The sequence below is a fragment of the Pelodiscus sinensis genome, chromosome 4, assembly GCF_049634645.1.
Source record: "Pelodiscus sinensis isolate JC-2024 chromosome 4, ASM4963464v1, whole genome shotgun sequence".
Taxonomy (NCBI): Eukaryota; Metazoa; Chordata; order Testudines; family Trionychidae; genus Pelodiscus; species Pelodiscus sinensis.
In genome coordinates, this window is record NC_134714.1 from 36,916,279 (window position 1) to 36,988,367 (window position 72,089).

The following is a 72,089-nucleotide window of genomic DNA, read 5'->3' on the forward strand; positions in this document are numbered from 1 at the left end:
AATAAGGGAAGAAGGAGTGGGACTGGTTAACACTGAGTATAGTGTCAAAATTAAAGATAATCTAGACTTGTCCCAACACTTAAATACTTTGTCTCCATTTTTAATAAGGCTAATGAAGAGCTTTGGGGTAGGGAAATTGTGGTTAATGGGAATGAAGACATGGAAGTGGAAATTAGCACACTTCAAGTGGAAATAAAACTCAAACTGCTTATTGGGACTCAATGGGGGTGGGGGGAAATAATATCCATCCAACAATAATAAAGGAAATATGTCAGAGGGATAAATACCAGGGAGGACGAGGAGTTCAAGTTAAGTGCCAAATGCTTACACAAAAACAAATGTATATAATCTGGTCATCAGCAAGATTAGGCTTTTAACCAGACAAAGATTTCTAACCAAAAGACTTCTAAGGGGAGGAGTGCGGGGAGGGGAGGCGGGAGGGCAGGAACCTGTCTTAATGGGCTTGCTAAGTTTGTGGAGGAGATGTTATGATGAAACTGCTTATTATGACATGTAGCCAATCTGCAATTTTTAGTATAAACATCTCCAACACCTGGTGATGAAACACTATGGGTACGTCTACACTAGCTCTTTAGTTCAAGCTAGGTAGGGTAATTAGGGCAAGCGGAGTTGCAAATGAAGCCCAGGATTTAAATATCCCGGGCTTCATTTGCGTGCCGCCATTTTTTCCTCGATATCATTTTTTGAGGCGTACAGGAACTGCTGAAAAAGCTCCGTGCTGTTGGCAGAGCCATGGTTACACTTTACTTTCACTTTCAACACTGAGTCTGATTGGCACAGCGTCGGAAAGTGAGTATGCAAATAAAACCCAGGATATTTAAATCCCAGGCTCATTTGCACTTCCAAAATGCTTGATTTGCATCCCTCTCTCGGCAGAGAGATGCAATCTAGACACAGCCTAAGTGTCTTCTAATCGTAGCTTATTTCACTGACACAACTAAATGTTCACTACAAATCTAATGAAGCAACTAAACAAGTATATTGGATTCTATTATAACACACATATTTTGAAGAGAATAATAATCATGCTAGCCTCAAGATGTGTATTACTGGTAACAAAATAGAAACTAGACAGCTTGATTTTACTAGCCAAGTTGTGTTTGGCTCACATTAGGAAAATAATTTAATATGCACAATATTCCCTCCTGCCCACCACAATCCTGGACTTGATAGTGAAGTCTGGAGAAGAACAAACAGGGAACCTCCTCAGAGTCATTTTCACAGAACACCTCTCCTCATACTCACTCAAGCTGCGTGAAAGAGTCTCCATGCCACCACCCAAAAGATAGACAAAAAAAATGTGTTTTTCATGGACAAGTTCAACATAGCTTTGGAGGGTATTTTTATGTAAAGTAATGGAAACAAAAGACTCTAATTAGTCATTCATTGTAATCATATAAATATATTTTACATAGGCAGTGTACATAGACTTACATTTCTCCTCTTTGAATATGCAGGACGAAATTGCCTGTCCCGTTTTCTCTCTCAGATTCCCAATGGCTGAGGTGACACTTGAACAAAGGTGAAACTGATCAACCAGAAAAGTCCCTGCTGCACTCAGTCAACTGACGGAAGGTTACCTCAGCAGCTGTTTCTGCTTTTAAGGTCACTGAGAGCCTTATAAACTGTTTTCTTTTCCTTCCCTCTCTAGGATTAAATGGCAATATGGTCAAGAATAACTGGCTTGCATGTAAGCCTCAAGAGTGAGTCCAAAGACAATAAATACACCCAATGAAGAGACATAAGGTGCAGAAAAAGACCCATTTGGGGTCATCTCCACAATTAGTGGCCGCCCCTCAAATACAACTTGCTCCAGCTCTTGCTCACTGATATTGTAAAAATACATTACTGATACTGTGCTAAATAACACATATTTGTCACCCCATTTATTGGCTGTCTCCGTATCCTCTGGGGTTAAATGAACCAGTTCGTATGAAATTAAAAAAAGAGAGATTAAATTTATACAAACCATGTGCAATAGCCTCCTATCAAAGGAAGAATGGGAAGCTTGGTAACATTAAGCTTCTGGGGACAAATCACTAGCAAATATTCTTTAGGGAACAATCCTTCATCCGCAAAGAGCTGGGCTGAATGATCTGCTAAGTGTTTTCCAATGGTTCAGGTAGAATTGACCAATTCCTTTCCAAACCTTTCCCTATTTCTATAACTAAACTCCAAATTAACATTTTCTGAAATGCTGACATGTTTGGATCTTTCCTTTTCCACCCTATTCTCCTGTTGGCACCAGGACTGGAAGTTCCAGAAATCTCTCTATCCCAAAAGACTGGATCTGCTGGATTTTACAGCTGCTTGGCACACCCAGGACAGCCCAATGCAGCTGTAGCAAGACTAAGGAACTGACCCAAGAAATATGGAGTGATTGCCAACAAGCATCCAAAATTTCCCATGGCAAATGTTGCTAAGTTACTGTGCACAAAGCATTGTGCGGTGCAGCTGTATAAAAAAATTCAGAAGTAAATTGTACAATAAAATCAGAGGGTTACACTTACTGTTTTATATACACAAATATGATCTGATTTAGCAAATAGACCATAAAAATAGGATACATTTTGAGTAAAAATAATGTTTTGATACTTGACAAAATCTGGAGAAAGGGTAAGGGGAAACATAAAATTATTCCTGTGCATTTGTTTTTACTTTCTGCTTGTTTTACTGTTACTTTCTTTCTTACAACATACCCTGTTTTCATTTTCTTTATTAACTTGTGAAACTAAACCTTGTTATTATCAAGACAAACAGCTTGACATTTTTTTTATTATATAAGGATTAGACATTTATATGGCATTTTAATGTCATTTGCAATTATACTAGCTAAGATAAAAACAGGAAGGATTATGAATCTTCACATTTTAAAATGATCATCTCCTAGTAATGTAAGGAAATTTCTCGTCATGGAAGGAATGGTTTCACATAACTAAGAGTATAATAAGGATTTTATGCCTTACCCAGAAAAATACTATTTATTTGTGTGTTCATTCATGCTATTTTGATAGCCTTTACAGATCCCAGTTAGCTATAGTTTAAAGTAGGGAGTTATTTCAAAATAATCTCCCGTCTTTCAAAATAACCAGAGCTTCCAATCTAACAAAACAGTTATACCAAAACAACAGGCTGGTTATTTCAAAATTTATACTCCTGCTTTCCTTATGGTGTAACGCTTATTTCAAAATAATTATTTCAAAATAGCCTTAGTATGGGTACTCCGCTGCTGCTGTTTCAAAATAACTATTCCCCGAGTAATTCAGAGTAATTACTCCACAAGGCTTCCTGGGGCTCTAATTTGAGGTGGCGTGTCCACAATAACAGAGCCTGCCTCAGACTAATTTCAAGGCTCCCTTGTAGTGGGGACATGCTATTTCGATTTTGTTGTTTTGGGAATTATTTTGAATTTAGTTATTTCAAAATAATTTCCTTGGATAGACATGCCCTTAGGGAGCAGTGCCCTGTTGTGTTTGATGCTGAACAAACACCATCCACAGAAAGCTTTTCTTGCTTCAAAAGATTCTCAATCTGAGGTTTCAATGAAAAGCAACAGGAGGATTTAAACATCCAGTTGTTGTCCAGTATAAGAGAAAAAAAATGTGTCTAAAAATCTGTGCATGTTGCCAAATGGCCATTCATAGTTCTTATGCCAGCTCAATAAAAGGAGAGTAAAGGGAGATATGGAGGGTTGTGATTTAGTAATACAGTAATCAGATAGAATTCTTTTTTATGGTTGCTCTGAAAGTCACCACTGAATTCAATTTAAGAAATCTATACCTGCCTAGCACTTCACAGCTGTCTGGAGTTCCACTCAGAAACTCATGCTGGCAATAGAGTAAGAGCTTGAATCCTCTTCTGGTTCTTAATACTAGAGCTACTGGAAAATCCCCATTAAATCCTACTAGTATAGTGCCTATGATACATGGTTGAGATGTTTTGATGGTATTTTTAAAAAAAATTATTTAAGTGAGATTTCACTGTCAGAACAGCACAAAGTAATGGTGAAGATGCCCTATATGAGTATCTGAGACTTCCCCTCAGATGGTAGGCAGCATATTTAGCATATTACAGCTCTTCTTGGTCTCATCTAGGGAAGAGTCTACTAGGGGCAGGAAGAGATATAACTGGACCTTGATATTCTTTGCTGATATTTTGCCAGCAGATCTGTCTCTGAAGTTATGTCTACATTGCAGTTAAAAACCTGCCACTGGCCTGACAGCTGATTGAGGCTCATGGCTTGGGTTCCAGGGCTGTTGAATTGCAAACATTTGGGCTTGGGCTTCAGCCTGGGCACTGGGACCCTTTCACCTTGCAGGCTGCCAGATACATGGCTCCAGACTGAGCTTGGAATTCTACACTGAAATGAAACAGCCCTTTAGCCTGAGCCAGCAAACCTAAGTCAGCTGGCATGGCCCAGGCATGTGTGTCTAATTGCAGCATAAATACATTTTTAACAGACTTTTCTAGCAGGCAAAATCTGGAGTATCCCAGAAAGTACTGTAATTTGCAATGGGGACTAGTTCAGTTTACAATCCCCACTCCCAGGACTGAAACAGAAAGGAGGTTTTAAGACAGCTCTAATTCTGCACCCCAGCCACAGAGCTCAATATGGCTGAAATGTTTGTGTTTATATGCTTCTCTGTCTACTTGTTTGTTCAGATATTATGTCCTTCCACCACTCTTCATTTGAGCTCTTTTGATGGCATTCATTTTGGTCACCCAAAATATAATATTCTTCTTTTTATTATACTTTTAAAACATTCAAGTAAGTACAGTAAGTTAATGATTTCAGGGGGTAGGTAAGAATATGAAATTTGTCTAAAGTTCCCCACTGCCTTACGAGAAAAATTAGACAATGACAAGAACAAAAAATCCCCAGGTTTCTTACTGCCTGACTTCTAAATTCTTACTCTCTGCTAATGATATGCGGTAAGAAAGGAGAGAAGAAAAAATAAAAGAGAATCATTGATCCATAAAGTGAAAACAAAAAGTAAACACATTAGCGGGTATGTGAGTTTAATATACTTAAAAAATGTTGCCTGGGTCTATTTTCAAGGAACTAGACATACAATTTTATAACATATAATTACTTAGCTTGCAAGCTACTTAGCGCCAGGTCAGTATGTCCTGGTGTTAGTCTGAAAAGATTAATGAAATAGGGTCTCTCCACTTGTTCCTAGCTTGGGGAAAAATAATTTATTAAATGAAATCCAAGGGCTTAAAAGAGTATTAGTGGTTTGTTTTCTGGTTTCCATAGGAAATAAATACTCCAAAATCAATTTTGTTTCTTTTCTTAATAAAAGTGAATGTAATGCTGATGGAAGATGTCAGACTGGCAGCCTCAGAAACTAGAAGTCCTTTGTTTCTCCATAGAACAGGTACATCATTGGAAATAGCGCTGTAAGATCCCCCCAAATGACCCCATGAATATAAACCAATTTTGTTCAGGATGGAATCTCTGGAAGCAAGAAATAGAAATCTCTCTTCAGTCTGTGGCCTCTCTCCTAAGATGGTGAACAAGGGGTCCTTCTTGTTGATATTTATGAATTGTGTTGTGGATCAGGACCTCACTGATTAGTTGGGGGGAGAAAAAGAACAGAAAGTTGGTCCCTGCCACTGAGAGCTAAAATTCGAAGAGAACTTGCTTTGTTATACAGATACTGGTTCCCAGCTGGAATGGAGTATGGCAGCTCTTAGATAAGGGCCTATGTTTGTGACAGCCATGACTTCAGTGACAAGCCCTATGTCTTTTAGGGTTCTTTCATTAAAAAGTCATTGGATGAGATACTGGCACTACTGAAATCAATTTGAGTTTTTCCATTGGCTTCACTGTGGCCAAGAGTTCCCCCATGGTCCGGGCTGAGGACGGACTTTGCTGGGCCCAGGTGGGCCTGGCTCTGGGCCCCAAAAAGGGGCAGGATGTCAGGCAGAAGGGATAGGGATGAGGATTAGCCTCCCCCAGTGAGCCTTTCAGCACCTCTAGGGATGTTCTGCCCAGGGCTGCAGCAGTGATTTAAAGAGCCTGGAGCTCCAGCTGCTGCCACTGTTGAAGTAGCGGCAACAGCAGCTAGAAGCCCTGGCCCTTTTAAATTGCCAGATCCTGCAGCAGCTGCCCCCTTTGCCTCTCTCTTCCCTTCGTCCTCCTCATCAACAGCCCTGCCCATAGTCATTACTATACTGAGCCTGCTACTGAGCAAGACCTTTTCTTGGCTATGAAAAATGTGACTCTGTATGTTTCTAGTATAGTGGAGCATGGATTTTTACATTATTTTAAACTTTCACTTAAATACAATTTTTCATTTTAAAATAGAGGACTGTGGACACACCACTGGTGGAGGAGGAGACGGCTCAGGATGCACAGTGGCAGCTGGTTACTTCTGGCAGCAGGCACTGCTCCACCCCTGCTCCGAACCCTCCCGCTGTGGTACTAGGAAACCGTTATGCTCTTCTTTATACAGGAGATAAGCAATCATCCCCTAGACCGGAGGAGGAGAAGCCCCATACCCTCAAGGCTGGGAGGTCTGCTGCCACCACTGCAAATAGGAAACGTAGGGTAGTGGTGGTCGGAGACTCTCTTCTGAGGGGGACGGAGGCACCCATATGTCGCCCTGACATTTCATCTTGGGAGGTATGCTGTCTGCCGGAGGCCCATATCCGAGATGTTCCGGAGGCATTGTCGAGGATTATCTGGCCCTCTGACTACTACCCCATGCTACTCATCCATGTGGGCACTAATGATACTGTGAGGTGTGACACTGAGCAGATCAAGAGTGACTACAGGGCTCTGGGAGTATGGGTGAAGGAGTTTGGAGCACAGGTGGTATTCTCTTCGATCCTTCCTGTCGAAGGTAGGGGCCTGGGCAGAGACAGGTGCATCCTGGAAGTGAATGCCTGGCTGTGAGGATAGTGTCGCCAGGAGGGCTTTGGCTTCCTTGACCATGGGATGCTATTCCAGGAAGGACTATTAAGCAGGGATGGTGTCCATCTTTCGAGGAGGGGGAAGACCCTATTTGGACAAAGAATGGCTAACCTAGTGAGGAAGGCTTTAAACTAGGTTCGACAGGGACAGGTGAGCAAAGCCCAGAGGTAAGTGGAGAACATGGGGACCTGGGAGATGGGTCAGAAATGGGAGGGAGCATGGGCTACAATGGCAGAGAGAAAGGAGGGTCAGGGCAAAACTGGGAGGCAAGGTCAAATCAGGATCTTAGATGCCTATATACAAATGCGAGAAGTATGGGAAATAAGCAGGAAGAACTGAAAGTGCTAATAAATAAGTACAATTATGACATTGTTGGCATCACAGAAACTTGGGATAATACACATGATTGGAACGTTTCTATAGAAGGGCACAACTTGTTCAGGAAGGATAGACAGGGAAAAAAGGGAGGAGGTGTTGCCTTATATATTAAAAATGAACACACTTGGAGTGAGGTGGAGATGGACATAGGAGATGGAAGTGTTGAGAGTCTCTGGGTTAGGCTAAAAGGGATTAAAAACAAAGGTGATGTCATGCTAGGAGTCTACTACAGGCCACCTACCCAGGTGGAAGAAGTGGATGAGGCTTTTTTTAAACAACTAACAATACCCAAGATTTGGTGGTGATGGGGGACTTTAACTATCCAGATATATGTTGGGAAAATAACACAGCAGGGCACAGACTATCCAATAAGTTCTTGGACTGCATTGGAGACAACTTTTTATTTCAGAAGGTTGAAAAAGCTACCCGGGGGGAAGCTGTTCTAGATTTGATCCTAACAAATAGGGAGGAACTAGTTGAGAATTTGAAAATGGAAGGCAGCTTGGGTGAAAGTGATCATGAAATCATAGAGTTCACAATTCTAAGGAAGGGTAGAAGGGAGAACAGCCAAATAGAGACAATGGATTTCAGGAAGGCGGATTTTGGTAAGCTCAGAGAGCTGGTAAGTAAGGTCCCATGGGAATTGAGACTGATGGGAAAAACAACTGAGGAGAGTTGGCAGTTTTTCAAATGACATTGCCCAAAAGCAAGCTATTCTGATGTGTCGGAAAGATAGAAAATATGGCAAAAGACCGCCTTGGCTTAACCACGAGATCTTGCATGATTTAAAAATAAAAAAGGAGTCATATAAAAAATGGAAAGTAGGACAAATTACAAAGGATGAATATAGGCAAACAGCACAGGAATGCAGGGGCAAGATTAGAAAGGCAAAGACACAGAATGAGCTCAAACTAGCTACCAGAATAAAGGGAAACAAGAAGACTTTTTATAAATACATTAGAAGCAAGAAGACGACCAAGGAGAGGATAGGCTCACTGGTCAGTGAGGAGGGAGAAACCGTAACAGGAAACTTGGAAATGGCAGAGATGTTCAATGACTTCTTTGTTTCGGACTTCACCGAGAAGTCTGAAGGAACGCTTAACACAGCGAATGCTAGTGGAAAGGGGGTAGTTTTAGAAGGTAAAATAAAAAAAGAACAAGTTAAAAATCACATAGAAAAGTTAGATGCCTGCAAGTCACCAGGGCCTGATGAAAATGCATCCTAGAATACTCAAGGAGCTGATAGAGGAGGTATCTGAGCCTCTAGCTATCATCTTTGGAAAATCATGGGAGACAGGAGAGATTCCAGAGGACTGGAAAAGGGCAAATATAGTGCCGATCTATAAAAAGGGAAATAAGAACAACCCAGGAAACTACAGACCAGTTAGTTTAACTTCTGTGCCAGGGAAGATAATGGAGGAAGTAATTAAGGAAATCGTCTGTAAACACTTGGAAAGTGACAAGGTGATAGGGAACAGCCAGAATGGATTTGTAAAGAACAAATCATGTCAAACCAATCTGCTAACTTTCTTTAATAGGATAACGAGTCTTGTGGATAAGGGAGAAGTGGTAGATGTGGTATACCCAGACTTTAGTAAGGTGTTTGATACGGTCTCGCATGATATTCTTATCAATAAACTAGGTAAATACAACTTAGATGGGGCTACTTTAAGGTGGGTGCATAACTGGCTGGATAACCGTACTCAGAGAGTAGTTATTAATGGTTCACAATCCTGCTGGAAAGGCATAACAAGTGGGATTCCGCAGGGGTCTGTTTTGGGACCGGCTCTGTTCAATGTCTTCATCAACGATTTAGATATTGGTATATGTAACGGGAGAGCCCGTCCTGCTCCCCGTCGTCTCTGCTGCCCCCCCTTCTACGTAGTCTCCCTCACCACTTGTGCTGCCCCACTTCCCTCCTTCTCGTGCTGCGTGCTTCTCCCTCTGTGTTCTGTGCCTCCTCCTCCGCTGTCTTCCCCTCCTCCTCTGCTCTTTCCTCCTCCGTTCGCTCTTGGTCTCCCCCCTTCCTCCTCCTTGCTCCTCCGTCCTCCCTCCCTGTCTTTCCCCGTTCCCCTTTTTCAAACCCCCCGCCGGCGTCTGGCCCTGGTGACGTAAGACGCCATGTCACCAGGCCCCGCCCCCGCCGTGCGTCCGGGTCCGATGACGCCAGACGCCACGTTACCAGGCTCCGCCCCTGCCTTGCGTGGACGTCCTGGCGTCGCCCCGCCCCCGCCGCGCCGCCCGTTATCCGGGCCGCGGCAGAGGAGAGCAGGCCCTGCAGTGTTGCCGCACTCCCTGGGTGGCGCCCAGGAGAGCCAGCGCAATCGCGGGCCGAGTGCGGGGCGGGCCACCGGGTGGGGTGTGGGGGCGGCGCGACCCGTCACAGTATAGAAAGTACACTTATTAACTTTGCAGATGATACCAAGCTGGGAGGGGTTGTGACTAACCTGCAGGATAGGGTCATAATTCAAAATGACCTGGACAAATTGGAGAAATGGTCTGAGGTAAATAGGATGAAGTTTAATAAAGACAAATGCAAAGTGCTCCACTTAGGAAGGAACAATCAGTTTCATACATACAGAATGGGAAGCAACTGTCTGGGAAGGAGTATGGCAGAAAGGGATCTAGGGGTTATAGTGGACCACAAATTGAATATGAGTCAGCAGTGTGATGCCGTTGCAAAGAAAGCAAACATGATTCTGGGATGCATTAACAAGTGTGTTGTGAGCAAGACACGAGAAGTTATTCTTCCACTCTACTCGGCGCTGGTTAGGCCTCAATTGGAGTATTGTGTTCAGTACTGGGCACCACGTTTCAAGAAAGATGTGGAAAAATTGGAGAGGGTCCAGAGAAGAGCAACGAGAATGATTAAAGGTCTAGAGAATATGACCTATGAGGGAAGGCTAAAGGAATTAGGTTTGTTTAGTTTAGAAAAGAGACGATTGAGGGGGGACATGATAGCAATTTTCAGATATCTAAAAGGGTGTCATAAGGAAGAGGGAGAAAACTTGTTCATCTTGGCCTCTGGGGATAGAACAAGAAGCAATGGGCTTAAACTGCAGCAAGGGAGGTTTAGGTTGGACATTAGGAAAAAGTTCCTAACTGTCAGGGTAGTCAAACACTGGAATAAATTGCCCAGGGAGGTTGTGGAATCTGCATCTGTGGAGATGTTTAAGAGTAGGTTAAATAACTGTCTATCAGGGATGATCTAGACAGTATTTGGTCCTACCGTGAGGGCAGGGATTGGACTCGATGACCTCTCGAGGTCCCTTCCAGTCCTAGTATTCTATAATTCTATGATTCTGTGATCACATAGCTACTTCATTAATTTCCAACATGTGTCAGATACAAACCAGTGACCCAAAGATGAAACACTCGGTACAGGTTGGACCTCCCTGGTCTGGCACCCTTAGGACCTGACCAGTCCTGGATGAATGATTTTGCCAGAGCAGGGGAGGTCATATTTGGCGCCCTTGCTACTGGCTCCCCCTCTCCCCTCAGCCCTGGACTAGCTGACAGCCTCCTGCCTAGTTCCCCCTTGTGTCCAGCCTCACTACCCTGCCAGTCCCACCCACCTTTTTCTCTGCACAGTCCAGCTCCCTTTGCACTAGCCTCCTGACCCTGCAGGACAGCCCTGCTGGGTTGTGCCTGGATGCCGAGTTGTGGTGCACAGGGCAGTCCACTGAGGAGCCCAGCTGTCAGCCCTCCACCGTGATTCTCTGGTCCTGGAACACATGTGATCCTGCCAGATGATGGATGTTGCCACACCAGGGAGTCTCGAATTACAGAGGTTCAACCTGTATCTCCTTATCAATCACCCTTCAGGAGAATCGCTAGGGATGTGATGGTTCACCACATTTTTGGGACACTTGTAAGTGTATCAGCTGTGCCACAAACTCAAAGGCAAATGCTGAGGACACCAAAACACTCTAGGTCCTCACAGGTTCTATCATCCAGTATATTCCAACAACACACACATCTAATAGATAGGAATTTTTCAACATCAACCTCATCCTGCAAAATTATCAGCCAAAGAGTATCCAATAGACCAATGGAAGTACACTGACTTATTCCAATTGAGGATCTGGTTCAATAAATAGAGGCTAGTTACACCAGACAACACTACCCGAGAAAATAATCTGTTTGCCCTGTAGCATATGTGATGTCTAAATGCTCCTTCCATTTATCAGTAGTAACATTTTGTACATGTCCAGCTGGCCTCTGTTGACCAATAAAAATACATGTTACCTGGTCTTTTATGATCCTGGATCTATGGTAACTTCTATTTTCCCCTCTGGAAGTAGTTTCAGGAATAAATCAATGGGAGCCTAGCTCTTTCAACTGATAAATGATTGGTACACATGCCAGTGTTTTCACCCCAAGCCCCTCCAAAATATGTTTTATTAGGTCTCCAGAATGCATATAAAATACAATAGTCTGGAGCAATCCAGAGATAGTCACCCAAAGAGTCAGTGACAGTTTTCCAGTGGCCAGCTTTCCTCCTAGTTGCTGTGGATTGCAATGTCAACCTATAAACTCATAGAAAACTGATGTCAGTGTTGCACTTTCAGTTAACGGTGGCTGATTGCACAAAATGACTATGGTTTTGTTAGATCAGTGTCTCTCATGACACTCCCCTCTTTGAAGGTCTCATAATATTAATATCTTCAATTGCAATTTCAAAAAACTTGTTACTAGTGAGGTTCAAAATTAGTTCTAAGCTCTCAATTGAGACTGAGCAAAAATCTTTTCCCTGGAACGCCTAGTTTTTGCCCCTCAGCTCATTAGTAGCCAGGCCTCATGTAGTCTTCCTTGAAGACTCTATGGTCTGCAGAAACGCAAGCCTTGCAAAGCTTTAATTTTCCTCACTATGTGGCATGTGAGTGCCAAAAATTAAATAGCCCCCCCACCTGGAATAGCAGGATTACCACAACTGGATATAACTCATGTTACCTGGGGTTTTCTGAACCCAGAATGATGGTAACTTCTACTTTTCCCCCTCGGGGTGGTTTTAAGAATAAATCAGTGGGAACTCAACTCTTCTTTCTATTTTGTATAGGCTAATTTGTATTCCCCTAGGCCGTGTCCAGACTCAGGGGTTTTTTCGGGAAAAGTAGTCTTTTCCCGAAAAAACTTCCCCTGCGTCCAGACTCAAGCCGCGTTCTTTCGAAATTATTTCGAAAGAACGCGGCTTTTCTTTCGATGGCGGTAAACCTCATTTCACGAGGAAGTTCAAGAGGAAGTTCCTCTTTCGAAAGAAGGCATTCTTCAATGTAAAGAGGCCGTCTTCGAAAGAGAGCATCCAGATTCGCTGGGTGCTCTCTTTCGAAAAAGTGGATTTCTCTTTCGAAAGATCCGCCTGCAGTCTAGACGCGATCTTTTGAAAGAGGCTCTTTCGAAAGATGCTTTCAAAAGAGCCTCTTTCGAAAGAAGCCTGCAGTCTAGACATAGCCCTACAAAGCTCAAGTTATTTCGCACTACGTGATGTCCTCACTTTCAGTTAATAGTGGCTGAGTATACAAAATGGCTGTGGGCTTGTCAAATAATTTCTCTTGTAAGAACAAGCCCCATCAGAGTAAGGTCAATTCAGTCTCTAGGATCCTTGTTGTCTCTTTACAGGATGATACCATATTGTGCTGTCATCCTTTCTACTAGCTATCTCATTCAGTTTCTCTTGGAGCTTGCTCTGGGTTTTCCTCTTACAGGCTACCCCACCCCCTTTCTTCCTAATTTTCCCAGTCCTTTTCTTCCTGCTGTTCTCTCTCATGCTTTCTTATGGATGTTTAGGAACAGTGCTCTCTGCCACAACTCCCTGCCTATGATCATTGTTTTTCTATGTTATCGTTAAACCACTTGCCTTCCTGATATCTCAGTTGTCTACAAAAGACAATGGAATTCACCCTGCTCCTGGCTCAGGTACTGTGACACTTTTGCATTTTGAGCAGTTTCATCCTTTAGCCTTGGGTGAATCAAAGAGATCTTTGTCTGTGCCCACATGGGGAAACTCACCCAGAACTACAGGGGACTGGCTACACAAGTGCTCTACTACAGCCTCCAGAAGCCTCATTCTTTCCCTCTGCAGGCTAAGGGTTTGCATACCTCACCCCTTATCCTCCCTGACTATGTCATTGGGACAGAACAGAAAGAACCTGTGGCTAAATATATGGAGAGACTTAGCCCTCAGAGTTCTGCTCTGGCCCCAGAGTACAGGTCCTGGCATCCTATCTATACACCTCACTTCATTACACTTGAATGCCCAGTCTCTCAATTTCTGGACACATTGAGCACAGATTCACCACCTCTATGGAAGCAGCAACCCCTATTTACTAGCTTCACCATAGGGCAACATTCTCCTTAGAGCACAGCAAGTAGTCATGTCTACAGTAAAACAAAGCAGAAGTTTATTTGACAAAGCTAAAGCTAAATATAAGAACTGGAAACATGACTACAGGTAAAAAAATGCAATGTACATATATTAATTAAAAAGTTTTGTCGTGTCTACTAAGGTATTTTTGCCAATGTCAGCTTATACAGCCTTTGTCTAGTAAAGAGAACTCAGATCTACTTTTCATGAGACACTCAGGCTGGCAGAAAGTCACCTCTCGAATGAATGTCTCTTTTTCATAACCAGGGCTTTGGGACACAAAAATATACACATGAAATAACACTTAAAATATTTTCTCTACTTGCATCCCACAATAACCAGGACAACCATCAAGTTCTTAGCTTTTGACTGAGATAATATCTATCCCCTTTTAGGCACATATAATAAAGATGTCAAACACACGGGAAAACTCTTAGCTGGACATGTTTAGAAAGGTCTCTGTATATAGCCATGTAATTGTATACTCCTCCATCTGTTGCCAGTAAGAGGTACCTGGGCATTGTTACAATATTGAATGTTTTCCAGCCTCCTATCTTGGTCACTTCTTTGCACAGTGGCTAGATAAACATGAATCAGTGCTCTTTCCTGTACTAAGGAGGGACCAGAGTTGATAGATTTAATTCTTTTACGAACAGAGGAAGACAAAAGTGCATGAGTAAACAATGGGAAAGAATTAGAAAGAGTCAGATTATGAATAAGGCAGGGAAAAACCCACCCCTCCATCTTGACCACTCTACAAAATATGAATAACCTACGGAGGAAAACATTGAATCATTTAGCAGTGCTACAACCATCCTCAAGCCAAAATTTGCTAAATACTAGCTATATAGGAACTCAGTTTCAGGCCTGGATGGTGCTTTTGGAATGAAAAAAGAGGAAAACAAACTATGGATATAAATACTGAAATTGGGCTTTGCAAAGCTATAAACTGTGGTAGATGTTATTGTAATCAGAACTGGGGGTGTCTAAAACTAGCAATGCTCACCTCAGGCACTCAACAAAATCTGTTAAACCTACTTGCTTCACTGACCTCCCAGAGCTGGTATATGCCTAAGCAGCCTTGTCAAAGAAACAACAGACTTTTCAAAAGCTTCAAGAGGCCTGTGGGACTTCTATGCCTATTTGCTTCCTTTATTCCAAAATTCATCTGAAAAAGACAGAGCTGAAAACCCCCCACAAATTATTTATTTTTTATCAATTCAACTCCCTGTGAAAATGTTTCTAGAGAAACAAACATGAAGGAGTAAGAGAAAGTGTCTGTGAGTTGTCTTGTTAAAAATTCTGTCTTAAATATAAACCCTAAATGCTCTCTTTTGAACTTGGTTTTATATAATGTACCACAGAGGCCAGTGTAGTTACTGAGTCGATATTTTTCAGTTTGGAAAGCATTGTGAAACTAAATTCCACTTTAAAATACAGAAAGAAAAGAAAAACCATGGACGATTGCATGATAAACCCTCGTGTCTTGTATTTAAAAAAATGGTCATGTCTTCATTCCTAATTTTCCAATGGGTTCTGTGCAAGTATGGAACTTTTATTGTTATATACAAATTTGAGGTATGGCTGTGGAGACCAACAGCCATTGTTTGCTTTGGAGGCAGGGACTACAGAGACAGATCAGCCAAAGACAGCCTGCAGTTTACAGTGAGCTCTGGTGTGGATTGAATGTTAGATAGATTTTTCCCTTACCTCAAAACCTATCTATCTATCTATCTATCTATCTGATTATAGTTAACCAAGTCCTTGCAGATTAAGGAAATAACATAACTTCTGTCATGAATTTAGTCTGGGGAAAAATCATTATGGCTGCGTCTAGATTGGCATGATTTTCCGGAAATGCTTTTAATGGAAAAGTTTTCCGTTAAAAGCATTTTCAGAACTGAGCGTTTAGATTGGCACGGACGCTTTTCCGCAAAAGCACTTTTTGCGGAAAAGCGTCCGTGCCAATCTAGACGTGCTTTTCCGCAAAAAAGCCCCGATAACCATTTTCGCGATTGGGGCTTTTTTGCGGAAAACAAATCTGAGCTGTCTACACTGGCTTTTTTGCACAAAAGCTTTGTGCAAAAGGGACTTTTGCCTGAACAGGAGCAGAATAGTATTTCCGCAAGAAGCACTGATTTCTTACAGTAGGAAGTCAGTGCTTTTGCGAAAATTCAAGTGGCCAGTGTAGACAGCTGGCAAGTTTTTCTGGAAAAGCGGCTGATTTTCCAGAAAAACTGGCCAGTCTAGACATAGCTTATGTGTCTTGTAGTTGCAGGGAGAGCAAAACCTCTTCCACTACCACCCGCTCTCCAGAAAATATATCATTACAGCTTGATTGTTGTGTTTGCTCATAAAAGGGTGGAACAATTTGGTATTAATCAGTAAGGGTATGTCTACACTACCCCGCTAGGCTTCCTATTCCAAACTACCGGTACACCTCGTTCCTAGTCCGAACTACCTAGTTCGAGCCCCGTGTAGCCACGCTGCACGGGGTTTGAACCAGCGGGGTTTTAAAAATGGCGGCTCCCCGCTTATGCAAATGAAGCCCGGGAAATTCAAATCCCGGGCTTCATTTGCAAGTGCGGTATGCCTACATTACGCTCCTAGTTCAATCTAGAAGGGTAGTGTAGACATACCCTAACTCTATAAGGGTACATCTACACTACAGTGTTAGTTTGAAATATCTTATTTCAAAATAGTTAATTTAAAATAAGATATTTCAAAATAACGCATCTACATACAAAATGCATTTCAAAATAGTGCATCCACACTGATTGGATTCTGAATCGCATTTAAGGCCAGCTGAAACCACTTCCAGCAGGGCATCAGGTCAGTAGTTGCTATCTGTGGCTTGTGTTTAAAGGGACCCCCCTGGACAACCAGTTCTCAGCTTTCCCTTCTTGCTTGCCTATCTCACTGAGGGATAGCAAAGCATTTTTTTCTCTGTCTGTTTTGGTTGCCCTGACTCGGGACACCACAGCACTTGGCACCATAGAGCCAGAGCTGCCCCTGGGCACTCTGGTGCTCATTTTGGATGTCTTGCTGCAAGCCAGCAGCAATTGCTAGAGGCTGCCAGCCCAACCCCCAGGCTCTCTTCCAGACCCTCCTGGAAGATGAGAAGGAGCAGCAGCAGTGCCTGGATTCCAGCGTGCCCTGCCACATCTGGCATCTGGACACCAGCAGCGACAGATGGGACCAAATCATCCTGGAGCATTGGGGAGACCAACAATGGACTCAGAACTTCAGAATGACCTGCAGTGATGGGACATGCACATGAGGCCTGCCACTCCTATCCAGAAGTGTGTGGCCCTCTGGAAGCTCTCCATGCCAGATAGCTGCCGATCCATGGGGAACAAGTTTGGCATGGGGAGATCCACCATCAGAGAAGTGCTCATGAAGGTATGGAAGTCTCCAGCCACTGCGCCTTGTGGGGGAGGAGCAAGGAAGGGAGGGGCTGCCCCAGGGAAAAGTTGGGGAGGTGGTACAAGTCCCCTCCCCGGGAGGGTTTGTTCTGTCCCAGCTGCACTACGGACTGCCTACGGTGGCCAGGATTTCAGGGGTGGTTGCTCCTGGGGAAGAGGTGCGGGGCAGTGGCGGGGAAGGAGCATTGTCAGCCACCCTAGCACTCCAGTGACTCTCGGTTTTGTGTGTTCCCCTGCAGGTGGTCAAGGCCATCAATAGAGTGCTGCTCCACTGTCATCTGCCTCACTGATGTGGATGCGGTCATCAAGGGCTTTGGTGCCCTGGGCTTCCTCAACTGCAGAGGGGCAATCGATGGGACGCACATCCTCATCCGTATCCCAGACCACCAGGCCTCCCTGTACATCAACCAGAAGGGATACTTCTCGGTCATCCTGCAGGCTGTGTCTGACCACCAGGGTCAGTTCGTGGACATTAAAGTGGGCTGGTCCAACAAAGCACATGACACTCAGGTGTACCGCAACTCCTCCATGTGCCAGAGGCTGCATGCCAGGACTTTCTTCCTCAACCTCCACATCAGGGTCAGGGATGTGGATATGCCTGTGTGATTGGTGGGGCATGCAGCCTACCCACTACAGTCCTGGCCCATGAAGCCCTACACGGGACACATCAACCCGTCCCGGCAGGCCTTTAATGCCAGGCTCAGCAGGGTCCGCATCATGGTGGAGGGTGCCTTTGGCCAGCTGAAGGCCTGAATTAGATGCCTCCTCACCCACCTGGACCTCTCCGGGAGGAATATTCCGCACATGATGGCGGCGTGCTGTGTGCTGCACAATTTGTGTGAAAGGAAGGGTGAGGCTTTCCTGCCAGGCTGGAAGGCAGAGGCCGACCACTTGGCTGGCCTGTGAATGCAGCCCCGTGCAGCTGCCAGCTGGGATGCCCATCGGGGAGCTGTTGGTATCTGGGAGGCCCTGCGGGACAGCTTCCAGATGGAGGAGGAGTGAAGTCTCCCTGGCATGCCCCACTGGGGCCTTGTGCCTTGTTCCACCCTCACGTCCTTCCACTTTCCCCTCCCTAACCCCCCTTCCTGATGTAAAATAAACACATGTGTGTTGTCAAAACCAAGCTCTGTTTATTGAACATGATGGGGAGGAGGGGAATAAGGGCAGGAGAGGGCAGGGGAGAGGGCGGGAGAGGGGATGGGTAAACCTGGGAGGAGGGAGCTGGAAGGAGGAGGCAAGAGGAGGAAGGGGGAGGAGAAGCTCAGGGTTGGAGTCTTGCTGGTCCACCTGTCTCTCAGCACTGCCGGTGCAGGGGCCTCAGCATCCCTGGGGGGGGGGCAGATATGCAGGGTGGGGCAGGTTGGGAGAGGGGGGAGGAAGAAGCGGGAGGGGGAGCAGGAGTGGGAGGAGGAGCGATAGCTGGAGTGGCAGCAGGGGCTGGAGCAGCAGGAGGCACCAATCTCTGCACCAGGGTCTGCAAGTGGTCACAGATGGCATGGCCCTGGGCAAGTAGCTCCCGCCAGCTCTCCCACCACATGTGCGGGTCTTCATGCACCCAGTGCTCCAGGATGCAGACCTACCTTCTCAGGAGCCCCAGGTGCTGCTGCTGGTACTCCTCCTGGTTCCAGGTCAGCCTGCTGAGTGCCTGGGTGCGGGAGGTTGTCCTGGGCAGGGTGGTGTGCCCTGGACTCTCAGCTGCTGTGGCTGTGGAGAAACAAGAGAAGTGGTCAGTTATCCCTGGGGACACAGTGAGTGAAGCCCAGCCCCCCTTTGCAAGGCGAGGATGGCAGGTCTCCACACCATCAGAGCCGATGTGCTTGCACACAAGCCACGTTTGGCATGTCCTGCTATTCCCGGGAGTGTGAGCTGGCCCGGGACTGCACCCGTGCCCTGTGCTGTATATAGTGTGGGGGTCGGAGGGGGGTCGGGGAGATATGCCCTGCCTCTGTGTAGAGGGAGCTTGTGGAGGGAGGGTATTGTACAGTATCCCTCCCCAGTTTCAGGAGCATATCATGTGCCTTCATACATACATGCGTGTGGGTAACATGCCAGGGCCCCTGTGTGGCAGCCAGCCAGGGCCACATGCCCAGTGTGGCACGGCACATGCACAGGTTGCTGCATGCTCTGTGGTCAGCAAGGCCCACATGCGTGGTCCCTGGTCTCCCTCTCTCTCCCTCCCCCGTACCGCATAAGGGGACAGTGAATGCACTCACATATTGAGGCCTCCCTGGCCTTGGACGACACCGGTGATATGGCTGCTGTGACGTCTCTGGGGTCCTGGGTGAGTGCCACACTCTCTCCAGGCTCCTGCAACTCCTAGCCGTCATCCTCCTCCTCCTCTATGCCCTGGTCAGGGCCCTCTGTCCAGGGCATCATAATAGGGGCAGGGTGTGGGTCAGCCCCCTGTGCCCCTGTCATAGGCCTGCCGCAGCTCCTTTATTTTCATGCGCATCTGCTCCCGGGTGCGCAAGCGGCCTTTGGTAGCCAGATTGTCAGCCATCCACCTGTAGACAGCCGTGTTCTTCCATCTAGTGCAGAGATCATGGACATTGGAGGCCTCTCCCTAAACTTGAATGAGTTCCATGATGTCCGCATTGAAACAGGAACGCGCTTGCCTTTTGCAGCCCCTGGCAGGCTCCTGGGAGCTTCCAGAATGCTCCTGGGGAGCAGTGGAGGTCTGGGTGCCAGTGGGTTGCTGGCTCATGTTGGGCCAGGGGCAGCGACTGCTGGCTCTGTGCTGGCAGGCTTGCAGCTGGCACAGGCACTGTGGCCAGAGTCTACCCCTTTAAGGGTTCTGGGGTTTGCGGGGAGGAGAGGAGTTTTCCTGGTTTGGCCAGAGTGGCCAAACCCTATGGGTTTTGCATGGAAACTGAACTTTGATAGCCAATTATTTTAAGTGGATGGGGAGAAGTATTTAAATTTCTCCTTGTTGATCGTCATTTCACCTTCTCAAATTTCTCCAATAAATTATCATTTCCATCCAATCCTACACTCACTGCACAAGGAACAAGGATTCTAACAGGACTCCAGCCTCAAAAGTCTCTTGTTAATATTCAGGAATTCCTAGCAAGTTAGGAGACTGAGCCTAACTTTTTAAAAATATTCCAGCTTTACAGCCCTGGCTGTTTAAATCATGTTCAAAGCCAGGCTAACTAGGAACTGTCTTTAAGAACTATGTTCAAATATTTTCATCCCAAAGGCACAGATAGAATCACAGGGCACTGGTTGGATCTGAAGATTCCTGGCCAGCATTATCTAAGAGAGTCAGAATATTTCAAGCCCCTTTCCTCTCTGGCTGCATGGATAAAAGCACATAGCTGTCTTGTACAATTTATTAATCTGTTTTCCTGCTTATAGCGGGGGACATTTTTTTTAGATTTTTATTCTCCCCTCCCCAAAGCCTTCACTCTTAAAATATTTAAAAATGACAAAGTTATAATATCATTTTTACTTTTTGCCTTTTCCAATAAATCCACCCTAAATTCCTCTCGCTTATAACTGAAGTATCTGTTCAACTGGGAGATTCAAAGTTCATTGAATGGCTATATGCTAAATAAAGATATTTTCATTATAATAGAATCAGTGGGATATTGGAAAATAGAGAAAAGTATCAATTTATTCTCTTTTTTCTGATTTTTCACTGAAGTTTCATTTAATATTTTTACGTCAGCAAAGTTAAGCAAAGTCTAAGTTAAAGAGTTAAATACTGGTGTTATTGAATTGCAAAACAATAATATTGATAAAAAAACTTTAAAAAACAACAAACAGTCTAATAGCACCTTAAGGACTAACAAAACATGTAGCTCAGTGGTTCCCAAACTTTTTGGCATCATGCCCCCTTTTTGATTTTAGAAAAACCCTCACATCCCTCCTGCCCCCCAAAAAATAGCAGCAAAACTTGGGATGGGATTGACGGGGGAGGGTGGCTGGGTCACCTTGCACCCCCCCTGGAATTTCTTCACACACCCGAGTTTGGGAACCCATTATGTAGATGGTATCATGAGCTTTCGTGGGCACAACCCTCTTCTTCAGATGACAGGAGTACTGGAAGTCCAGAACCAAGAATAAATATGGGAAGGAGGGAGGGAGGGGAGAAGGAAACATCTGCAGTTTTGATCTGGAAACATCTGTGGTCCAGCAAGGTCAGGGATGTTACTGAACCAAAGAGCCACAGGAGAGCACAGGGTCTCCAGAGTTCCAGCTGGGCCAACAGTGGCTAGGCAGGGGAACCTCAGAGTCAGTAGGGCCAGGCAGCGTCGGGGAGGTTCCACCCTGGCTGGGGAACCCTTGACGTCAGCGGGGGCAAGAGGTCAGAGAGCCCCTAGCAGCGGGGCCAGCAGCAGTCGGGCAGCCCCGGCCAGGGAACCCCAGAAACCCCCAAGCCACAGTAGGGCCATGCAGTCACCCAGGATCCCTGGCTGGAGAACAAAATCAAAACTGCTATGGATATCACAGTCCTGCAGCTCTGTAAAAGCCACTGGCTTGGCTACCCTGGCAGGGAACCCTGGAAACTCTCAGCAGTGGGGCCAGGCTGAAGCAGTGCCAAGAGGCCTGAGGCTGGGGAACCCCTAGTAAACCTGGAGATAGTGGGACAAGTAGGTTTACTAGGGGTTCCCCAGTCCCCTAGCTGAATGGGACTAATGGAGGCCCCAGTAGCAGCAGGAGGCAGCAGAAGGATGGGTAGCCTTGAACGGGCCAGCCTGAGGGGGGCAGCAGCAGGGTGGGGAGCCCCAGCCTTGATATTCCCAGGGAGAAGTCAGCAGCGGCACAGCCAGCAGGGGAACATGGACCTCCCTTGTTCTGGCAAACTCCCTGGTTCGGGACAACTCAAGTCCTGAGGGTGCGTACCAATGAGGTCCAAACTGTAATCCTTTAATTTACAGAGACAGTCCTGTAATTTAATAAGCATCTAGAAATTTAATAAGCATCTCATACCTAAGTAAAATAATGTGCCTGTGAAATACTGATCATATGATATATTGTAGGAATGAGAAAGGTGGTTCAGTTAAATTAAGAATTGAACAACGTCCTGACTAGACTTGGAACCAAACTGAAACCAAAACTATTGTGAAATCTGGGAAAAATTCAGTCAACTTGAAAAAAGAAATATCTGGATGTACATATATATGTATATATATTAATATTTTGATACTTATTTGTATCCATTAGCACCTGGACACCATCTCTGTTCCAAAGCTAAAGAAGACAAGAAGCATATCAAGAGAAGGAGAAATACAGAAATACCACATGAAAAGAAATTACAATGGTATTTCTTTCAGAACTACAATGAGACACTATGGAAAATCTCATGAGGAAACCTGCCCAAATTCCATTCCATTCCAGACACATTTCACTAACCTTCAAGTTACCTGAACCACCTTGCCATGCATTAAGATGAGCCTGAACCAAAACCCATCCTCTGAAACCAACACAGGGAAAATTCAAATATGGATCTAAACTTCACACCTAGAAACACACTCTATACCTGTCTAAAATGGTATGAAGATAGGAACAACAGAAAATAGAGCTGACTGAAAAACAAGAAATATTTTTGTGAAAATGTCAATTATTCCCCTTTTTTAACATTTTCATACAAAATTCAAAATTTGTGTGTGTCAATAGTTAAAAAAAATTAACAAGTGACTCCACATTTTTGATCAACTGGTCAAAAAATGAGATCGTGGCCAACTTGATGGCTTGGAGTGACACTAATGTCAAGATACTTTAGTCCTTATTTTACTCAGAAGAGAAAAAATTCAACTAATGATCTCTGTTGCACATAGATTTGAAGGGAGATGGGGGGAATCTCCATTGTTTCCTTGGTCAGTTTAGATAGGACTAAACTTCAATGAACTGAAGGCTAAAGCCATGGTTCAGGCCTGTCTGTTAAGAGCAGCTGTAAGGAACTTCTGGAGGAAGTTATTTTCAATGCAAACCAGCACCTTGCGTTGGTCCCACAGAAATATAAGGACAATTTATAGATACAGAGACATAGGAAACTCCTGTAAGACTAGCAACATTGAATCTATGAAAACCATCTTTGTACTTTCCTAGCAAGAACAGTGTTGAAATATGGCACTGGCTAACCCACTTTGAATTTAATGCAGATAGTTTTAGCTAAAAAGGTCCAGATTCGCAGCTGAGGTATACTGAAGTGAAGTAATTGGAGCCAATTTACTCTACCTAAAAATATAGCCCATGGTTATTATATAAAATCTCTATCTTTTAGAAGGGTGACACTATAGGAAGGACAACTCCACAATATCTTTACATACAGCTCTATTAAACTGAAACCAATAAACAGATTTTCAAAATAAACAGAGTAGAAAAAAGAACTGGAACTGATGAGAGCTGACATGATTTTAAATGTGATAGTTGCCTGTGCTGACCTTCCACATAAATCACCAGGATAAGCACTTCAAGGAACTGATTGCAGCTCAGAACATTACCCAAAGGAAATGGTACAAATGTTCCGTAAGTAGTTATTGAACAAGCTGAAATAACACGTTACTCAAACCATATAAAAACACTCACGCTGTAATGTTAGAACAATTTTTTTAAAGGCTAACCCTGGTATTCAAATTACCTGATGTGTTTTTTCCCAGTTTGAAAAAATAAAACAAAATAAAATAGGGACAGCACCCTGTATTTCTCCTGACCCAATGATCTCAATTTGCTGTCAGGATCTCTTCAAGATGGGTACAGAATGTTTTGTCAGATCTGTCTGCCACATGGGTAATCCAATGCACAAAGAAGTTAATATGGTTTGCGTAGTGTCACAGAGAGACAGTAGCAAAATAGGGAAGAAGAATCTGGAAGTCATGACTCAGGCCACTGGACAATGCTCAATTCTCATAAAAATGTCTAATAGTTGATATTGCTTTTACAGGAACAAAACAGCAACACACTGGCATCTTATTCTGAGCTTCCCGTCCACTGTGACACCTAAATTCTTCTCAGATTTACTACTTTCCAGGATACAATCCCTTATTACGTAGGTTTGAACTCATTCATTGTTCCTGGATGTATCATTTTGCATTTGGCTTTAATAATTACATTTAGTTTGATCTCTATGAATACCTGTCTCCTTGATATTTACTAGCCTCGTGCCATTCCTAAAGATTCCCATTAAAAACATCTCTTTTCAACAATGATTCCCCATTGACAACTGCGATTAAAAATCTGCAGTTTAGCCAGTTGTTCTTAATCCTTTTAATGTGAGCTTTATTGATACTATGTAGAGTTCTTTTAATCTGACTATGAAGCACTACTGAATCAAATGCCCTAGAAATTATTATATTATTCAGTTATTTCTATCAAGAAAACTAATAATTTCCTCAAAGAATGAAATCAGATTTAACAAGTCATATTTTCTTTAAAACTATGTACATTGGTGTTAATTTTATTCCTAGTATTTAAATCTTTATCAGTTGAATTCTATATCGGCTTTTCCATCATTTTGCCCTGAATTGCTACCATGATCAAGGGCCAATAGCTGCCAGAATCATCTTTCTTGACTTTCTAAAGGGTATTGACACATTATCATGCTTCCAGTCTTTTTATCAGAATACCAAACTGTATTAATAATTAACATAATCAGGACAGAGATCTGCCAACTCTTTCAGGATTCTTGAATTTAGGTTATCTGGGCTTGGTGATTTAAAATTGTTTTTCTTTGGAAGTTGTCTAACATCCTCTTTGGTTAGTAATTTATTGGAAAGTACTTCATCATCCTCATATAATAAGAATACACCATCCTGCTTCTTTAAAACCCCTATATTTTCAGGATCATTATTAACAATTTTACTATTTCCACCTATTATTGAGACTATACTATTGCTAGGATTTCTTTTACTCCTAATTCATTTAACAATCCTTATTGTTCTTGAGCCTGCCAGCTATGCACTTTTCTTTAATAACCTTTTTTTTCTTTTCAATTTTCTGTAATTCATAACTTCTAATTTATAAATTGCTAGCTATCCCCTCTTTTCCATTTGTTATATATTGTTTTTATATTTCCAACTGCTGCCTTCACTTCATCACTGAATCTAAATGGACTTTTCATCAAAATTGTCCTCTTTCTTCATAAGGATGAAGAATTGATACAGGACGAAGAGGTATGAAGTCTTTTCCAGGTGGGAAAAGGTGCAAAAGATTAGGCATGTTAAATCTTAGAAAAAGTAGATTTTTTTCAAATGTTGACATATCGATTTTTTTTCTGACTTTTGAAAGTCTGCAATATTCTAAATGCTGTTGAGCTGATCAAAATATTCTATTTAAAAATCAATATGTCAACAATAAGCATAATTTGAAAGCGATTTTTCATGCTATTTTGACCAGTGCTACTATGAAGGAGGGAAAATTTTCACACTAAGTGCACGTCTAAACTACATTCCTCTTTCAAAAGAGGAATGTAAATGAAGCTGATTGAAAATTCAAATGAAGCACGGAATTACAAATCTCATGCTTCATTTGCATAATTGTGTGAGAGTGCTTTTTCAAAAAAGAGTTTTTTTAAAAAGAAACCGCAGTCTAGACTGGGTTCTTTCGGAAAAAAAACCTTTTTTCGAAAGAACCTGTAAACCTCATTTAGAAAAAGCACTCTCATGCAATTATGTAAATGAAGCACAAGATTTGTAAATCCACGCTTCATTTGAATTTTCAATCAGCTTCATTTACATTCCTCTTTCGAAAGGGAAATGTAGTTTAGCCATGCCCATAGAAGTAACATTCTGGACCCACTGGAGTCAATGGCAAAACTCCCATTGTCTTCAATGAAGCCAGGATTTCACTCTTGTTCTGAGGTTAATTTCTCAAAAGATACTTCCTTATTCACCACCAAGGACATTTTCTATCCCTGAAGGACTGGAAAACACTGATTGCATACTTTTCTGGTACAGGAAAGGGAAATGGTTCTTCTTAAGATTCACCATGCCAAGGTTAAAATTCCTGCTTCTGAAGTCACCACAAAATTCAACGTTTTCAACACAATGGAGTCAGTCTTCACTGCACTGGTAATGTTAATGATTCTCCTATGATTGGCTGCCACGGTATCCAATTTTCTACTCTCACTAGACTATAAAAAGACTGGATCCAATTTAATAGTTTTGAAAAATGCCAAATAGGATGTGCTGGAACCAAAATCCTATTTATCTTCCAAATCATATGTAGTTAGGTCAGCAACAGGACAATTTCATCCATACAGACCTGGCAATATCACCTCTAATCTGGAGGGACCATCTGCAGGGGTGGAAGGAGGCTCATTCCCAATGGCTCATATAATCTTTTGCCCTTCTGATGAGACAGCCAGCAGGAGTCCACTTTGACATAATCATTTGTGCACTAGGAAGTGGATAGAATTCTACTGTATCATTTCACTTGGACAACCAAGACGACATCCCATAACAATAACATTTAGTCACTCACTACTGACCTGAGCAGATATGAACACCCAATCCACAGATATTAGGATACATATCCCTTTTGAGGGGTCCAGTCTCTTTATTACTTGGTAGCTCAAACACATTTGTTTCTTGCTGTGTTTGAAAGGGAGACCTGCAGACAGATTGAAAATTCAGGAAACTTACGTATAAGGCAGGAAAACACCTTATAAAAACCTCTAAAGCTTTTTATGTTAGATAATGAGCTCAAACCCAATATTCCATAATTAGCAACATGAGATAGAAAAGCCCAATTGGTTAGGTGATCTAGTCAACCCTCCAGTTCACATTCTGAGCACATGCAGTCTAGAAACCGTATAATTAAATGATAGAACAGATTGCAAGGGCACAAGTTCCTCCGTTGGTTAATGTTATCAAGAGACCGCTATTTTTTATAAAGTGAATTTATTTATTTATTTTTCTGCTTAAATTGAGTGGCAGTAAACCTGACTGCTATAAACACTGTGTCAAATACAATGACTTTCCCATTGCTTCAGGGGGAAAAGTCAAAAGACAGATGGAAAAAGCAAGTGGCAGAATGCTGTTTCTGTCATAATTACGTTTTATGCAGACATGACTCTATGTCCATAATAATCGACAGTCTGTTTAGACGTTTAGCAAACCAACAGTCAAATGTACTTTTCAGGGTGTGATTTTTTTTTTTATTATTATTATTATTATTATTATTTCATGACTTGTAGAAACTGGTTTCGAATTCCTGTTAAATTTAACAGGCAGATAATAAAACATATTTTTTCCCCACAACAAAGCAAAAATGAATATTTTTCTATCCCTCATAATGTACTGAAGACTGCCAAAAAGCAGTACCCTGCAGGAAGGAGGCTTGAACAGGAAGGGAGTGAAATGGAGCTTGTAAAGCTCTAAAGGAGGAGCAGGCAAACTGATTTATACAAATCTAGAATTAACCACTCCCTTTCATTGCCACAGAAGTGTCATCCAAAAGTTAAATTAAAAGATTGAGGTTTACGTTTGATATCTTTATTTTCATTCTTCTGTCTTCCTGATCACAGATTAGACAGGAAGAAGAAGTGACCAAGTACAGGAAGAAACACTAAAAGGCATTACAGAAAACTCCATTAGAATAGTTTACGTGGCCTCTTTAGTTTTTGTTCTCCTCTATTGCTTTCACTTGGCAGCCCATTAGACTCATGAACCAAAATAGGCCAATACAATATTAGCTTGTTCAGGCAAACACTGTATTGCTTTATCTATACCAGAATAGTTCAAGCAATACAATACCTATAGTGTACATGCAATTATACTGGTATAAATTTGGGAATAAACAATCCTGATATAATTATGTTTGCGAAAAGGGTTGTTCTGGTGTATATATACAAAGAGCATTCCAGCTGAAACAGTTATACTAGGACAAAAACTTTGTATAAACCAGGCCTTTTACAAGTGCAAGCAGCTGATAATTTTCATTTGGAATTTCCAGAAGAGAAAGCTGGCCTTTATTTCTTGCCCAAACAAGTACTAGGAAGTAACAGATTTCCAGTCCAATTTAAAAGAGCATGCTTTTGGGGTGGTTAGGCTATTCTGTGTCTCATCTCTGTGCCTGAGGAATCCTTGCTATCCCCACCAATCCATCAAGACTACAGCGTAAAGTACAGGCACTATATTACATTTTCCTCAGAAATGCCTCGTAGTGAGGAATCCACTTTAATAGGGAGCTCCCGAAGCAGATGGAAGATAACACAGTCCTGCGAGCAACAGAGCCAGGCTGCCAGGGAGTAAAGGTGGCCATGGTGGTGGCAGAGCCTTTATATTCATGTTCTTGGTTTCCTATGGCTCCCTAAGGGATCTGTGATTTTCTGGCCTGGAGCCTCATTTTCTCCCAAGGGGGGAAAAGGCTTCTGAAAAGATACAAAGTAAAGCCTGAGAGGGAATATATTTGAGTTTTGCTTCACCTAAGCATGAGCCAGTCCGAAGTAAGGAGTCCAACAAGTAGCTCCTATCTTTACTATACATTCCTGGCAGATTGGTATGAAGTGTATAGGCATAAGATACAGATAAGTCTTGTCCCCACCTGCGGGCTATATGTATAACCAATGGATGAAGTATATTTCATAATCTGTGTTTCTAGGGAATCAGACTTGCATTCAGAGCAACTATACTATGAGAAACTTAAGTGAATAGTTCAGAGATGTATACCTACAAAAATGAAGAAAAGATGAAGCTCAATTTTTTATACCAGGAATAAAAACTAATATGTCTCTTATTTGAGGCAGGCCAATTACACAATGATGAGTAAGCATTCAAGACACATTAGGATTGGAAGAGACCTCTGGAAGTCATACAGTCCCAATCTCCTGTTCAAAGCAGGACAAACCCCAACTAAAATCATCCCAGCCAGGGCTTAGTCAAGTCTCACCTTTATAAGGATGGAAATTCTACATCTTCCCAGGCAACCCATTCCAGAGTTTCACCACCCTTTGACAACAGCACCGACAATAGCCTAGACACCACCACCACTGATGGTAGCCTCACTCTATTCTCTTTGAAACCTCCTTTTAGGTAGTTGAAGGTTGCTATCACACTCATTCTTCTCTTCTGAAGACTAAATGAACCTAGTTCCCTTAGCCTCTCCTCATAAGTCATGTGTCCCAGCCCCCTAATCATTCTCATTGCCCTCTCTTCAATTTGACGACATCCTTTCTGTAGTGGCGGGGAGTGGGGACTCAAAACTGGACACAATACTCCAGGGCTAGACGTCGAGACTGGCATGATTTTCTGCAAATGCTTTTAACGGAAAAGTTTTCCGTTAAAAGCATTTGCGGAAAAGAGCATCTAGATTGGCACGGACGCTTTTCCGCAAAAGCACTTTTTGCGGAAAAGCATCCGTGCCAATCTAGATGCGCTTTTCCACAAAAAAGCCCCACTCGCCATTTTCACGATTGGGGCTTTTTTGCGCAAAACAAATCTGAGCTGTCTACACTGGCCCTTTTGTGCAAAAGCTTTGCGCAAAAGGGACTTTTGCCCGAATGGGAGGAGCATAGTATTTCCGCAAGAAGCACTGATTTCAGACAGTAGGAAGTCAGTGTTCTTGCGGAAATTCAAGCGGCCAGTGTAGACAGCTGCCAAGTTTTTCCGCAAAAGCAGCTGATTTTGCAGAAAAACTTGCCAATCTAGACACAGCCTAGATGTAACCTCACTGGCATGGGCGTCCAGTATGTTAGGCGGCTGAAGGCTTTGCTTTCCCAAACTGCCAGTCATAGTGCTGCCCATAATCTGCCCCCAGAACACTTGATGCAGATATTCTGGGAGCGGAGTATTGCTGTCCCTAGCGCCTGCCTTCCTGGTGTTCTGGGCCTGGGGCCCCTGGGGCCTTGCTGCACGCTCTCCACTCTCCTTGGGGCTGGAAAGGCTGGGGCAGGTCAGGCCACATGGCATGCCCTCCTCCCTCACTCACTGTTCCTGGGCTGGAAAGGCTGGGCTGAACTGCGTGGCACATCTTCCTCCAGGGCTGGGGAGGCTGGATTCTTGACACACACCTCCCCCACCCCCTTTAAGCTGGGGCGAGTGTGTGTCCCCACCCGCTCCACTCCTCTCCCCTCCCCATGGTCGGGAGTGGGGAATGTGTGTGTGACACGCTGTCCTGTGTCTCTGTGGGGTGCAGGAGCACAGCAGAAGGGGCTGGGCTGGAGGTGGAAATAATTATTTCCTATCAATAGAAAGCAATAATTATTTCAGTTGCTCTGCTGGCAATGCTTCTGACAATACACCCCAATATTACATTATCCTTCTTGGCAATAAGGGCACTCATTGACTCATATCCAAGTTCTCCAAGCCCATATGCCGGGGGGTGCGAAGGATGTGAATGCACCCCTCTTGTAGTCCCCCAAGTCCACTTGCAGGTTGTCTGCAGCTGGAACTCAGCCCCCCTCTCCTTTCCTCCACAGCAGGGAGCCCTGACTAGCGTTGCAGCCTTGCCATCTCTTATGAGGTTGGAGCACTAGTGCTGGCTTCCCTCTGGGAGAGGGCAGGTGGAGAGAAAGCCCCAAGACTTGCTGTGCAATTGGGCTCACAGGAAAGAAGCCTCCCCCCCTCCTTCCCTCCTCACTGGAAGCTGATGCTGTTGCTGCTTTTGCTGCTGGAGCCGGCCTGTGGAGCACGAGCTGAATTCCGCAGAAGGATCTCTTTTTTGTTTTTCTCCACACACATTTTATTGGACAGAGAACCCAAACTGACCCCACGTGGTGGGAAGGGAGGCATACAGGCTGAGCCCGCCTCCCCTTCAGCAGTCTCAGTCGCTAAAATGCCCTCTTCTCTGAGACTTCATATATTTTCTTAGGAGAAAATAATATTTTTAGACCTTTATATTTCAGTTACTGAACTGCTTTTAAAATATTAAAATGACAGTAAAGTTTGCAATGTCAAAGCATTTTTTCCACTGGTAAGGAAAATATTATTAAAACAAATCATAACTCTTTTAAATTTCTGGTCTATGTGTGGCCAAAGTAGAGAAATATCTACTTTACATAAGCAGTTTGTTGGTTCATTTCCTTTTATCCAACAGAAATTTCTTAGCATGTTTAACAAATAGCTACTATGCAACTGATCTAATACAACTGTGCAGAATCAATGTTCCTGGGTGACCAATTTCAATACAGTACTACAAAGCAAACAGAACATTGAAAATAAACTAGCAGCTTACTGGTACATAATGACATTCAGCAGAGCCACGGCCCACTATTTTGACAGATTGACTGGGAAGGAGTGAAGAGTTAGGAAAAATAGTCCAAATTTTACAAATGCAATAGTAATTTCTGATGGTTAGAGCAAGAACAACAAAGTCAGGACTAGTGAGTTCTATTCCTAACTTGCTACCAACTTGTGTAAAAAAATGCAATTTTTAAGTTTGCGGGGAGGGAGCTTCTTTAGTTTTTCAGCAACAACATATCAATATCTTGACCTTAAATTTCAGTTTACTTGATACCTTCTGCACCTGCATCTCAGTGCAGATTAAACCATGTTGAAAGGGCACTTTTTGAATCTCAGGTCAGAGGTATTACATGCTAATTATTTTTCATCATTTATGCATGGGAGTGGTTTCTATCTGACTTTTCCTTGTAACTAATGGCTCAAATTTAGCTATGCATTCTGATACTTTTGTGCTAGTCCAAAGTAGTCAAATAGCTGATTGTAAGACTTTTTTGTTTTGTTTTGCAGAATTGGAGAAGGACAATTGGGGTATACACCTGATGTTGTCCCAATATCAAATTTTGGACCCTCAGATTTTCCTAGCCAGTCATGAATTGCCAGGGAATGTCCCTCCTCCTAGATCATACAAGCATAAGCAGAAGGGAAAACAGTGAGTTAAATCAAATCACTATTTAATGAAGGGACTTTTGAGGCCCATTTACACTTTTAGAATGTAAAATAGGCTTAAGGTGGGGTTAAAAATAGTACAGATTTTTCAGGGCTCTTTAATTGGTATATGCCTCTGATTCAGTTACTCAGAATAATTAAATTAGAACAAATTTAAAATTAGAGCTGGATAGTCCAAACTAATACTTTGGAACTGAACAGTCCAGAGCTTTGGGAATGGATACAAGACTGTTGGAAATCCAGGTCTAAATTATGCAGCTGAGGTCTATTCCCGTTTAACAGATTTGTAAGAGGACCTTCATTTTTATGCATCATATAATCAAATTGGGGATTCACAGTCAAATAACTTAGTAAGTTTCATGTGAGCATTCCATGGTGACAAGAATAAAAAGTGTTGTATTCAGTATAGTAGCTGTGTCACTCCTAGGATATTAGAGAAACAAGCTGGGAAAAGGTAGTATTTTTTTTATTGGATCAACTTCAGTTGGTGATAGAGAGACAAGCTTTTAAGCTACACAGAGCTCTTGTTCAGGTTTGAGAAAAGTGCTCAGAGTGGCACAGCATTCACTATGAATGGTTCCATAGAATATGCTGAAGTATGATCTCCTCGATCTTGTATTTAGTGGTGATACTCTGAATCAGCTGGCACAGGCAGTGTAGATACATCCAGATTCTTGGGGCTCAAGCTAAGAGGTTGTTTCATTGTGATTTAGACATTTGCGCTTAGAATAGAGTCTGGGCTCTAGGACCTTGTGGGGTAGGAGGATCCCAGAGTATGGGCTGCAACCTAAGTTCAAATGTCTACACTGCAATTAAACAGTCCCTTAGTCTGAGCCCATGAGCCTGAGTTAGCTGAGCAGTCACAGGTGTCTCACTGCAATGTAGACATTCCCAGACCCAAAGAAGAGCTCTGTGTAGCTTTAAAGCTTGTTTCCCTCCTCAATAGGAGTTTGCTCAAAAAATTGATATTACCTCATCCACCACAAGAATGAAAAGAGCAGACATCTGTAGTTCCAGCTCAGCACTCTCGCTAAACTATTATTGTGTTATAAATCCTCATGCTTCAAGGCATAAGCTTATCATTAGTGGGTGAAAAGGAACACAGGTACTCCCACAGTTATAGCACTGCACAGTAATTGACATTATGAAGATATCTATTTCATTTAATTACATATCTGTTTGACCAGTTTAAGAGACAGTGACTTGGACTAGATAGGCTATTGGCTCATATCTGTCATGGCAATTTTTATGTTCCATATTAATTCTGTTCTTAGAAGGTTGTCACATGCAGGCTTTGGCATGCAACCTATGCTAATTATTGATTACAACTGGCCCAGAGCTAAAGAAACATTTTCAATGCAACTGGCACAAATGTTGTTTCTTTCACCGGTGTAACAAATGTATTTCAGAAACCCCTTACAGGTTGTGAAGGTTTCTTTATTATTATTATTATTTGCATGATACAAGCAAAGTGGTGGCAGTTCATTAATTGAAACAAAAATTAAGTCCTTGTAGACTCAAACATACAAGCTGAACACTGACCTCTACTCACTAGGAACTGAATTCTCAGGCATATTTATTTTTCTCTAACAAAATTAAATGTATGGGGGAATTAAAGATTCATTTTGAAATGAAAGTGCTTCCCTTTCACTCTGGAGGTCTTCAATCACAATCTGAGATGCATCAATGGCTTATTGTAAATAACACCATGAATAAACTCGTATGTGGCTATTAAGAAGGGCAATAAATGTATACTAACTCACACACTCTACTGCTAAAGTTGCCAGAGGTTTGTTGTGAGGGACTGATTCCTTTTCCTTCAGTAGGCTCATCCACGCTTGACTAATAGAACTAACTAAACTGTGTTAGAATCTCAAACAAGTTCATGGCACAGTTCATGGCCTCCCAATATGGCTCCTCTCTCCTCATTGTTCATAGCAAAAGTCACTCTTACCGGCTCCTCCCAGGTGTCCACCTTGGTCACAGGGTGCTGGTGGAAGCTTCACCAATAATTGCATGAAGGTCATTATAGAAGCAGCAGGCAGAGGTGGTGAGTTATATGGGCCCAGAGGTCCCCAGGCACCAAGAATATTCAAGGCTGTGCAATGTTTGGAGCCAGGCTTCTTGAATCAGGGAAGCTGCTGCCTCTCTCCCTGGCTTAAACGTTGCTTCATGCAGAGCTGCAAATGAGCAGTGCAGGAGGCAGCAGGTTCACAAGAGGGAGAAGGATGTGTGACATGATTGGCAGACTCTCTCTCCCAATCTCCCCCAAGGCATGACTAGGGAGCTTCCTATGGAGCCAGTGGAGAGGAAGGAATCTCACACCTGACAAGCTGCTGCCTGAGGGGGCTTCTTGGCGTCTTGTGGCATGCTGTCCCACCCCCAGCAACCACTCCTGCCCATGCTGGGCAAAGGGCAGTCCATTCCCGGCCCCCTCCCTCCCATGTGAGGCTATGATGAGGAGCAACTGGCAGCTTGGGTGTCAGGGACAGATTATGTGGAGGGGGACTGGAGTAGGATGTGGGCAGGTGGACCAGGAGTGTTCAGGGAGTGGGAGATGGATGCTGGGGACAGACCCCACTGGTGGGCTGGTGGGCTGTTGTAGGGAATGGCCAGCTAGGCAGGGAATGCAGTAGGACATGGAGCAGAGCACAGCATGGAGACATCCATGGGTGTCCAGTATCATAGATGGGGGAAGGCATAGCCTTTCCAAACCACCTGCCCACAATCTGCCTCCAGAATACCTACTGTAGGTGTTCTGGGGGTAGAGTGTTGCTGCCTCCAGCATCTGCCCTACCATGCTCCAGGGCTAGGGAGGCTGGGCCATATGCATACCCACTCCTCCTCCTTCCCTCCCCATGGTAGTGGTGGGGGGTGTGCTGCTTCCCCATGGTGGGGGCAGGGATGCAGCAACAGGGCCTCAACAGTAGGATGGGGTGTGGGTGGGGCTGAGGGCTTGCTTCCCCCCCAACTCTATCTTCAATGACTGCCCATGGAGACACATGTTTCCCTCCCCACTGCTGTGGGGATATACATATAGACAGCTGGGGTGAAGGAGAAGCTGGAAGCCACTCTAACAGCAGTGCACTACTGGCAGTAGGGTGTTTTAAATCATTCAGGGTAGCAGGTGGGGCCAGAGGATGCATGGTGTAGCAGGGAGGATGAGGGAACATGTGGGCATGCTTACAGAAGCAGCTGGAGACCCCAATCTCTCCAGGAGCCCCTGGTAGAGGGAGGGTTCCCCCAGTTAAGAGTGGCACCACTCTCCCCACATTCTCAAGTGCAATCCACTCTCTCCAGACCCTGCACCCCATATCCATACTCCTACCTCCATCCTGCCTCCAAATTCCTTCTCCTCCTCCAGCACCCAAATTCTCTCACAGGGCCTGCACCGGCACTCAAGTAGGGTTGCGAAAGGTTAACCGGGCATACCACAGGCAGGGGCTGCTCCAGATGTCCATTATAGCCCCTGTCTGAAGCAGGCTCAGGCATGCTACAAGCAGGACTTACTCCTGCTGGGCTGATGCAGTCCTGGGGGTGGGGGGCAGAGGGAGGCACTCTAGACCACCTGCCCCTCCTTTAATCAGTTAACTAGTTAAACAACATGTTTAACTGGTTAACCAATTAAATGGTATTTTATATCCCTATACCCAAGTCCCCCTGAACTCGACCTCTCATCCCTCCTGCACACAAACTCCCTCCCACAGCCTTACACTGTGGGGTAGGGGAGGTTGAGTGGGGAGGGGTGCAAGCTCTGAGCATTTTGGGTACCATCAAAATTTTTGCAAACTGCCCACCCCCAGCAGCAGGTCTGAATTTTTTTTTCACTTTTATACGGCACTGTTGCTGATCCCTGTCATCCTTTTGTCTGCACCTTTTGTACAATCATATGTATCTTTTACAACGTTTCTATGGCTGGTTCATAGTTGTGCTTTGTAATATTGCCTGTCCACTCCAGGTAGCAATACGTCTACTGCATGGTACTGACATGGTGAGTTGGGAAGTTTCATACAATAAAAGAGCTGCTTGCTGAGGTTGGCAACTGGGAAAAGACATTTCCAAAAAACTCAGTTTTAAAGGAGGGGATGGCTTTTGGTCTCTATGATCCCTGGGCACTGTAGTTTACAATTGGGACCAAAGCAGTCATTAATGAGTCATTGTGGGGCATCTTCTTGAGGGCTGTTAACATTGACACAGGATGCACCTTGACACTAAAATGTTTGCGGAGGCAATTTTATTGCTTCTCCCTAAAGGGTAACTTATTTCAGCCAGAGACAAACCAAAGGTCCATCTATCCAAGTATTTTGTCTTCTGACAGTGGCCAGTGCCAGGACAGGTGACTCATGGCAGTACTAAGGAGGTGCCCCGTGGTCCCGTTAAAAAGTCAGTTGCTAAATTGGGTGCTCCCTCTCTCTTTCTCTTCAGGCACCAATCACATAATAGGTGCTTTGAGGGATTGAACAGAACTAATAGTCAATAAGTCATCAATCCCCTATCTCCCATTTCCAGCTCAAACAGTGTAAATTTCAGAGTAGACCCACGCAGAAACAGGCCGATGCAAGGCTATTTACGTTAAGTTAATTTTATTGTGCAGACCAGGCCACAGTGGCTTGTGAGAGGTTTGTGTTTCAGATCTATTAACAAATAAGGGAATTTAGCATTTTGGAAGTGTAATAGTATGAAGGACACACATGCAAAAATGTGTTATTAAATCAGTAGCAATGTGAGCTGCAGAGAGGAGAAAACACTTTGGGGTGCAAAGGTAGCTCTCCAATCATTTAGCGTGAAAAAGTCAAGAATAAAAACTGAGTAAACCCTGTCAAAAGCATCACTTCATAAGGTTACAGAATTAATGTATATCATTAGTGAGGCTTTTCTCCTATAAAAGGAGAAAGGTTAACCCCATATTATTTAATGTTAAAATATAACTTGATATATTGATAGATTCATATGTATAAATTTCTTGTTGCATCTCTACTTCCTGGTTTCGGACAAAAGTGGAAATACTGATAAAGAACATACTTCTGATCTGACTCAGAATTAGGACATATGGGAAATATCACAAGAACTTCTTATCTGAACAATTTCTACACCAGAGAGGTTTGACTAATGGTCTGGAATTCTGGAAACATCTGTGAATTTTTTGAGGTTCACCCATCATGAATTCTTTACTCATACATCATGTAAAAAAAAATCACACAGTTAGCCTGAGGTATTCATGCAACAAGATGTATCTGAGCCAAAGAACAGCAGAATTCAGAACATTTTAAAAAGGACGTTTATATAAACAGCAAAAAAATTGCTGAGGATTTTAAAAAAGTTTAGAAAGGGCATACATTTTCATGCTTCAGGGGATAAGGCAGTATCTAAATAACAGGGTAAGAAAATTCCTATATGGGCAGAGTATTCCCTCACTGTCCATTGCAAAGTTTTTGCACTTCTCTCTGAAATACACATAAACTTGTAAGGGAACATTTTATTCTGATTGGGCACTGTAGGTTGGTTGTCTCCGGGAGAGGCAGCTCCCCCTCATGGTCAGTGGGCAGCCACTCCTACCCACTGCCCTCAATCATGAATTTAAAAGTAGCCATTCTTCTGCAAGGGAATTTCACCAGCCAGTTACAGAGAGGGAGTACATAACTGATATTCATCTACAAATCTGACACTGTTTCCCTGAACAAACAAAGTCTTTGAACAAAGACATTCAGTGGATGTTGCATTATAAAGCCAGTCTCTCTTGCCTTTTGCCTTTAACACCTCATTGTTACACTAAAAGCAAAGTATGGGATACTTCGAGCCTACTTTATTAGCCTCATTAGCACTGGTCCTACAATTGACCTTTTTCAGTTATAAACAACTTTGGTTTTGTTATTTCTTTCTAGCTCATCATCTAATAAAGTAGGTTTTGCCCATGTAAGCTCATGATACTATATAAATATATATTTTGTTAGTCTCTGAGGTGCCACAGGAATACATTGGCTAACTATTGTCAGTCACATGACTCTAGACTAGAGGGCTCAATTATATGGTTCCATGAGCCAGATCTTTAGCTAGTATAGACTGAGATCAATGGGGCTACGTCAGTTTATACCCGCTGATGACCTAGCCCTAAATTCCTATTTTCAGGCACCAAATTTTACTTGTCAGACTTGAAAAGAAAGATCTGGATTAAAAAAAAAAAATCCTTAACTTCAAATGTCCCTATGGAGTTGTATTTGTTCATACAATTATTTAAATACTCAGTATACTGAACTGGCATTTTGCTTCATTCTTGCCACTTACCTTGGAGCAGCTTCATCGCTAATTCCTCATCCATGGTGCTTCCAAAAACAGTAAGTCTTATCTCCCTACAACTGAGATAGCAACAGAGACAGGCTTTGGACAAGGGTACAGGCACAAGGGGAGTATTGAAGTATGTGTTGACAGTTGACACACAAAATCTCATAGTTCTGAGGTAGTTATCTCTGTCCATCTCCCTTTTCTCTCTGATGTGATTTTTCACACAACTACTCATCATTCCTATCTTCCACAGAACCAGTAAGTATAAGTTTCCTTACATCAGACTTACAGTGGTTTTATAGTGCCCACTCAGGAGCTTGGAAAAATGCCAGAAAAATTCCACTGGGTGCCTTAAATCTCTTAAATGAAAAATTCATTTCCCATAAAATGCCTTCTGATTATCTGCACTGGATCTTAAAGCTATTCTATTGTGCTCCGAAGGAAAACGTTTACCGAACTCTGAACAATATATTGTCAAAGGTTCAAGAAACTGAGTAGATACAAAGCAGTCATTAGATGAAAGATACAAAAATAACAGTTTTGCATTGTAAAGTGCATACTATACATGCTGTCTGCTTGTAACACTAACACTAGTAACACATTGTTTACATACTTCCAAAACCCTGAACCAATAAAATATTCAGGCTGGAATTACGAGACCCAAGCATTTAGGAATTCCAACTGAATTTCAACAGGTTTTATTTACCTCGCTCCTTTAGGCTCTTTTGAAAATCCCAGCCTTATGCATGCACATATTTTTAGGCAAACTCCCATGCTTAAAACAATGCACATGCTTAAGTGTTCTAACTAATAGATCCCAAATATATGAGCCATTGTTAAGGTTTGCATAGAAACCTTAGGATTCTAGATGCCCATTTATTATTAAAATGAAAGGGAATTGAATGCCCAGATCTTCTAGGTGACTTTGAAAATCTCAGACCAGATGGAACATGCAGTTCTTCACAGGCTGGGACAGATGCTGAGTGTTCAAACCTTCCAACAGTCCAGAAAACAAATATGTTTTTAATTAACTACATCAACTTTCACTGGGTTAGTATAACAGTCACAAGAAATATAAAGGAACAAAAATGATGGTGGTTATCACTCTGACTCCTTAGTTTGAATCTACAGCCAGCTCCATTCCTGGGTTCTTATGTATTCACACCATTTCACTCTCAGGTTCAGCTCCTAATGTTGCCAGCTGGTCTGTTTTATGGATACAACAATGCTCAGTGTTCCAAATCTGAGAGGTAGAGTAACGATGTACAATCAACATAGCTCTTAAAACTCAGTTACACAACTTTCAACACCTTCTCTGCATGTCAGAAGCTATGTCTACACTACACTACACTTCTTGCGCAAGAAGCTTTTTGCAGAAGTGATCTTTTCCACACTGCAAAAGCGCATCGAAAAAGCTATGTGCTTATGCACAAGAGAGCTTCCAGACTGCATGGATGCTCTCTCAAAAGGAAACTCTAATTGCTATTTACAGAATGGCCACCAGAGCACCTGTGCTTTTTTCAATTGCTTCTTTTTGCGCAAAAAAACCCCTTTCCCCATCCACACGCACCTTTTTTGTGCAAGAGCGCTTGAGCAAAAAGGAGTTATTCCTCGTAGAAGGAGGAATACCTACACTGGAAAACCCCGTGTTCTTTTGTTTTACTTACGCTAAAATGCACTTGAGGCATAAACACTCCACAAGTTTTTGCACAGAAATGGATGTTTTTCAGCAAAAACTCTGTAGTGTAGACCTAGCCTGAGAGCTGGGCAGTTTGCTGCAAAATTCCTTGGGCCAAATTCTTTTATACTGCAATTCTATTTGGTAGAGTCACAACAGGCAATAATTGAGACCATTATGTCAAAATGTATTTATTGCCTATAAGGCAGTGTTTTTCAAAAGCATGGGTCATGACTGGGCCATTAAAAATCCCATTAACAGTGCTGCCTAGCTGAGGCTTGGTCATGACCTGATCTTTAAAAACCACTCATCTAGTCTCAATGTGTTATGACACTGCGCTGCACAACAGAAGTGACCAGCAGCAGGTCCAGCTTCTAAGGAGAGGATCTCAGGACTCTGCACTCTGCCTCCACTCCAATCACTAGCTCTGCACTTCCATTGGATAGTAACTAGACAATAGGAGCTGGGGCGGTGGTTCCTGTGGGTGACAGCCTCATGGAGCTGCTTGCTCACCTCCATAGGAGTCAGACCTGTTTCTGGCCACTTCTGGGGTGCAGTGTGGTTTGTGATGCCAGGAGAGACAAGAAGCCTGCATTAGTATCCCTGCTGTGCCATTGACTAGGAGCCGCCCGAAGTAAGCCCCTGGGTGATCCTGAAACACAGGAATGTGACTTTGGGCTTGATCTTACATTTACAGAAGTCTGTAGCTAAGTTCCTATTAACTTTAATGCTGTGAGATCATTACTATAACAAGTGAGTTATCTGTTTGTGAGCAACAACTTACTATGTATGCTCTCTGCAGCTATCTAGTAAGAAGAGATTTTCAGTTAAAGAGGGTATGATTCCTGTCATCAAAGCCTTTGAAAAATCTCCAAAATTGCTACTAGAAGGCCATGAGACAGTCACATTCATGTAAGCAGATCTGATTCTTTTCAGTAAAAGCCAACAGAGCCATACACCATCCATGCATTGCTTTACACATTGCATTATGTGGCTAAAGCCCTAAATACTGTCTCTCGAGCGTGACCTTGCAAAAAGGAAACCACCTAATCAGTCTGATGTTTATTGAGCCCAGACTGCTTGTGGCTCCCTGCAAAATGCCAGTCCTTCAGACTTCTCAGCCTACTTAATCCATTTTGTTCTAATGCTCTCCTGTTTTTATCTTCATACATCTTCATTACCAGCTCTCTGGTTCACACTGTTGCTGCAGGGGTTAAGCGGGAGATATTTATTAAATCTAAACTCAAACAAATGTTAGATAGTACAGAGCTGCTACTGGAAGTATAGAGATAAAAGGCCATTTGCTGGCTTAATTAAAATTAATCAGAAATAATGGACTGTCTTCAGGAGGAATAATATAAACACATAACAGTAATCTCACAAGCCCAAATTACACAATAATTTGAGACTCTAAGGCTCATTGATTTAATACAGTATTTAGAGCAGGAGAAGATTTAGGGAAGATCAGAGCTAGCTCTCCTACATGATAAAACTCTTAAACCTTTGATTCAAAATCCTTCCGTAATGTTTTAAAACAATTCCTAATTGAAGCTTCCTTCTGATGTTGACATCAATCGGAAAGGCTTTTGTAATATGATCTTAATAGGCTATTAATACCAGGACAAGATTAAGGGATTTGTTTGCCCCTAGATGAGCATATGTAGCTGGCACCACTAATATGAATGGAAGCTACACACCCAGACTGATGATCATATAGACCCCAAGATACAGTGTACAAGATTTAAATGCATTTCTCCCAACATGTTCTTAGGGAACCTACCTTCTTAAAAAACACAGAAAAATCTCCAGATTCCCACCTCCTCCTCCTCCTTTCTTTTTTAGTCCACTCCTTTTGTTTATCTGATTGTACTGGAAGCATGAAGGGACATTTCCCCCCTACACACACACACACTCACAACTATCTGGGTTTTTTTTCTTTCTGAGTAAAAAGGAGCTGTTTCTGAAATGCATGTATGTGCTAGTCTATCTCTTTGTTTCCATTTCAGATTCTTGGTGGATAAGCATATTGTAAATGTCTAGATAGATTGGATTTGAAAGGATACCTTGTTTCAGGAGTAAGCATCCCATATTATATAACCCAGTAGGCCTGATTTCACTTTCACTAGCAAACTATCCATTAGTTAAAACTCCATTGAAGTCAAATGAGTTACCCTGGAGTAAAACTGATTTGAAAGAACAATTAGGCCAACATTTTACAATCTTAGTAGGCTTCTGTGGTAGCAGCACCAACTACTAGCTAGGGGTATGTCTACACTACAGTGCTAATTCGAACTAACTCAGTTTGAATTAGTTAATTCGAACTAAGCTAATTCAAACTAACGGATCCAGACTAAAATACTAGCTCGAATTAGCGTTTTGCTAATTCGAACTAGCATGTCCACATTAAGTGGACCCTGAACTGGGGTTAAGGATGGCTGGAAGCAGTGCCGGCAGGGCATCAGATGAGGACTTAGAGCATGGAGCTGCTGCCTCAGGCTAGCCGAGGGCTGTGCTTAAAGGGTCCCGACCACCCCGGACAGACAGTTCTCAGGGGTTTCCCGCTTGCAAAGCAGTCCTGGCTTGGAGTGCCCTGAGTGCCCACACTGGGCACATCACAGCACTCGGCCATCGGACCGGCTGCACTTGCCGCAGGCTGCCATCTGGGAAGAGGGGGCAATTGGGGGGCTGCAGGAGAGCTTCCATCCCCAGAAGCCCGCAGAGCCAGCCCAGTCCTCCCCATCAGGGGCTCGTACCCCATTCCTCCCTCACCTCCTTCCACTTACCCTTCCCTAGCCCCCCTTCCTGATGTACAAAATAAAGAAAATGTGTGGTCAAAAATAGAATCTCTCTTTATTGAACAAAACTCAGGGAGACTGGGAAAAGGAGGTGGGAGAGGGGAATAGAGAGGTTGGGAGAAGGGAGGGCAACTACAATGATCAGAGGTTTGGAACAGGTCCCATATGAAGAGAGGCTAAAGAGACTGGGACTTTTCAGCTTAGAAAAGAGGAGACGGAGGGGGGATAGGATAGAGGTCTATAAAAGCATGAGTGGGGTGGAGAGGGTGCATAAAGAAAAGTTCTTCATTAGTTCCCATAATAGAAGGACTAGAGGATACCAAAGGAAAGGAATGGGTAGCAGGCTTCAAACTAGTAACAGAAAGTTGTTCTTCACAAAGCAAAGAGTCAACCTGTGGAACTCCTTGCTGCAGGAGGCTGTGAAGGCTACAACTAGAACAGAGTTTAAAGAGAAGTGAGATAAAGTGATGGAGGTTGGGTCCATGGAGTGGTATTAGCCAGGGGGTAGGAGTGGTGTCCCTGCCCAAAGTTTGTGGAAGGCTGGAGAGGGATGGCACGAGACAAATGGCTTGGTCACTGTCTTTGGTCCATCCCCTCCAGGGTCCCTAGGGATGGCCGCTGTTGGCAGACAGGCTGCAGGGCTAGATGGACCTTTGGTCTGACCCAGGACGGCCATTGTAAGCTCAGGGCTCAGGGTCACAGGTCTCAGTGGACCACCTTGATTTTCATGCACACCTGCTCCTTGGTGGTCAGGCTGACAACTCTCCTGCCCTAGATGGCCACTTTCCTGTGCCTAGTGTGGAGGTCGTGGATGAGGTCCACGATGTCCGCACTAGACCAGGCGGGTGCCTGCCTCTTGTGGTCCCGGGCAAGCTCCCGGGAGCCACCAGCCTGGTTCCGGGAAGAGGGGGAGGGCTAGGGGGCATCGGGTGGCTGCCTCAAGCCGTGCCAGGTACAGGGTCTGCTAGCTGGGTGCTGGCAGGCTTGCACCTGGCATGGACACCGTAGCTAGCCCATGCCCCTTTAAAGGGTCTGGGGCCGGGAGGGGGGCATACGAGTTTCCCTGGTGTTGGCCAGAGTGGCCACCAGAGAAAGCTGGGGAGGGCTAGCCTCCCACTAGTTTGAATTAAGGGGCTACACACCCCTTAATTCGAACTAGTAAGTTCGAACTAAGCTTAGTCCTCGTAGAATGAGGTTTACCTAGTTCGAACTAAGCGCTCCGCTAGTTCGAATTAAGTTCGAACTAGCGGAGCGGTAGTGTAGCGCCTTTCAAAGTTAATTTGAACTAACGTCTGTTAGTTCGAATTAACTTTGTAGTGTAGACATACCCTAGGATGAGGATGTTTTAACAAACTGCTCATCTCTAACCCCAAATAGGTAAAATCTATTCCATTACTGAACACATGTGAAAGAAAACTAAACATGTTTCCCCTGCAGCTGTGAATATAAAGTACATTGCATAGCTCATATGATGATCCACAAACTCTCCGCCTTCCTACCACTTTGGGAGCAGCTTTTGCCCATACAGGATATTAGCAGGGATCATTCCCTGAATTCAGTAGATCTCTGGAAGTATACTGTGGGTGGCATAGAGCTGAAGGTATAAAAAGGATAGAAGGCTTTGGGATCTCCACACAGACAAGTGCCACCCACAGTCTGATTTTTAATATATTTCATAATTTATTATTGGGCTAAAACAATATCCAGATATTTGGCAATATTTGCCTTGTTCAGACCTCTAGTACTGTAATTTGACATGTGTTTTTATATGATTTTGACACTGGCATTGTATGTAACTCAAAAAAAAAAAAAGAAAGAAAGAGAGCTATGTAAAGAATGCTCATTTGCTACTTTTGAAATGTAAATATTTAAGCTATTAAAACCCCCTCCATATAGCAAAAGTATACTATGTCCATATTAAAAATCATACTTTCTAATTATTATTTAAAAAAACATTGTAAAACTCAGGAGGTCTAAAATTTAACCTTTTTCATACATTTGCTTGCAATCTCACTGTTATTCTTTACATATGTGCACACACCAATTACAGGCAGTTCCCGGGTTACGTACAAGATAGGGACTGTAGGTTTATTCTTAAGTTGAATTTGTATGTAAGTCGGAACTGGTACATATTGTAGGGGAAACTCTAGCCAAACATTTCTCCAGAGCTCAGGTTTATTCTTCCACACCTCACTTCCCCCAGTCCTTTATTCTCAAGCTGAGGTGTCTGCTGAGAAAAGCTGCTCCGCATCTCCCTGGTCTGCTGGGGAGGGGGGGCGCGCTAGCTTTGCGTCTCCCTGGTCTGCTGGGGGGAGGCAGCTAGTGCGGGGTTGCCTCACCCCGTTTGTAAGTAGGGATCCGATGTAAGTCGGATCCATGTAACCTGGGGACTGCCTGTACTCCAGGAAAAAAGTTAGGATACCATACTCTTCCCAAATCTTGCATTAAAAAAAAGAAAAAAATAATTATTCATAAATCTTTTTCATCATGTCTTGGTTCTGGTTTATTTTTCCTGTTCAGATGGGGCACAAATTTCAGGAGACTGCCACTTTTGAGGGTCCACAAACTCATGTGATCATCTCACAAGATTTCACTACCATTGAATTCAAACTTAAACTCTAAAATTTAGAAACAAAAGAGCAGAGAATGATTTTAGTCATGCGTTTGGATAATGTTCAATACAATAGGGTTCTAGTTTATGGCTGGGGAATTTAGGTGCTACTAAGATATAAATAGTAAAAATAGTCCAAAGAGTTTAAACTTAATCCAGAGCAAAACACTGATGCCCGAGTTCATATATACATTCTTGTGTGAATCAATCATGTTCAAGTCCATTTAATATGGAGTAATATCTCCACATATGTATCTTATTATTTTTTTTTCATATAAAATCTGAGCTAAAAGGGATAGGAAATGGGGAGAAAAGATGGCTATTTGCATCACTGGTAAAGAGCTTGTAAACATATAGACATACCTTTTCATCTCAGAATTCCTTAACTTCTTTTCACATTGATTATGCAGTCTCTCATCACTAGTTTCCCTAGAGGCAGAGCTCTCTAAAGTCTAGACTTCAACATTGTGTGGAGTGCCTTGTCCTCCTTTCTCATCTCTGTAAGAAATGCAGTCACATTATGCCTGTTCTTCATTTTTTCTCAGGGTAAAGGTCAAAATTTCCCTCTTTGATTTTATAGACTCTATGGATTTGTTACAGTCTTCTCCAGGTAACTTGTTTCTTCCCCTTTCTCTCATTTCATCTTTCCCTTTATCCCTCCTGCTTCACAAATGCTCACTTCTACTCATGCGAGAACCTTCTCCTTTTCAGCTCTTTGTGTCTGGAACACAGCAGGTTTCTCCCTTGCCTATTCTTCTTAAATGTCCTCGCTTTTTATTACATATTATGGAGCTCTGCACATTTCCTTAAAGGCTCTTTACAAGGTAAAGTTTTATTATGTTATTTACTGTTACTGCTGTATGATCTGATATGGGACAGTGTGTATTCCCAGAGAAATGATTCCATACTCCTCAGAGAAAACTTAATTTTCCTGCCTTATGGCATAATCTAGGGAAGATGCTTCATTGCCTTTCCTACTAATAAGCTCCCCTTCCCACCAGGATTGCTTTATACTAGAACATTTATAGTAAAACAGTGTTAATGCCTCCGGAATGTCATCTGTGCAACATGAATTTTTCTGTGTGTGACTGGCATTCTTATTATAGTATCAACCCCTCCCACAGAGAGGCCTTTCTGGGAGATGAAGAGTCAGCATAGAAACATATTGTAATGTGATGTAGAGCATCATAAAGGGGTATGGACTTTCAATGCAGTTGAGAGCTAGAAGCCTGCAACAGACTCACAATAGGAGCAGTAGCCTCAGGAGAACCATTTAATGAAAATGCACTGTAATTGTGAGAATAGATAAGTGCAGCTTGCCACTCTTGTTGGGATGCTTTTGAATGTAGCAGATTACATGAGGGGAGGGATTCATATCTGTCAGAAGTAGGGATGCGAATAGTTAACCAGTTAACCAATAAGCCTGGTTATAGTGAACTGGAGGGGGCTGGAGCAGCCCCCTCCCCAGCATTCTAGCCTAGTCAGATCAGCACCCATCTGTGTGGGTCTGCCCCGGGATGTCACACACAGGAGCACTACAGCCCAGCCAGAGCAGCCACCTGGTAATGGTAACTGGTTAACTGGTTACCTGTAAACATCCCTAGTCAAAACATGGAATAAAAATGATAAAATATTGTCCCTTTCCCCTTAACATTCACAAGTGTGATGAAAAATGCTGTCTGTGTTTCTTGCACACACAGATCAGTGTGTCTATCAGTCTTTGCCACTAAAATGTACCTTCATGTATTTTCTAGTTAGTAAAGTTTAAGTAATTGACTGATAGTGGAAACAAATATGTAACATTCAAGAACAAGTCAAATTCAAATTTACTTTCAGATTAAATATTTGCAGGGAAGTGGGAAGATGGGGAATTTCAGTGATGCACCACACTCTCTAGAATTGGCTCTGGGCTATCCAGCTTCCTAGGCTGCCTGTCTGGTTCCCTATTCTGCTTAGTTTCCCAGCTTGTCAGAGCCGTGCCTAGAATTTAAATAAAATAAAATAAAATAAAATAAAATAAAATAAAATAAAATAAAATAATTTAAAAAGTTCCCTCAAAAAATTGGAACATCAAAATTTTCCATGGAAACAAAGTTTTGGTTCTCACACAATTCTGTCATGTAGGGTAACTTTGACACTCTAGCTATGTATGGGTTGGGATTTAAGCATGTGCATGTGGAATGAGGTTTACAGCATAATGGCTCCAATTCACACCTGATTTCAAGAATCACCTCAGTGCTCACTAACTTAGCAAAAATGGCTGATAAAAATACCCACTCATTTTGCTTTTTTTTCTTTCCTTCAGATCATGCCAAATCTGTTTCTACATGAAGGGAGTTTAATGGATTTTTTTTTCAATTGATTTGCTCAGTTCTTTGAAATATTCTGGTGTAGCTTTAAAAGATACTTGCCCAAAGGATGGTAGCATCCAACTAGGTATCAGCAGGAGCCAAAACCTTGATCTGGTCAACTCAATATCTACTATCAGGCTCAGCTGACTCACTTAGAGACAACCCCTTAGCCTCAAACAAATTATTTTCAGTAACCACGCAACACACTTCCATCATAATCATCCAGGAACCAACCCCTGCAATCATCCCTGGTGCCAACTCTGCCCACACATCTACACCAGCAATTTCATCACTGGACTCAATGACATCAGCCACCAAATCAAAGGCTCATTTAACTGCATATCCACTAACGTGATCTATGCCATCAAATGCCACCAATGCACCACTCCAATGTATATTGGCCAAACTGGAAAATCTCTATGGGAAATAGCAAACAGGGAGTTTTGAAAGGGAGTTCTCCACGTAAAGGAGGAGCAATACAGGACCCTTGAGATAAGTGGCTATCTGTAGTGCGTGTTTGGGGGTTACTTGCTGTGTGCTGAGCTTGTGTTTGTCTGTTTGTTTTGTTTGAAGGAGCATGTATTGTGGCTGGCAGTTGGAAGCTGAGAGTTTCTAAAGGTTTGAAATCTAGAAGCCTCTGTTAATTATCCCCGCCCCTTGACTAAGGGTGTGTCTAAACTACACCCCTCTGCTGATACAGGGATGTAGATTAGGCACATTGCTATTGCAAATGAAGCGGGGATTTAAATATTCCGCACTTCATTTAAATAAAAATTGACACCGCTTTTTGCCGATGCGGCACTTTGCCAGCAAAAAGCGGCAGTCTAGACGGGGATCGGTTGACAAGGAAAGCCTTTTCTGACCAATTCTGTAAACCTCATTGCATGAGGCATAAGGGAGTAGATTATACCCTAGAAGAGCCGGTGCGGAGAGATCTGTGCATGTGCAGAGTGCAGAACCACGCAGCTGGCGAGCAGGACTCACTGCCGCTTGGCGAGCTCTGGCTAATAGCCAGTATGGGTAAAGAATGGTATTTGTCAGAGAATGGAGATGGATGGCAGGAGAGAGACTGCTTGATCATTACCTGTTCGGTTCACTCCCTCTGGGACACCTAGCATTGGCCACTGTTGGCAGACAGGGTACTGGGCTGGATCGACCTTTGGCCATTCTTATGAAAGAATTAATGGACAAAAATCAGATATCTGAAAAGGCAATACACAAAAATCTGTTAAAGAACACTTTAATCTTCTTGGACAGTCTTTAATGGATCTCCAAGTCGACGTTTTGTTTCAGACCAATTCCACAAGCCAAATACACAGAGAAGGATTGAAACTTAACTTAATTCACAAATTTAATTCTTATGCTAATGGTCTTGGCTTCCACATTATCTTCCACCTTTTAATGAATCTACGGCTATACTGCACCCTTGTTCTGCAAAAGCTTATGCAAATGAAGCATGGAGTAGAATATTGCCGTTGTTCATTTGTGTAATTAAGTAGGGGCCGTTTTTGTGCAAGAGGCTTTTGCGCAAAAAGGATCTGTGTAGACAGCTCCCTTTTGTGCAAAAAACCCGCTTGTGCAAGAGCCATTCTTCCTCATTTTTTCAGGAAGAACAATCTTGCTCAAGAGAGGTGTTTTGCGCAAAAAGGAGCGGTCTACACAGATCCTTTTTGCACAAAAGCCTCTTGCGCAAAAACGGCCCCTAATTAATTACGCAAATGAAGCACGGCAATATTCTACTCCATGCTTCATTCGCATAAGCTTTTGCTGAAGAAGGGTGCAGTAATAGATGAAGCCTGACTTAACCAACCAAACAAACAATGGAGGTGTTAATGGTTCTTAACAGCCTCTTGTAACTATTTGAACTATCTATTCACTGTTTCTCTTTTTCTTCCTCCCTCTCCCCTTTTTTCTCCCCCTCCTTCTCTTATTTATTCTTGGATCTGGATTTGTTATACTCTGGTCATCTGAAGAAGTGGTGTTTGACCATGAAAGCTCATGATACCATCTACATGTTTTGTGAGTTTTTAAGGTGCTACTAGACTATTTATTGTTTTTTAAGTTTTTCTTGTTACAGACTAACTCGGCTACCCTTCTGAAGTTTTTAAAGTGCTAGTTAACCATAATGAAGAAAACCTGCTAATGAAGACCTGGGCTGGCAGCTCCTTGACTCAAAACCTTCAGTATAAAATAAAGAAGTTGGGAACATAGAGACAGTCAGTGCTGATTTATGCTTTATCTGGACTTGTACAACAAAACCTTTGAGCAGACTGATAAAAGTTTTGCTTGTGCATCAAAAATGAATTGAGTTTTCCAGCTGTGTATCACTTTATGCTTCTTGTATCCTGTCTGGCTGATCCAAATTAGCTGCATGAGACATTCTTGAACTTGTTTGCCCAGCTGAGGTGATAAATTCTGGCTTCTTCCTGACAACATTTTTTAAAAGAGGACTGGGGCCCAAGAACACCTGCATATAATGGTACTATCATGGTGATAAATACCAGGAGATACTTAGGTCTTCAGCAGACTGATTAAGCTATGGTAAATAGGGCAATGCTGGATGAAGATTCAAACATTTTTCTTGTTTTGACAAACCAAAGAAGGAAAAGAAGAGAGAGAAAATACTCGGATGCCTGCCTCTGATGTGTTAGATTATTCACAGTTAAGTAAAATACAATTAAAAGAACAATATAGAATCTGTCGACAAGTGAAGGGAATTTAGACTAAAAAGGAAGTTAAATATAAATATGAAGATCATTGTCGGGTAAAGACTCTTTTGGCAGGTAATGAGAAAAGAAACAGTTTTGATGGCATGTTAACCTAAAGGAAAATGTGTGGAAAGAGAGTAATCAACTTCTGAGACAGCAACGCATTGTCTGCCAGTGGGAATGCAGCTGTTTGTCTAAAGATTAGTATCAAAGAATGTGGGCATTACAATATAAACAAAATATGTGATAGGAAATTCTTTCAGGATTTGCAAGGTGCTAAATGAAGCAGAGAATTTTAGAGGTAGAGAAAAAGCATATGTCTGTAGCCACCACAGGAACTACTGTTGTCATTTTCTTTCTGGCTCCATGGACTAGGTTGTAAAGCTCTGTGGAGAACAATTTTTTTTTTTGGTTTGCTTACAGTTCTGAAAAAAGAGGGAAATCCCCCTCCCTTTTTGAATCTTCATTTTTCATTGAAAAAAAGCTCAGACTGAAAATGCTTCACCAAGCTTCACTGTATTGTGGCTGGGGCTAGGCACCTCTGCAAAGGGAGCTGGCTTTAGACGTCTGCTCTGGCTACTTTAGAACTTGCCTGGGTAGGAGTAAGCAAACAAGGGGTGCACAGACTGTGGCTCCACACTCCCTTACTCACTAGGGTTACACAGCAAGTCTACAGTCGAATTAAGTTACGCAATTTCAACAACGTCAATTAGGCAGCTGAAGTCGAAATAGCTTAATTCAGTTTTTGGTGCTGTCTGCACAGCAGAGAGTCGAAGGAAGAACACACTTCATTTGACTTCCCTTATTCCTTGTGAAATGAGGGTTACAGGAGTTAAGAGTACGAAGTCCTCCAGCTTGATATCATTTCAAAATAAAGCCTCATAGTGTGACACGCACTATGTTATTTCAGAATAAAGTGAATAATGCTGCTTTGTAGATATGGCCTAGTTGGCCAAGATGAAGCAATGTGATAGGTATCATGACTGAGCGGTTTAGGCCAGCAGCAAGGGACTCCACTCTCTCTACCCTTTCCCCGACATGAGATAGAGGAGGAAGTGGAAGGAACTGTGATACAGAAAGTTGCCTCTGAACTGCAATCTCCTGGAGCTGTCTCTGAGGTAGTGTAGCTGATTCACCTCCCCTTTCACAGCCCATCTCTGAAGACACAATGTAACTATTTCTAGCAGGCTTATTACCGGTGGCTGTGTCTACACTGCACCCCTTTTCCAGAAAAGGGATGCAGATTAGACACATCGGAATAGCAAAATCCGCCGGGGATTTAAATATCCCCCGCGGCATTTGCATTTACATGGCTGCCGCTTTTTTCTGGGTTGGGGATAAGCCGGAGAAAAGCACCAGTCTAGACGTGATTCTCCAGAAAATAAGCCCTTGAAAGTAGGAATAAGAGATCCTCCGGAAAAGGGCTTATTTTCCGGAGAATCACGTCTAGACTGGTGCTTTTCTCCGGCTTATCCCCAAGCCAGAAAAAGCGGCAGCCATGTAAATACAAATGCCGTGGGGAATATTAAATTCCCCGCGGATTTTGCTATTCCGATGTGTCTAATATGCATCCCTTTTCCGGAAAAGGGGTGCAGTGTAGACACAGCCATTATTTCTAGGCACCACTACCATGGGGTATTTATTAAACCATTTACAAAAAGCAATAAATCATCAGAGGCTTCAAAAACAATTAAACCAAGCAAACAACAACAGTAGAGTAAATGGGTGAAGTTCCTGTTGACACAACAGAGCTGCTCCTACTACTAAGGTTAAATGTGGCCCCAGAGAGCATAAGAACGTATGATTTGGTTGAAAAAGTAATAGAACCTCACTAGCTACAAGGGGGAAATATTAGGTGAAACAAAGTAAGACTTTAGTTGAGCAACATGGCATAGATACAGCAAACAAGCCTATGTGTCATTTAAAACTTGTATAAAGGAAGCACAGTCTTCCTTGGACTTCTAGAAACATGAAACAAGTGATAAACAACATCAGGAGACAGCGAGAGTTAGTCTGTTGTACGAACATTACTAATCCTTCATAAGTGGGCATCAGTGATGTTTTTGTTTACACATTTCTATATTAAAACATCATCACCAGGTTTGTGCACCCACCTACGCAGTATTGATAGGGCTATTGATTTGAAAGCACAATTAAACTAATCAATAATAAATAGTTGTAGCTTGTTCTAGGTCATTGTTTCTCTAAAGTTTTCATCTTAAATTAGACACTGTCTCATGAGCCACATTCTTGCCCATTTACAATTATGCAGACAACCTTCCCTCCAATTTGCCCACTCATAATGTCCCCATGGCAATTACATGAATTGTATACAGGCAGTCCCCGGGTTACATGGATCCGACTTACATCGGATCCCTACTTACAAACGGGGTGAGGCAACCCCGCACTACCTGCTTCCCCCCAGACCAGGGAGACGCGAAGCTAGCGCCCGCCCCAGCAGACCAGGGAGACGCGGAGCGGCTTTTCTCAGCAGACACCTCAGCTTGAGCATAAAGGACTGAGAGAAGTGAGGTGTGGGAGAATAAAACTGAGCTCTGGAGAAATGTTTGGCTAGAGTTTCTCCTACAATATGTACCAGTTCCGACTTACATACAAATTCAACTTAAGAACAAACCTACAGTCCCTATCTTGTACGTAACCCGGGGACTGCCTGTACATGGAAAACTTTTAGTAAAAAAGGAACTTCAATGAAGGAGCTAGAAAAAAAGGAGGAATGTCAATACTATGTGACCAGCTGGATCTCCATAGACCACCAGCCGTCTGTGGACCACTTGGGGGAATCTCCATTCTAGAGTGTACGTAGAAAGGATGTCTGAATCAGATGGGCATCTCCTACAGATCTGACGGCACATTAGAAATGTCCTAGATAGATAGAGGAGTAACCTAAGACAAAACATGAACTAAATCTTTTTAGATGTTTGTACAGGTCAGATTCAATTTTCTTGTAATTGTTATTTTACACTTCTATAGTCCTCTGAGAATAGAAACAGAAGTTCTGAAACATAAAGAGGCTCTGCTCAAGGCAATCCTCATTCTACTGAGAGAAGGGAGTATTGGGAATAAGACAACCAGGCTACGTCTACACTGGCCCCTTCTTCGGAAGGGGCATGCTAATTTTGAAAGTGGGAATAGGGAAATCCGCGGGGGATTTAAATATCCCCCGCGGGATTTAAATAAACATGTCCGCCGCTTTTTTTCCGGCTTGGGGAAAAGCCGGAAAAAAGCGTCTAGACTGGCCCGATCCTCCGGAATAAAGCCCTTTTCCGGAGGATCTCTTATTCCTACCTGAAAGTAGGAATAAGAGATCCTCCGGAAAAGGGCTTTATTCCGGAGGATCGGGCCAGTCTAGACGCTTTTTTCCGGCTTTTCCCCAAGCCGGAAAAAAAGCGGCGGACATGTTTATTTAATTCCTACTTTCAGGTAGGAATAAGAGATCCTCCGGAAAAGGGCTTTATTCCGGAGGATCGGGCCAGTCTAGATGCTTTTTTCCGGCTTTTCCCCAAGCCGGAAAAAAAGCGGCGGACATGTTTATTTAATTCCTTCTTTCAGGTAGGAATAAGAGATCCTCCGGAAAAGGGCTTTATTCCGGAGGATCGGGCCAGTCTAGACGCTTTTTTCCGGCTTTTCCCCAAGCCGGAAAAAAAGCGGCGGACATGTTTATTTAATTCCTACTTTCAGGTAGGAATAAGAGATCCTCCGGAAAAGGGCTTTATTCCGGAGGATCGGGCCAGTCTAGATGCTTTTTTCCGGCTTTTCCCCAAGCCGGAAAAAAAAGCGGTGGACATGTTTATTTAAATCCCGCGGGGGATATTTAAATCCCCCGCGGATTTCCCTATTCCCACTTTCAAAATTAGCATGCCCCTTCCGAAGAATGGGCCAGTGTAGACATAGCCCCAGAGAGTCTATTCTTGCAAAACTTGCATCTCAGAATTGTGCACCCATAGTCACTTACCCTGCTTAACTTTACTCTTGTTGATAGACCCAGAAAAGCACATGGGACTTCTCATGAGCATAAAGTTATTTGTGTAAATGTTTATAAGTCTGTTGGTCAGATAAATATCCAGTGATTTGGGGACTTTCTTTCTCAAAATTAACCCACAACTTTGAACCAAGGATCTCAAATTCATGGGCCATCTATGGCTCGAGCATTTTGCAATTCGGTGCCTGCAGTATGGGATTGGGTGTCCATACCAGGTAGGGGGTGGAATGCGGGAAGTTTGGGAGCCGGGGATGGACACATACCCCTCAGGCTGCAGGGGCTCCTGGGCCAGATTGTGAAAATGCTTGGGCTTTAGATGGTCCTCAGGCTGTGAGCTTGAGACCCTCTACTTTGAACCTTTCATCAATATATTGCAGTGCATTTCCTGTTTTGGCTGCTGGTGTACTGGGATGACTGCTTACAAATATTGTCTCATTATTTCCTCATGCTTCCCTGTCTGTCTCTATCCATCTGTAATATTTGTCTTATACTTAGATTCTAAGCTCTTTGGGCAGGGACCATTCTTTTCCTCTGTGTTTATGCTGTGCCTACTACAATGGGCTCCTCTTCCATGAATAAGGCTCCTAGGTACATTGGGAATAGAAATAATAGAAACACAACAACAATGATAATGTCACTGTTCTTTAGCAATTATATTAATAGATAATGTAGCCAAAGGCCTTCTTTTTACTGATCATCTCCAAAAATGTGTTGGCTATGTTTACTGGTTTGGGTAATTCTGACTGTCAAGTTGAGTCTCATTTTTCCCCTACCATTTTAGTTTAATTTAAAAACAAAAAACAAAACCCAAAGAAACCCCAAAGCTGTACACATTCTTCTTGGTTTAACACTGTGGGAGGTGAATTCCTCGCTATATCCATAACCTTTACACTCTATGTGAAAATAAAGTTGTTAATTAAAGTTGGTATTAGGAACTTCTTGCTGGCAGCATTCTGGAGCAGTGATCTCATTTGTGACATTAACAATTTGGGAGCCCAAATGTGAGAAGTTGGAAGTCAGTTTGCATACTGCTGTTCTAAGAAACCCTCAGCAGTCTATAAACACAAACAGGCCCCAATCCTGTAACAGACTTCAAAGGGCATATTCTTGTGAATAAAATCAATCATGGTCTTAAATGTTTGCAGGATCAGGGCCAAAAGGCCTAATCCAAAATCAATCAAGCATGATGAAATTCTTTTCACTGACCTTGGCACGCTTTGGATTTGTGTCAAAGCCATTTAAGCTAGGTGATGAGCGCAAAAGAGCTTTTCACAATGCTTTGAATTTATTAATCATTTCACTCAGTCTGTATTCATACTGCTTTTCCATTTGTTTCCCACAATTATTTGTGCAACTAATTTTACTAGCAATTATCACACAATCAAACACTAGTCAGAAACAACTTTACAAATTCTATGAACATCCACACTTGAAATATTACAGATTATGCCTACTCCCTCTGGGAAAAGAAATAAGATGATGTGATTTACGACACACACAGTATCAGACACAAATGCGGTTCTACATTTGTTCTAACACCAAGTTCTATCACGTGTAGCCACAATCTGCATCTTGATAGTGAGGTTCCGCATGAGCCTGGGATCACTCAAAATCCTTTCATCTCTAGTATTTCCAACTTCTACTTGCCCTACATCTGGCACCATTTCCATAGGGGCACATTGACCTGACTCTACACAAATGATCAACATGTGTAACATGTTTCACGATGATGTGTCCCTAAGCAAACTTATGCAGTCTTAGACGAGGGCAGATTCAACATTTCTATGAGATGGAACCATCTGTATCTGCCTGGTGCACCAAGCCCTTTCTGTGATCCAGAACAGGAAGTGGATTGCTTTAAAATACTCATTGTCTTCTTAGGAACTCAAGTACTGCCCAGACTTTCAAACATTTAAGCATTAAATTCCATCGCGATTCACTGTAGCAAGAGTACAGTAATTTAGGAATCCTGTGCATCTGTGAGAAACATTTTCCTTATAACCCTGACCTGAGCCTAATAGGCAAATGGAAGTATAAGCCCGTACTATTTCCTGCGGGCCCACAGAGAGCTGTTCAGAACCTTGATCTCTGCCCCAGAGGTGACTGCAGCTTTAGTTACCATTGTTCTTTCATTAAAGTTCATACTTACATTATATGGATGAAATACAGCTCTCTTGCTATAAGTGCTTAAGATAAATAAGGAAAAGAATATTTTAGCAGGACCTGCTGCCCCCATCTGACTACATCATATCAATCAGGAGCAAAACAACAGGTTTGGGAGACTATTTGTTGCTACTCATAGTAATTTTGGAGGTGTTTTGGTTTTATTTCGATGCCACTGTATATTTTTATCAATAGAGTGGCAGTTTCTCTCTCCCCCTCTGAGGGCATAATGGTGTGCACGGAGCAACCCTTTTCCAAGATTAATTTTTTTCTAATTGATAAATTCAAGCTGGAGATCTGCTACCTCCAGTAGAAAGCGCTTGCCACAGTATGCATTCAGCAGAATATCTAATTTTTCTATATTTTCAATGAAGCAGAAAGTCATACCGTCTTCCTCCTCTGATTAAGTGTAAACACACCAGATACCAGTACTGAGGAAATGCCAAACCTCACTCTTAAGGCTAGATCATGGCCTGTCATTCTTTCTGGAGCATGGGATAAAAAGGAAGACATCCTCTTACACTAGAGTACCATTCCACCCCTTTCTATATGCAGGGGAAAGCAGGCTATGCAGAGCCACTCTTTCCCCACTTCCTCAGATGTGTCCAAGTGAAAGTGCAGGGAGGAAGCCAGGCCAGTCCTATACCAGCCATGTTATGCCAGAGCATCAGGAAGTATAACAGTCTTTTCAAAGCTCATAGGGAGCCCTACAACACATTGCCCCTCACTGTGGGCTAGATCATAAAGTGATAATCTAACCCATTTTTAGCCCTTAAAGAACTGTAGTGATGTGTGTTTGAAAGATGTAATGAGACAATTCTTCAATTCAGGAAAGCTGGTACAGAAGGATATGCTAAGGTGGAAGCGCTAGCTCAAATTCACCAGTGTCAATCCAGAGTAACTCTATTGAAATCATTGTACTCAGAATAGTATAAATGGGAACATAATTTAGCCCTTGGACTCACCTCACACCATTTTCATTTAATGTAAGCATTCAAATATAAAATAAAAATGCTATAATTTTCCTGGTTTTCTTGAGCTTCTTTCTTCAGAGGAAACCTCTTCGAAGGAGCTATGAAATAAGGCTTAAATAACAATAGGGAAAGAAAAAATAAATATACTCAGGAAGGATGGGGTGTGTGCTGGTACAGCCTTTTCATATTTTAAATTATTCACCTTTGTAAAAATGTCTGCAATGGCATCTGCTAGGGAAGAGACATCTCCTTTAGTGTCTCCAGGAACATCAGATTAAGTAGCTAAAAATACAGCTTTTGAAAGGAGAAAGTAACGTCACCTTTGGAAGTGCTGCTTTTCTTGGTGGAGTATCTGGAAGTGGCAGCATCCAAGATAGCTGGTGAATAATGGTTTGGAACCAGATCAAATGGGCAAAATGTCTGTAATAGCCACTCCCCTTCCTATCCTTGTAATTTTATCCTTAAGACAGCATGCAAACAATTCATTTGAAAGTACAGAAAGACTAATTGTGTTCAAGTCATCTCTGCAAATAATTGCCCAATCCCAAGCCTGGAGGTTTCAATTATTGTTTTTTCTCTAAGCTCCACACTCAATGTGGTTTGGACTATAAAAAATATTGTTCTTTAAGATGAAGTAAATAGAGACTATCTTGGTGCATAATATCTACAATTTACAAGTCAGCATATGGCCGATAATTTGGTAACACATACTTAAACAACTGGAAGTCACCAGTATCGCTGAGAGTATCCTTGGAGAACAGAATTTTATTTCAGATTTCATAATAAGCCAGCAGCAAAACAAAACAATAAGGATCCAACAATAATAAATTAAAATGCCATTAAACTTGCTTGCTCCATTCAGTCAAAGCCAGAGATGCAGTAAAATGATCCTTTCAGAAGTTTGCTAGTCCTTTGAATTTGTGATTAAGATTCTCACTCTCATGTAAAAAAAACTGGCAGGGAACAGGGAGCCCTGGCTAGAGTTCAGCATGAGGAGCTGATGTAATATCTGTTCAATGGGATGATCAGCGTTTTTAAGTCTAGGAACCATGTACAGATCTAAAGTGGATTTATAATGTTTAAGAAATTACAAAAGCTTCAGGGAGTAGCCAAGTTAGTATGTACAGGATACATTTTTAAAAACAACAAATAGTCTGGTAGCACTTTAAAGACTAACAAAACATATAGATGGTATCACGAGCTTTCATGAGCAGCTGGTCATCTGAAGAAGTGGGCTGTGCCCATGAAAGTTCATGATACCATCTACATGTTTTGTTAGTCTTTAAAGTGCTACCAGACTATTTGTTGTTTTTTAAAATATATTTAAGAAATTACAGTTTTACTTGTTAATCTTTAGTACAGGAGGGTAATTTATTAGACTTTTGCAAAACTGAAACATGTTAATCAGGAAGGCCAGTTTTCATTAGTGGTGGAAGTAATGTGTTCTTTGAATTTTCATTCTTTTTCTTTTGACAGGAGGACTAAAATGAGCCATGACTCTTTACTCTGATGCTGTCTAATAGTGAAAACATCTCTTTCGGATGATCATTGCTGAAGTCTCATACTCTGATGGAGATTCACATGTTACTGAGAGCACACAAGATTGATCTCCTTAGGACTCCATATCAGGGGATCTCAGAAGAGTGTGAATTGCTACTCAGTACACTACCTACAACAGTAGTATGTTGCTATTAAGGAGGAGAGAACTGCCAATTAGGGAACAACATAAAATGTACCCAGAACTTTGTCAACATAAGGAAGGTAAATATAAGAACAGCCATACTGACTATGGCAGAGGCCAATGGCAAGTGCTTCAGAGAGAATGAACAGAACAGGCAATCACTGAGTGATCCATTCACTGTTATCCACTCCCACCTTTTGGCAATCACAGCTTGAGGGGCACCTGAGAACATGAGGCTACATCCCTGTTCATCTAGGCTAATAGTCATTGATGATCCTATGAACATATCTAACTTTTTAACCTACATATACTTTGTGCCAATGAGTTCCACAGGTAGACTCACATCGTGTGAAGAAGTACTTACTTTTGTTTGCTTCAAACCTGCTATCTATTAATTTCATTAGGGGACCATTGGTTCTTGTGTTATGTGAACAGTAAATAACACTTTCTTCTTCGCTTTCTCTACACCATTCACTATTTTACAGATATAGATCATAACCTTCTTAGTTTTCTCTTTTCCAAGCTGAAAAGTCCCAGTTTTTAATCTCTCCTCATACAGATGCTGTTCCTACCTTTAATCATTTTTGTTGCCATTCATGGGTCCTAAGATTGGTAGCTTTTTTTGACTGCTGCTGTACATTGTGCAGATGTTTTCAGAGAACTATCAATAATGACTCTAAGCTCTGTTTCTTGACTTGTAACAGCTAATTTAGACCTCCTCATTTTGTATGTATAATTGGAATTCTGTTTTCCAATGTGCATTCATATGTAGTAATCAGCATGAAGTTCATTGGCCATTTTGTTGTCTATTAACCCAGTTTAGAAAGATCCCTTTCTAACTCTTCACAGTCTGCTTTGGAATTAACTTTCTTGAGTAATTTTTGTCACCTAGCTATTTATCCTTAACTTGAACTGAACTTCTAAGTTTTGAAGAATAAAAACATGATTCATTTTTGTATTTTCCCTTCTTGTCTTTATGCCCCTATTTCACTTCCTAGTTCTGGCTGGGTGACGAAATTGCTCTTATTTCTGACCCATCTAAAAGAACCATATGAACTAATGGAAATCTCATGTTTTTGTAAGATTGCTCAGACCAATACAGCAAGCTCAAAGGACTTGAATAGAGCATAGCTGAATATTTCAAAATATGAGGAGAAATCCTGGCCCTGTTAAAGTCAATGGTACCAATCCTAAAATATTTATCTCAAAATAATCCAAACGCTATACAGTCCAAGATTTGCCCATTGCTACTTGCTATGCCATTTTCATGATCTCTAAAAGAAATAAGTGGTACGACATAATACGTTAACCTTAACAGACATGTAGGGAAATGAGTGACATGTGTAATTCCCTTCACTTATCTTGTTGATATTCCCTACAGTGCCACAGTAAGATCCATGGATTTTCATTTTCATTCTTCCCCTTCTAAATATTTAAATACTTTTCAGGTGATTGTGCCCCAGCTACCAAAAACAGAAAAACAAACAAAACAAAGATCGAATTTCTATGGCTGTATTATCTGGATTGATTAACCCAGCTTCAGCCTAAAAACTACACAGATAAGATGGCCACCTAATATGAAAATATTTGCCATATTTTATAGTCTTGATAGTTGTAAAACTAACTGCCATAAAATGAACCATCTGTAAACTTATGCAGTGATGTCTGCAGGCAGCCTGAAACAATATCTTCATGAAGTCTGAACTACCCCATTCATCTCACTAGGGTGTTAATTCTGAGTTCTGACAATATTAATATCAACACTATTAACACACTCTCAGCTGATCTATGTATTCAAGAACAAAGTGAGACATTCATGTTATTAAGATATTAATAGTCTACTCTGGAAGAGCATCTTGGTGTCATATGTGGATGAAACTTGGTTTACAGATGAAATAGGGTGAGCAAGTTTCACCACTTTTATTTTTTCCAACTGACCCTTGTTTTTTAAATCTCATATGAATTGAGTGAGGGACAAAGTTTTTTAGTTTAAGGAACCAGACTAATTTTGTCCCTGAGCAAGTTCATTCTCAACATGGCTTTTTCTCGACAGATCCCCTTTATGCCAACAAAGTGCTCAGTCGGCAAAAACGGTGGCCATTTTAATGCAAATTAGGCATGGGATATTTAAATCCCTGCTTCATTTGCAACATCGACCTGCCTAATCTGCATCCCTCTTCCAACAGAGGGATGCAGTCTAGACATACCCTAAATGTATTATAAAAGCAAACAAAAATATTCCATTGCTACTTTCGCGGCTTGTAGGTATTACATCAATTTTTTTCTGACAGATTGAATGACTTGGATGCAGTCAAAATAGATTGAGTTCAGCATGGAATACAGGTTTCACCACAGGCAACCATAAAAGCTAGCATTTCTCAGAAGTAAACAAATCATATGAGGAAACTGAGAAAGTATTTAGTTTGATAATATCCATTTGGTTTCTGATTAAAATAATTTCCTTCTGCCCTGGAATGTCTTAATTTTATTTTTGGTGGGAATAGTAAATGCTTTTTCATTCCAATTATATTTTTAAAACTCAATTTAAAAAGAAAAAAAGGAGACTATGAGAATATTCAGCACAATGAAAGGTGACTGAATTATTCACTATCCCTTTTACCCTCCTTTGCAGTTTACAGATATAAACTATACATATATTAATATATATGTATATATTCTAAATTCATGAATATGTTTTTAAAAATCAGCTTTTCAAATCTTTTATTACAGCAATCAATTTTAAGCATGCAATTTGAATTGTTCTTGCACCTTAAGTGAAGAAAATAGACACCTTTTAGCTTATAGTCTTTGCTACAGAATCTCATTATGATTTTCTTTTATGACTAAATTTGTCTTGCTTTTTGAGGGAGAACATACATCCCTTTATCACATACACACACTTATTTGAAATAGCACTGCACCCCACATTTGCACATATAATGTGCCTCTCCCTCACTCCATAAATAGTCCTGTGCTTATACTTTGGTGGTGGTGGTGCTGGTAGTTCATTCTATCTACCTGCTATTGTTTCCAAAGAAATTGAAAACATGATTTGAAAACAATGTGCAGTGTGTCTAGACAATCATGTTGCCGCAAGGTTAAGTCCTGACCTAGACCTCTGATACTAAGTTTCTGAGTATGCATATCAAATACTGTCCTCTGTGAGGGAAGGTTCATCTTAAATTAGCAACACACTTGAAAATACAGCAGTAAAGGAATTAATTTATATCCTCAGTCACGTTATTCACAGCAGCCACATACTCACCTCAGATAAACTCATGCAGGAACCTATCCCTGAAACAAACCCCATTGCCAACTTTGTCCACATATCTATACAAGCGATACCATCACAGGACCTAACCATGTAGACAAGTGATAGAAATGTAGCTGTGTTAGTCTGGTGTAGCTTAAACAAAATACAGGACTATGTAGCACTTTAAAGACTAACAAGATGGTTTATTAGGTGATGAGCTTTCGTGATCTGAGGAAGTGGGTCTGGCCCATGAAAGCTCATCACCTAATAAACCATCTTGTTAGTCTTTAAAGGGCTACATAGTCCTGTTGTTTGTTTTGGGATCTAACCACCTTAGTCACACTCCTATAATTGCACATCCTCTACTGTGAAATAAGCCATCAAGTGCCAGCAATACCCCTCTGCTGGGTATTTTGGCCAAACCAGATAGTCTCTGTGACAAATGATAAATGGAAACAAATTAGACATCAGGAATGGTAACACACATAAACTTGTAGGGGAACACTTTAACCTACCCAGACATTTAAACATGGATATAAAAGTAGCCATTCTTCTACAAAATAATTGTACCATTCAGTTACAGAGAGAGAGAGAGAGAGAGAGAGAGAGAGAGAGACTACTGACCTAGAATTTATTTAAAATTTTGATACAGTCAACCTGGGCTTAAAAAAAGACATTAACTGGTTAACACATTACAAAGGCAATTTTCTCTGCCATTGACATTTGCAGTTCACATAAAAATATATGAATACCACACACCCAACCCACTTAATTAGCTTCATTAACATGGGTCCTACAATTGACAGGTAACTGCTTTTTTTGTTGTTGTTATATATATATCTTAGATTCTGATATTTCCACTCCAATTCATATGATGAAGTGGGCTTTACCCACAAAAGCTCATGATCCTATGTTTTTGTTAGTCTTTAAGATGTCACAGGATTTCTCATTGTTTTTAAAGTTACTGACTAATATGGCTACCCATCTAAGACTTGCTCTATAGGCCTTATTTTAAAATAACAAGCAGAGCATCCACAGTACCAAGTCTCTTATTTGGATATAAAGGGCTGGTTATTTTGAAATAATAACTCTTGCTTTCCTTGGGAAATATGCTTATTTTGAAATAATTATTTCAGGAGTTATTTTTTCAAAATACATTATTTCAAAATAATTTCTTAGTGTAAAAATGCCCTAAGACTCTTGGTAGGATTTGTGGAATGAGGTGTACAGATAGTTCGGAATAGGAAGCCTAGTGTAGCCGCGGGCACGGAGTCCGCACTAGCGGACATTTAAAAATGGCGGCACCCGGCAACATGCAAATGAAGCCCGGGAAATTCAAATCCCGGGCTTCATTTGCAAGTTCGTATGACTACATTAACCACTCTAGTTCGAACTAGGGTGGTAGTGTAGACATACCCCAAGTGAATCTGCCATGCTAATCCTAATCATAGAATATTCTTAGAAAATATCATAAATACGCCATGGCTCTGGTTTAACTTATTATAATATAATTGACAATATAATAGTAGGGCAAAACAATACAAATAAAATAAAGTATTGAGGCTGGCTGTTTCTATAGACAGTGTTTCTGTATCCAAATTAGGAATGACTGGAAAACAATAATCCAGTTTTGGGGGAAAATTTCTAATTTTATGTTCATTTCACATTGAAGTATAAATGAGATCTTTCAGGATTTTTAAAGAGCACACAGAGCCTAGTCAGTAGTTTGGTGCTTATGTCACTCTCCTGTGATATGGGAGACAGAGTTTTAAGTCCCTAAACTGAGTTAGCTACTCTTCCATAGCCTATCCAAGGCTATGTATACACAGCAGCGTTATTTCGGAATGACTTGTGTTACTCTGAAATAACATAGTCCACTTCTACGCACAAGCAGTTATTTTGACATAATATCAAAATAATGTCCAGCTGGAGGACTTCTGACTGTAACCCTCATTGTAAGAGGACTAAGGGCATTTGGAGGAACAGTGCCCTATTTCAAAATAAGTGCTGTGTAAATGTGCCCAAATTCAAAATAAGTTATTTCGACTTAAGCTATGAAATTAGCGTAGCTCAAGTTGTGTAGCTTATTTCGAGGTTAGCCCTGCTGTGTAGATGTACCATGAATGTCCTAACCACCAGCGTAAGGAGGCAGTCTCTTTTTCTGGTCCACAGAATTTTTAATTAGTTATACAAAATATGTGTGTGCAGCTGATTCCTTCCTCAGAGTATTACTTTGTATTTGTCCTTATTTGATTTATACTATTTACTTCAGACCATTTCTCCAATTTGTCCAGATCATTTAGAATTTTAATCTTATCCTCCAAAGCACTTGTAACCCCTTCCAGCTTGGTATCATCCACTAACTTCATCTAAATAATTGATGAAAATATTGAACAGAACTGGTACTTGTGGGAATTCACTCTTTCAGCTTGACTGTGATCTACTGATAACTTCCCTCGGAAACTACTTTTCAAGTAGTTCCATCTAGGTTGTTTATGAAAAGGTCAACCATGATGGTATCAAAAGTCTTACTAAAGTCAAGATATACCACATGTACAGATTCCCATTGCCATCCACAAGGCTTGTTACTCTATCAAAGAAAGGCATGAGGGAGACTGAGATAGCTTCTGTCCAGACTCACACAGCATTAATTGGATTACTAAATCTAAATAGCACTTGCAGAGACTTTATGGCTGTTAACAATGCACAACCCAAAAATAAATTATCGTGACATTCAGATCCTAGGTTGGTTTTGCCAAATTGACCATTAGAAATAAAGCCTTTTTATCGATAACCTGAATAGATTTGGGCTGAATCAATGAGAGACAAAAACTATGGAACACCAAGATACTTATTTGCTTTATCACTTTTCAGAATAAGACCACACATCAAAATTGTCATAGTAAGTTTTTCATTGATATGAAAAGGGCATGTCAAACTTCTCAAAGTTGAATTGTCTCTTGCAGATTCGAAAGAGAGAATGGTAGATGTGCACATTTGGATAAAAAAATAGGTTATAAGACTTTTTTAAAAAAATAGTGCTCAATATCTATCTATCTAGAATGCATCTGTTTGTGAGTCTGTTTGTCCATTTGTTCAAGAACTCCTCCTAAACCTTAAGAGTCAGAACCACCAAATTTGGTATTCAGCTTCCTCTTACTCTAACTTAAAAACAAAGTCAGGGTTTGGTTGTGCCTGGAAAATGGGAAATGCTGGGAATGGGTCAGTTTCCCATTACATGGAAAAGAGAAGGGGCAGAGAAAGGAGGAATGCAAAAGGGAGGGGCACAGAGATGGGAGGGATATGATACTGAGAGTGCTTATTGGGGGCAGCTCCAACATTAAGAGAATGTCCAGAAGGGCTGGGGTTCTGCTATTTTGCCTGCCAGCAAACAGGTAAAGAGCCCTCCCTTCCACAGACCTGGAGCCTACCCTCCCCCGCTCCTCCCCCGTGGTGAGCCTGCAGGCCGTGTGTGTGTGTGGGGGGGGGGGTGCTTCTAGAGGGAGGGACAGTTCCCTCCCCAGACAGCCTGCAGGCCATGGGGCGGGCAGCTGGAGGGGGAGGAAATCCTTTGGGGCCTGCAGGCTGTCTGTGGGGAGTCCAGGCCTCAGGGGCTTCCCCCCCTTCCAGTAGTCCCCACCTCAGTCCCTAGAGACTCATACCCCCAAAAAGGCTGGGGTGGACACACACACACACTCCAAGCCCCATGTCTGAGTCCTGCACCTCCCATCCTGAGTCCTGCACCTCCAATCCTGATTCAATCACCCCCTACCCCTGACCTGAGTCCCCCACACTTCCAAACTCTCTGCCCTTCACCACCTACCTCCGATCCTCCTCTCCCCCCAACTCTTAGTTCAGCTTTCATTTTCCTTCAGTTTTGAAAAAACAGTCATTGAAATAATGCCTGTATATTTTCCCTTATTTTTTCCAAACCTCCTCTCCCTCTTCCCCCCACACACCCCTTTGGTTACAGACCTGAGCAACACTGGGTTCATATGCTAGTAACCTAATAAACTGTCAACATCACATGTCAAAATATACAAATAAAATATCGTGTTCATTCATTAATCCTTTTGAAACAAGCCCAAACTCACAAATCTAAATCCCTAAATTTTGCTTTGGTAAGTTATCAAGCAGCAGGTTTTCGTTTTTGCTGTTGTGTAATTTTGCCGTATTATCAACCAAAAATTGTTGTTAGTTTGTGTGCATATAGTGAAGCTGATGTTTACTGATGCTTATGGCTAATCTAATTCTTTCAATGCCCAATACGAGCCTGGGAGAAATATAGTGGGTCAGGAAATTTGAAAGCAGAAATCATGAAGCCCAACAAAGGCTTTACCAGGCCATGCCACTAACTGTCAAAAATAAGAGTGAGGAGGATTTGGGGGATCTTTGGAATTATGGAGAAGAAGGTTAAGCAGGCTTTCAGGGATTTGTATGAGGAAGTGCTCACTCTACTGATCCAAATAGGCATCCAAACCAGACATGAAACTGTATCATAACATGAGTGGCTTTATATCACAATGGCAGAATCACTCATGAGGCCTTCTCCAGTTCTAACAGACACAACATTACAAGCATTTGGAAAGAAAGCTCTACAGCTATGAGGATTGTTTGTTCTAAAGAATCAATTGCCAATAATTATTTGAGTTATCAACGAAGTCATCCCTGGTAGATAACATCCCTGGTCATTCTTTTTCAAAATTATGAGCATTTATTTTTTAACAAAGTAATAAAAACCTAAATTCTATATAACTGATGGGGTTGACAGAGAAGCATCTTGAGTGCATACAGGCTCAATTTAACTCTTGACAGCGGGGTAGGATGTCTTGGGCTACGTCTACACTACAATGCTATTTCAGGATACCAAAGTATCCCAAAATAGCTATCATTTCTAAATATAATGGGCTCACTATAATAAACCTCATTCCACAAGAAGTAAGGGACATTTCAGAATAGTGGGTTATTTTGAAATCCGGTGCTGTGTAGACAGAGCTAAATTACGAAATTATCTATTAGCTTAAATTGCGTATTTTATTTTGAGCTACAGTGCAGTGTAGATGCACCCTTGCTGATCTCAATTTCTATCCTCAACTATCACCACCATCACCCTTGCTCATTTATTAATGCAATTCTGCACTCCTCAAGACACCATCAGTCAGAATAGAAAAATATGCTGACCCTTCTTTCCTTTTGCTGAGCAACTCACAGTCTTCAATGACTATCCTAACTTATCAAGCTTTTTTGTTACACTGATTGTTTGCCAGATGTCAGTGCCACTATTTCTTAAACTGACTTAATTATTGCTGTGTAGTACATTACATTTGACTGTTTATTGTAAAATCAATATGACTGACATTGCAGTCAATATTTTTCGTTGTTTTAAAATGTTTTACAATGACCAGTGTGTCATATTAATGGCAGACAAGCCTATTTGTACACTATTAATGAAGTTTTAGCATGGTACATTTTCAGATTCTTCCACCTTATGTCGTTCAAGTAAGAAATCTTGAGCAGTTACTCATTAAATAACCAGTATGAGGCTGTGATGAAATAAATGCATTAATACTATTTGGCATTTAGATAGCACATTTCCTCTGAGTATCTGAGACCACCTTGAAAACATTAATGAATGAAATCTTATAACACAAGTAAGGGATAGTACATTATTCCCATTTATCAAATGGGAGGTCAATTGACAAAGGAGAGGAGGCCAACATTATTTTTTTAGGAGAATTCACATAGCTTCAGCTTCCATACACCCAAAGCTCACAAAGAGAGCAGAGCTCTGCCTAAACAAATTGCCAGCATTCAGATACACATGAGATGAGTGTGACATGAAGCTTGTATTTGTAAACTTCTGTACACACACTTTTGAAAATGTAATCAAACATGATTTCCCATGGTCACACAATGAGTAACTGGTAAAACTGGAATAAGTCAAAAGTCCTCATTCAATATTCACTCTGATAATTAAGCTGAACTTCTTATAATGAAAACAAGTGGTGAATTGGGAAAAAGAAGAGGTAGTCTGCTAAGCTTTGTCTACAGTGTATGCTCCACCTACATGAGAGGCCACTCCTCATAGATAATACAAATATTCAAAATATATTTGAAAAGGAAAATATAATTGTATTGTTTATACATGTTTTCTGTTTTCAAGTGTGCCTCATAAACTAAAATGTAATGGTCATTTTAAAACTTAGATTCTGTAGAACAAAAAAACAACATAAAGGAGATGCTGGTATGCTACACCATCACATACCAGCTTACTCCTAGCCTTTGATTCACTTTTATTTTTCCATAACATGCATCTAAATGGGTTAGTGAGAAAGTGCATTATGTTACATTACTTTCCCTCCACACTACTGTCTAATTTGCAGTAGACTGAAAAGATCTTCATGATAGGAAGATCTTAATGTCATCTTATTAGAAGCAAGTGGACACTAAACACTTGAATTCAAACTCTACTTGCACACATACTAAATCTGTAATGGACTGAATCCATATTTTTGATCCAAACATTCTGGAGGGTTGAAATCTGGATCTAAATCTGAACTCTCATAAGGTGTTCAGATCTGGTGCTTGGGTTCAGCTCATTGCAAACTGTGAAGGACCTACACATCTTCTTATTCAGAATGTTTGTAAAGCACCCTAACACCCATTCTAATTAGGAAATAATAGCCAGTAACAATAATAATACTCTTCCAACAATCACAGTTAGCAGCTGTGATGTGTCTGGGTCATTGCATGTACTTCTTTCAGAAGTGTTTAAATCCTCATCATCTGAGCCATTTAAAACTCCAGTGGATAAAGCAACAGAAACACATTTTAGGAAACAATCATGCACACTCTGGGGATAAATTAGAATACCTGGTAGGCCTGTTCCCTTTATAATTTCTATTACAGTTTCTAGAGTTACTTGAGCTTCACTAATATGCTCCTCCGATGTAGAAATGGATGAGAGCAGACCCTTCTATTTCCAAGTGGGTTTTGCCACTAATTAATTCTTCCATCCAATTATGTAATTTCACTATTTTTACATGTTAATAAAACTTATCCTCTTCTTGAGTGGCATGTAAATTACTAGTGGATTAAATCAGTGGCATCTGCCATTGGTTTGAGATTTCACCAGATGACAGACAGTGCAGCACTCGCAGCATTGATGCGAAAACATGTTTCCTCTAAGATATTTTTTTCTTTGCTTTTCCCTATCCAAACTCTAGCTTTTTCCGCTTGCAATTATGATAATGTCTGTCTCAGTTACCATCCAAATTATTACCCCTGGAGTTACCATGAGAGATATTTAGTGCCATTGGCTCTTGGGAAGCGAATAGTTTCCCTTATGATAAATGACCAGTTGGTTTATGAGAGGAATGGGGGAGAGTATAAAGATTTTGATACTGCTGATGCCTATTAAAATATTCTTGTTTACAAATGGTAATAAACTATTCCTCAGTATAATTGTCAGTTTGATTTAACTTTGTTGATCAAAGCTGCTGCAGTATTAAAGAATGTAAAACTCAAGGCTCTCTGCAGAGTGTAATGGGATGTCATATTTTGCATAGTCAGTGGTGAGAATACTAACGAGTATTAATTTGTTAACTTTAGACAGTGCCTCATAGTGACATCACTATTATAACAAACAGGAGCATGTGGCTGGCCTGTAGACTTATCATTTACTGGGTTCCCTAGACATTCAAAACCTGATATTGCAAACCTTTACATGGGTGAATAGTTCCATTAAAGTCAGTGAAGAGAAAGGGCTTCTATTCATGTGAATATGGGATTGAAAACCTGAGGATTTTTCTCAATTTCCTATATACCATTCATAATTTTGACTAGAGAATTGACAATTTGTGGCATCCCGAGTTTAACACTGTCCTTGCCTGGTGATTTACCTGACTTTAATAAGTTTTTTATACTTTTTCAATGGTGGATAAATGATTTTTTTCATCTAATGTGTTAGTTCCTCCCACTTGTGTTTGACAGTAGAAGAATATTAGAATAGCTCAGTGACGTGCTGCACCCATCCTTCAGAGATGCCTCTATTGTCCATAATTAAGATAGATCTATCTGAACATTTAAAGGTCTCAGCTTCAATGAGTCAGAAATGACTTTTAGGGTATCATAGAGCAAGGCTGTGTTTTTAGTATCAACATAATCCTCTCTTTCTTTTTATTTCTTTTCCTACCAGTTGTTGTGCAGAACACAAAGCTGACTGTGAGCCTTGGCTGACAGGTACTTGAATTTGTCTCTTTGATGTTCATTCTTTGTTGTTTTGCCAAGACATAAATGCACTCTTTTCATTGAAGGTCTTTTTGATTTCTTCGTCATTTTCATCAAACCACAGTCCTAGTGCCATCTTTGATTTTTGTCTAAAGTTTCTCCTGAGGCTTGAAGGATGACTGATTTCAATATATTCCACTTTTCATGTGCATTTTTGGGTGATGATGTAATACTGTCAATTTTTTCTTTAGGTTTTATTCTATTCATCAAGTAAAATGGAGAGGTCTCAGCTTTGCTATGTTCAATTTTGATATGATGTGTGATTTTAAAAGGATTCAGATCATGCTGTGATTCAGGATTCGGTCTAGCAATCTGTTCCTCACATTGTTCTGATGATCTTCATGCCCCTTCATGTCTCTTTGCCATATAACGACAGTCAGTCAATTGGGTGCCAGTGTTTTGATCTCAGGTACACCCACCAAATTTATATTTGTCAGCTTGCTAGAAGCCTTTCTTGATAGGAATTAACTCTGCTGAGCACATTTGTTGAGTAGGAAGAGGCCATTGTTATTCCTTTTTCTAATTCCATTGGTTCTTTATTACACAACTCCAGGCCTCACTGTCATTTCCAGCTCTGGCATTAAAATTCCCCAGAAGCATTAGCGTGTCTCTACTGGTATAATTTGATTGTCATCCATATCAGGACAGAATTGTTCTGCATGGTTCAGTGTTGGAGTATTAGCACTGACGAGGGTGTATGGGAAGTCATAGAGTCATTTGCTATTCATTTCTGCCCATAGGTCAATCTTTCAGTGATTTCAGGAGAACCATTTTTAACAGTAAAACCAATGTCATCAATTCTGTCTTTCTCTGCTGGGGTTGCTGCAAACTCCTAGTATCTTTACAAAGCTGTTGTCTAAATGCCTGGTTTTACTTGTTGATGCTGTGTCTAGAAAGTGGTCTTGATGTATTATCAGTTTATATTCTCCATCTTGCCATAGTTAGAGCGCTTGTTTTCTTACCTGTGTAGATGATCTGCGAGCCATGGTGAAATGGTTAGATTAAAGCTGGACAAGAAATGTTTGTGGCATTTTTTCTAGCTCCATCCCTTACTAGGGTGAGCAGTGCTGTCCTAAAAAAATGTGCTCTGACATCTTTGCTTCCCTGTATTCCCAATGGAATGGCCAGAGTTCCAGGTTGCCTGCATTCAGCTTTGTGACTATAATTCCCAGAGTTCATCTACACCTATCATTTCAGCACTTACCCATTGACACAGGACTGTCTTTCCTAAGGATGTGTAAATCCCTGTGTATCAGAAGATCATTACACAGGGGCAATCTCACTCTCTTGACTGCTGAAGTCCAAGATCAGTAGGATAGAAAAGGTGCAATGACAGGAAACATCCTTAGCTGCAGTGGCTAGACATCAACATCTCTTGTGCTTTGTCCAGTCTTACATTTCCACA

At 41.8% G+C, this 72,089-nt stretch overlaps 2 long non-coding RNA genes across 2 annotated transcripts in view; one reads left to right on the forward strand and one right to left on the reverse strand.

The window, feature by feature from the left end:
- Positions 1 to 2,403, forward strand: part of LOC142828968 (uncharacterized) — a 2,587-nt gene extending 184 nt beyond the window's left edge. Inside the window, exons 2-3 of the long non-coding RNA XR_012903157.1 lie at positions 1,479 to 1,626; positions 2,270 to 2,403. This is a non-coding gene — a long non-coding RNA (uncharacterized LOC142828968). The remainder of the gene's footprint in view (positions 1 to 1,478; positions 1,627 to 2,269) is intronic.
- Positions 2,404 to 26,242: 23,839 nt separating this feature from the next.
- On the reverse strand, positions 26,243 to 45,818 carry LOC142828969 (uncharacterized). Its single transcript, XR_012903158.1, has 3 exons — positions 45,629 to 45,818; positions 26,544 to 26,665; positions 26,243 to 26,452 (listed from the first exon to the last, which is right to left on the reverse strand). It is a non-coding gene; the product is annotated as an uncharacterized LOC142828969 (long non-coding RNA).
- Between the last annotated feature and the right edge of the window lie 26,271 nt (positions 45,819 to 72,089).